Here is a 67,869-nt window from a genome sequence, read left to right on the forward strand (position 1 = left end):
CACGAGAGGAGGTGATCCCCCTCACCTTGATCAAATTGCACATCCGGGAGCAAACCTAGCCCTTCCAGCCTGGGGACTGGCCTCCCTATGCAGCAAACAGTGAGACAGAAAGATAGGCAGGGCCCTGAAAAATCACAACCAGGTACTTAAGGTTAATCCCTTCCCCTCAGTCCACAGGAGTAAGCCGCATTTCAGCCCTCTTACAGATCTGGGGCATCACTGAGTCCCATCTCCTCGCCTGTGCCTCCCACCTACCCCTCTGCGTATGTTCTCCACAGCTGGCTCTGTCTGTGCCTGGCGTTTATTGGGCCTTTGTGTGCACCCTTTATATGTCCATGATTCTTTACCTGTCCCTTCCTGTCCACCTGTGACCTTGTGTCCTTTTCTTCTCTATCCATCTTTGTCCCTTCCTGTCTGCCTGTGACAGTGCCTTCTACTTGTCAGAACTCTGTGTATCCTTTACATGCTAATCCACCTCTGTGTGGGTGCCACCTCCCTGCTCCCAGAGAGCTGGAGAGTCTACTGAGCTCAGCCCATGAAGATTGTTGAGGTTTGGGGAGGAGTCTAACGAGGAAGATGGAAAGGATAATAAGGGGACAATGATGAAAGGATAGGGAGAGGGCCAAGCTTGATCCTCCATGAAGCCTGATATGGACCCCTCCTCTGTACCCTCTCCGTGTGTCTAAATCTCACCCTGCCTATATAGACAAACTCATGCCACTTTCTCTGTAAAGTTTCCTTAAATATGCTTGCTCCCTGCTCTGGATGTCCAAAGCATTTTTTTCTGCATATCAATTCTTAAACTTTATTTACTTATTTTTAATTCTCACCCAAGAATGTTTATTGATTTTAGAGAGAGAGGTAGGGAGAGAGAAACGGCAGTTGGTTGCCTCCTGAACACACCCTGACCTAGGATCCAACCTGCACCCTTCTGGTGTACGGGACAATGCTCCAAACTGAACCACCCTGTCAAGGTGTGATTCTTCAACTTCAATGTACCTGAGATCACTGGGAAAGCCTCTTACATAAAGTGTAAATTTCTGAATCAACACTTAAGACATTCCTATTCAGTAGGTATGGGGTGAGGCCCAGAATCTGGATTTTTAAGGAACTCCTCAGTTAATTGCAAAGCAGAAACCAGACCTTCCAGTCCTGGTGTTCTGTGCACAATGCTGACTTCTAACACCTGCTTTTTGAATCTAGGTTCCCCAACCTATTTTCTGTGACTTCAGAGAGGCAGTCACCTCTCTTCTCTGAATCTTACTTTTCTCCTTTGAAAAATGGATAGAGTATTAAGGAGCCCTGTCCTACTTCTGTGAGAAATATCTGGTATTAACACACAGTGAAATGATTTAGAACCCTAAGAGAATAAGAAACTTTCCAAGTGGTATGACTATCCTTGTTCCTTGTTAACACACTGTGCTGCCCTGCAGGGAAGAGAAGCCACACAAGGTCAGGGACCTATCTTTGACAAATATTTTCAAAGCTAGGTCCTCTTACTCTAAAGATTAATGATTCACGCAAGAAATTGATAATAGAAACTTTAGGGCTGGGGTGGGAAGGGGAATTATTTCTTAGGTGTACTTTACATACCTTTAGAAATTTGTAAGCTGTATGTGTATTATCTAATCAAAAGTAGTAATAGTAATAAAGTCTTCCAGAAAAAGATAGTAAACTGAAAAGATAACTAATTGGGTTCTTTCCTGAAATCCTCCTAAAACTTCAATCACGGAACTTTCTGTTAAAAGGCATTAAAAACCATTTGGGGAAGATTTAAACCCAGAATGATGGGACAATGAGAAGAGGAAACCACAGTTCCAACATTTTGGAAGATGTAAAGCAAATGCCCTAGCGGTAACTGACTTGGCACATCTAAGACAGCTGAGACCCAAGCTGGCCTTGGGGAATGTAAGAATCAATGTGCTCTATTGTAGAGCCTCAAAAGGCTCAGGAGAACCTCTGGAAGTACATGAGACAGGGAGGGAACAAAAAATGATGGCTGGTTAAAAGCTGTTTAATAAACTGTTACAGCTCCTCCCCCTCTTCATGCTAGTGGGAGACTGGTTCTCCCCAACCCCATAAAAATAAAGGTAGGATTTTGCTTTTGCTTTTTCCTCAAGAGGGAATAAAACAGGATTTCCGATATATGGGGGAAACCAGGAGCAGTCAAGGATAGAAGCACTGCACAGAATTCAGGGGAATTAAAACAATATGCACATGGGATACAGAGACCGAGCCGTTTCTCCCAGAAGACTGGCCATGGGCCTTTACCCTCCATCCTAGATATTGGGAAAATCTCTGCTGAAAAATTTGCTCAGCTCAAGATGTAAGGCCTATGGAGTCTGATATCACAGATTCATCCTAAAAGTTTTCCAACCAGATAATCTTAACAGCAGGTTCTCAGCTAACAAGCCCCAACCACATGCCCAGAGGTACAAGATGGCTTTTTAGTCCCTCACTCTTAAACATTAGCAGGCACCCCAGATTATATATTGAGGAAAGCCTTCAACATGAGTGATAGAGACAAAACAAACACACACAAATACAGAAGGTGTAACCCTAAAAGGTATGACTCAGTTGGGCATCATCCAGCAAACCGAAAGGTCATAGGTCATGGATTTGATGCCTAGTCAGGGCACATGCCTGGGTTGTGGACCAGGTTCCCCACTGGGAGCCTGCAGGAGGAGGCAACCTATCCATCAGTGTTTCTCTTGCACATCCATGTTTCTTTCTCTCTCTCTCTCTCACTCCCTCCCCCTCTCTCTAAAAATAAATAAATAAAATCTTTTAAAAATATATAGAGCCCTGGCTGGTGTGGCTCAGGGGCTTGAGCACCAGCCTGTGGACCAGAAGATAACCGGTTCGGTTCCTGGTCAGAACGCATGCCTGTGTTGTGGGCCAGGGAGTGTGTGAGAGGCAACTGATCCATGTATCTCTCACACATGTATGTTTGTCTCTCTTTCTCCCTCCTTCCTGTCTAAAATAGATGAATAAAATCTTTTAAAAATAAAAATATATGGAAAGTGCAGATTAAAAAATTTTAAAAACCTTTCAATAATTTTCTCAGATAAACAAGAGAAATACTGTGTATGTGAAACAAAAACAGAATGCCATAAAAAGGGGGCATGCAGCCCTGGCCAGGCAGCTCAGTTGGTTGGAGCATCCTCTCCACAGGCCAAGGTTGCTGGTTTGATCCTAGGTCAGGGCACATACAAGAAGCAACCAATGAGTATAGGTAAGTAGAATACATTGATTGATGTTTCTCTCTGTTTCTCTTCCTTCCTCTCTCCCTCTAAAATCAATCAATCAATAAATTTTTAAACATATTAATATTTTAATATATTTAAAATATATTTTTTAAATATTAATATTTTTTAAAACGTTATTTATTTATTTTTAGAGAGAAGGGACAGGGGGGAGAAAGAGAGGGAGAGAAACATGGATGTGTGGGAGAAACACTGATCAGTTGCCTCTCACACGCCCCCAGCTGGGGACCTGGCCCCCACCCCAGGCATGGGCTCTGACTGGGAATCGAACCCGCAACCCTTCGGTTCGTAGGCTGCCACTCAATCCACTCAGCCACACCAGCAAAGGCTAAAAAAAATTTAAATTTTTTTTTTATTGCTGTTCAATTAAAGTTGTCCTCATTGTTCCCCCATTGCTCTTCCCCGCCCTGCCCACCCTCCCTCATCCGTCCTCCCCCACCACCTTTGTCCTTGCCCGCGGGTCCTTCATACTTGTTCCTTGACTTGACCCTTCCCCTTCTTTCCCCCATTATCCTCCTGCCCCCTCCCCTCTGGTCACTGTCTCTGGTTCTACTTTGCTCACTTTTTTGTTGTGTTGATTATGTTCCACTTATAGGTGAGATCACATGGTCTCTGTCTTTCACCTCCTGGCTTATTTTACTCAGCATAATGCTCTCCAGTTCCACCCATGCTGTCGTGAAGGGTAGGAGTTCCTTCTTTCTTTCTAAAAAATAATTTTAAAAATATAAGAGCACAGGGAGACCAAGGGGAGGTGCTGGGGGATGGAAAAAATATATATGAGTATAAATAAAATTCTCGCTGGAAGAGTTGGAATGAAAAGTTAAGAAAATGAGAAAACCGAGCAAATAAAAAGAAAAAAAAAGACAAGAAAATTAGAGAACCAGCCCACAAAAATCTGAATAATGAGTTCCAGAAAAAAAGAAAGAGAGAGCAGAAAAAAAAAGAGGGAGTAAATCAAATCATCAGTGGCATAATTACAGCCCTGACTGGTGTGGCCCAGTTGGTTGGAGAGTCTTGCCCCAAAGTGAAAGGTTGCCAGTTCGATTCTCGGTTCTGGGGAGCGGGTTTGGTCCCCAGTCAGGTGTGTCAGGACTCGTATGAGAAGCAACCGATCGATGTTTCTCTCCCTCTCTTTCTCCTTCCCTTCCCATCTCTCTAAAAATATATAAATAAAATCTATTTATTGAGGAAATGGAAGAATCGTGAGGCTGAGATGGACAGAGGAAAGATCTACTCCATAGGTTTCCATCAATAGATAATACTTAAAACTAAATAAATCAAGAAGTAGTTATAAAAGCATGTTGCTTAGAAACATGGAGATAAATCACAAAAAATTAGTTGAAACAGTTTGTTTGTATGTTGAACGTTGCTGTCTTGGGAGAAAGGGAATGGAAAGAAGTGGGAGCTGGGACCACTGTTTCTGCATTAAATTTTGTAGAACTCTGCGTCTTTAGATCATATGCATATGTAACTTAAATAGCAGCAACAACAAACTCAAATACACAGAAGTGGAATTACCATAATCCTTGGTTCTTAATTGCTTTCATCATTGGTCCACACATGGCCCTCACTGATTTATTTTAGATAACCAGATACAATCAATACCCATATACCTATCATCCCAACCTTTCCCACTAACTGATGCTTTCTTATGCTCCTTTTCCTCATCAGGGTCCCCACCTTCCCCTAACACTAGGTATCCACTGTCCTGAAACTATACATACGTAGTTTTTTACATCTATTATACTCCTGAAAATATTGTTCAATTTTAGCAGTTAACTTTGAGTTAAATCAAAAGGGTAACAACCTGTAAAGGCTTACATTTTTTACTCAGTATTATATTTCTTAGATTCATCCACATTGAACATAGCTGTTTTTAAATAATATTCCTTTGCATGAATCTGCAACAATTTACTATGCATTCTCCTGCTGATGAACATTCGAGTTGTTTCTAAGTTTTCACTGTTATGAACAAATCTGCGATGTTCCCCACATCTCCTAGTGTACACACACAGTGCTTCTCTTGTGTACTGTACACACCTCAGAGTGGAAATAATGGGCCATAGAGTGTGTGAAAGTTAGGCCTTACAACTTGCTGCCAAACTGAATTCCAAAGCAATGTATAAGTAAATCTGCTTGTCCACAACTTTCCAACATCTGGCACTGATGAATTTCCTACTTTGATCTTGATTTGAGTTTTGCTAATCCCTAATGAGCATGAGTGTCCCCTTACATGTATATTGGCCATTTGTATTTTTTTCTTATTTGAAACTCTTTTACATGTATTTTGCCCATTTTCTTTTTTTTTTTTAAGATTTTTATTTATTTTTAGAGAGGGGGAAGGGAGGAAAAGAGAGAGGGAGAGAAGCATCAATGTGTGGTTGCCTCTCACATGCCCCCCACTGGGGACCTGGTCCACATGTGCCCTGACTGGGAATCGAACTGGCGACCCTTTGGTTTGCAGGTCAGTGCTCAATCCACTGAGCCACACCAGCCAGGGTTATTTTGCCCATTTTTGTATTGAGTAGTTTGTCCTTTTCTTTATTGATCTGTAAGTGTTCTTTAAATAGGTAATCTTGGCATAATCTTATCTTGGTTTGCATATATACTTTGAAAAATATATAAACATACTGAAAAAATAAAGGAGAGAGGGCAGAGAAGGATGGGATTTGAAGTGAGAAAACTAGAGGCTTTCAAAGGGGAACAGTAAAGTCAGAGCAGGGCCGAGGTGTGCCAGGCACCCAGGGCTAGAGATGAGCTTACTAGCAGCCAGCACCTCCTTATCCCCGACACTGGCCTGGGGCCTGGCCCAGCACCTAACAATACCTGAGGAATGTACGTGGCGGTGAAGGAATGAATGACCAGGTGAACGAATGAAGCCCCATGTGGTGGCAGAAATGGCCTTTCAGTGCCCCCAGTGCCATGTATCCCCACAGAAGCCTCCACAACTGGCTTCCCCTAACAGGACCAAACCTGCTACCCTATGTGGGGGGAGGCTCTCTCTTCCCTGAAAGGGCCAGAGAGCCCACTAGGGCTCCATCATCAGTCCAGAAAAAGCTCTACAGCCCCTCCTTACCTACGTACCTTCCAGGCTCCTCTCCTGCCCAGGCCTCTGTCCCTGGTGTCTCAGAGGCATCATCCTCAGTGGGAAAGGCTGAAGTGGGAAACAGAGCCATGGCAGCTCTGTGGGCCTGATCCTGGCCCCAGACCTCATTCCTTTAAGCCCCAGGGACCAAGGGGAAAGCAGACAACCTGGGGTCGGGGACTGGACAGAATGATGGGCTTCTCATCCGACCTCAGGTCCCCTTACCTGTAAGTGGCAAAGTTACTTTCAGAACTACTTGTCAGCAAATTCCTGCAAATAATGTTGCTGTGAACAGCCTTTTTCATCTTACAAATTGGAGAGAAAGTGGCGAGAGATCCTCACCCATGAATGAAATAAAATACATACAGTATTCACTACAGCATTGCTGGTATTACCAAAAGAAAGGATACAACCTAAATGTCCCCCACAGGGGACTGGTAGAATAATTTATGACATAGAAATATTGTGAACTATTATACAACCACTGAAATGAATAGGGTGGATCTCCGTGGACAGATATGGAAGAAGTCCCAAGATACGTTAAATGAAAGAAAATAAAGTGCAGAACAATGTATATGGGACACTATGATTTGGGTAAAGGAAATAGCTCTGCATTAGCTTGAAAATTATACAGAGAGAATACCACTGGAAGAATACATACAAAATTAGTAACATTTTTGCTTCTAAGAAGATAATTGGGGTGGCTTAGGGATAGGGGTAACATGGAAAGACGCCTTTTCACCAAATAATCTTATTTACCTTCTAAATTTTGTATCATATACATGTATTAATTGCTTATACAAAAAAAAAACCCTGAATTTTTTAAACAGCAGTCTGGGACTCATGGGGATCTCAGGGTGCTCTGACCCCTCCCCCCGAAGGTCTCTGGCCTGAGGGCTGAGGCGCCATTGCCTCCACAGTTCTTGGAAGAGCAAAGAACCCAGGAATACTTCCCTCAGCGGGGACCCCCGCTGTTCCCTGGCCTGGAAATTCCAGACCCCTCCACATGTGTCTCTATGGCCACCAGAAGTCCACCTCTGCTCATGCTTCTCTCCTGCCTAAACCGTTTAATGGCTCCCACTGCCAACCAATTAAATCTAAACTCTGGGGAGTCCAGCCTGGGCACTGATTTTTTTTTTTTTTAATCCTTCATGTGATTCTAATGCACAGATCAAGTGGAAAGCCCTTGCCTTGCAGCACTGCTGTCCAACGTAATTTTCTGTGATGATGGGAATGTTATCTATCTGCGCTGTCTGATATGGTACCCACTAGCCACATGAGGCTCCCTAACACTTGAAGTGTGGCTAGCATGACTGAGGAACTGAATATTTAATTTTAACCAATTTAAATTTAATATGTATTTATTATTTTAGAGAGTAGGTAAGGGAGGGAGAAAGAGAGGGAAAGAAACATCTATTGCTTGCCATTCATAAACATCCTGGCTGGACCCAGCTGAATCCTAGGGCTATGCCAGACAGGGAATCCAATGGACACCCCTTCGATTTGCAATAGAACAGCCAATCAACTGAGCCATACCGATCAGGGCTCTATTTAAATTTAACTAGTCACATATGTTGAACAGTATGCAGCTTTAGAGAAGGAATCAAATGATTTTTTTCCTTTTTTTTTGAAAGATTTTATTTATTTATTTTTAGAGAGGGAAAGGGAAGAAGAAAGGGAAGGAGAGAAACGTCAATGTGGGCTTGCCTTTCGTGCGCCCCCGACTGGGGACCACTGGGGACTCAGTCACTGTGGACCGAGTTCCACCTGCATACCAAAAGTTCGCGGACTGGATTCCTAGTCAGGGCACAGGCCAGGCCTGGGTTGAGGGCCAGGTCCCCAGTCGGGGGCAAGTGAGAGGTAACCTATAAAGGTATCTATTGCACATGGGTGTTTCTCTCCCTCGTTCTCCCTCCCTTCTTCTCTCTAAAAATAAATACATAAAATCTTTAAAAAAAAAAAGCCAAAACAGAACCTTTGCCCTGGCCCAGCAGCTCATCCTCTCAATATGCCAAGTTCAATCTCTGGACCTGGCAACATACTTAGGTTGTGGGTTCATTCCCTGGTCCAGGTGCATACAATTGATCCCTGGTTCGGTCACCTACGGGAGGCAACCCATCGATGTTTCTCTCTCTCCCTTATTCTCTCTCTAGAAGCAATAAAAAAAGGTCCTCGGGTAAAGATTTAAAAAAAAAAAATCAACCAGTGAATGCATAAATAAGTGGCGGAAAAAATCAATATTTCTCTCTCTCCAAAATATTAAACAAAAATAAATAAAACCCTCACTAAAATTTTTTATGAAGGATAGTATATATAGTTATAATACAAACATTTTAAAGAAAAATAGCTAATATTATTATACTAATGGCTAATAGCAAACACATAATAGCCAATAGTACCTGCTATTGACATATATACATATATCATACACATTAACTGATTTATCAACATCCCCCTTTACAGATGAGAAAACTGAGGCACAGGAAGTTTGAGTAACTTGCAGCAGGTCACACAGTTGGTAAGGGTGGAGGTGAGACTCAAACCCAAGTAAGCGTGCAAGCCCATCCCAACCACACTCACCCACTGTAGTAGAGCCAGGGCATAATGCTGGTACCTTAGAGGCTTGCTACGAAGGAACCCATTTTCTCAAACTAAATCTCACTCAGTATGTAATATGATAAATACAGTGGTAACCAATTTTATCAAACACTTACTATGTTTCAGGATCTGTTCAAAGTATTTTAAATACATTAATTCATCCCTCATTACAACCCTTTTTTACAGACACAATAACTGAGACACCACATTCTACAGACATGCCCCCCAAGACTCAGGTTAATTAAGTAGCTTTCCTAAAGTGACATAGTGTGTTAGCAGTGGAGCAGGTACTCACACCCTGTTACCTCTGATTCATACCCCTCTGATTCCTCCTAAAGTGCATAAAAGCAGGTCTGCTCTTTTATTTTTGGTCACATGCATGAGAGGGGGCAATAGAGATACAGTTTTGAAAACCACTGGTATAAATTACCCCTCTTCTTTTTGTCCATTTTCCAGTGGCACTAACCGGGGCCAAGAAGTGGTGATGGCAGTAGGACACACAGCGCTGGGCTGGAGCCAAACCTCTCTTCTCTCCCTCCTCCTTCCTCTCTCCCTTCTCTCTCTACACAGCCTCCCCCCACCACACACACACACCTCTGTCTTTAAAAGGAAGGAATCTCCCTTTCCGTCCCTCCTTTCACACAGGTGATCTCTTTTACCACCCCATAAGGTAGCTATTTGTATTTGTATTTGCACTTTTACAGTAGAAGAAAATTTTGTTTAGAAATCTTATTTAAGTCTTTGCCAAAAGCGAGATTCAAACCCAGGCCCCCTGACATGCAAACTGGGTTGTTGCCGCCAGAGCACACTGCCCCTTCCTGTCCTGCAGTGCCCTCAGCTCCATCCCTCCTGCTGCTGAGTCAATCTTCCTGACAAGGACAGAACGAGTCCACCCTCATCTTCCCTGACCTTGCTCCTCCACAGACCCGCTTCAGAACCCTACATCCAGATCTGCACCCACAAATCCTCTCTGCTCTGGGGCCCCAAGTCCCCTGACTTCTGTCCTGACCTCCCCTCCTACACAAATGTAGAAGCAAGCACTAGCATCAATAACATCATTTCACTGAGACATTTGTGACTTGGTTCCGAGCTGGACTGGCAGTGTGGGGACCTGTGATCTATGTGTTCTAGACCTTACCACTCAAATGGCAGTTTAAAGCAGCGGCAGCGGCAGCAGCACTGTGGAGCTTGTCAGAAATGCAGGTACCCCAAACCTACTGAATTAGAATCCACTTTTCAAGAGGATTCCCAGGTGATTCGTTTGCACATTAGAGTCTGAACAGCACTAAGACCTGAATCCCAAGGGAAGCAGGCTTATGCCCACCTGCCCCTGAAACTGACCCTCTCTTGGCTGGATTGTTAGGGGCAGCTGTGAGTTGGTTGATGTTATTGTAAGGAGAACGTGGATATTAAATTGCACACAAGGCCTGGGAGATTACAGCAACAAAGGGAACTCAGGTTGGTTTATTGCAACCAGCATCTGTATGGTGAACTGAGACAGGCCCAAGAGATTTGCTGCAGAAAGAACTTAGAAACCTTATTGCCACCTTCAAACCGGATTTTATGATGCAAGAAGGGGAGAAAAGGATGAACTCTTAGTTTTAATGAAATTGGGGTGTGCTAAATTGGAAAAGTTTTAAAATGTCTGTTGCACTGAACTTGTTCATAGTTATAATACTGACCTGGACACTAAAAGGAATACCACTGTGACACTGGGTATACCAAAAAAAATCTTCAAACGCTTGTGACAAGAGTCTCTCCTAACAACAGTTAAGAACAACAAAAAAAAAATATTAGCCTGGCAGAAACTGGACTACTACATTGACTGCATTTCAAAGCAGAATGCATTGCAGAACAAACACCTACTGGAATCTAGCTGCTGTGTTGCAACAAGTTTGGATTTGCTATTGAACAAATCTACAAGCCTGTGGCTGAAGGCATGCTCTCTTCTTTCAGGAGGACCTTGCTGAGTGCCCCGCTGTGCCAGCAGCCTAAGGCCTGGAGTGCCTGTGGACAGGGCCAGAGGGACTCCTATCACAAAGGGGAATGATACTAAGAAGGCACACAGTCATAAACACAAAATTTGTCAAGCGCACTGCTATGCGCAGGACAACCCATGGACATGAAGGACTGTGGGTACTGCAGGTCTCAGCTAATGATAAACGACTGTTCCAAACCTCTGATGTTGGCAGGGCAGCAAGGTTATCCCATCTTACAGTTGAGGAAACTGAGACTAAGAGCTAAGTTCAGGGGGTCATCCAAGTTCTCAGGACTGGTGAACAGCAAGCAGGGTAGGTAGGATGTGGACCTGGGCCTTTTGGCTACCACCTGCACTTCTTCGCAGGGAGACTACATATGCCTTGAGGAGGATCAGGAAATGTGTGGGAAGAAAATCATGTACACTTTACCTATTCAAACCTACACTATTTTGTTGCAAAATTTTAAGGATATGGACGTGTTAAAATAGACAATTCATATATTTTATTTCTAAAAGACTGTGTCTGGAATTTGGGCAAATCCAAGACCAATACAGTGACAGCAAATCAAAGATATAATTAAAATAGTCTCTTTTGGCTCAGTAGGAAGAGACCCGAGTTCAAGTTTTGGTTTTATCTCCACGTAAGATAAAACCTAGGCTAAAATGTAGTCTCTGGGATGCAACAAAATCACACTAGTTCTTTAATACCCAGCTCTATGTAGCCACCTTTGTGAAGCCTTCCGAGATTGTCCCACTCCCACCCCCTAACAGAGGTAGTGCCTGGTTTGTGTCTTCAGTTTATTGATGATTTGGGATTTACTGGCTTCTACTATCTCTTCCCAGTAGAACAGAACTCATTTACCCCCGCCTTACCTAGAGCCAGAGCCCAGCTCTCATTTGCCTGGAAGTAGCATATAGAACTGAGATCTATCTAATGCACCCGGAACGTGGCCACTTTGTGCCACAACCTCTCAGCTACCTCCTGGCAACCAAACTCGAGCCATTCCTCCTCAACAAAGACAGTCGTAAGGCGCAAATTCCCGACGTTTCCAGGACCACCCCACAGACTATAAGCACGTGGAGGTCCGGGGCAGACCTCTGCGCACAGCGGCACTGTGCCCACCCCTTGCCCCGACGCCCAGCATGCTGTCAAGTACGGCGAGCGCCGAGCACACGCTCGTGGATTGGGATGGAGCAGAGGGCAGCGAGACACGGCGAGCAGAAGTCGCCCTGACTGAGTGGAGGCCACGGTTGTGAGCGCCCCACGGAACGGGGGAGGGGCGCCAGGCGTTCAGTCCAGCCGGGCGCCAGCTCCTCCCGCCGTGCGGGCACCCACAGACTGCGGGCACACAAAGCCTGCTCGGCGCGCTCGGCGGTCGGCTCCGCATGTCTGGGTTGTCGCGCGCCGCCTTACGGCTTCAGGTTGGGCGTCGGGCGGTGGCAGGCCTGGGCGTCCGGAAGCTGCGCGCATCGAACCGCGGCGGGAGGGGGCGCCGGAGGGGAAGGAGGAGGAGTGGGGGAGGAGGGAGCAGGAGTGGGGACCCGGAGGGGGGTGGAGGAAGAGGCCTCGCGCAGAGGAGGGAGCAATTGAATTTCAAACACAAACAACTGCACGAGCGCGCACCCACCGAGCCGGAGCGTCGCCCCGGATCGGCGCCCGCCCGGTCCGTGCGGCGCGCGCGGGGAGTCGCCGTGGCCGCGCCGGAGTTTGGGCCGGGGGCCGCCATCGAGGCGGGGGCCGCGCGAGGGCCGGAGCGGAGCGGCGCCGCCAGCGCCGCACGCGCCAACTTGGGCTCGCGCTTCCCGGCCCGGCGCGGAGCCCGGGGCACCCGGAGCCCAGCCATGTCGCGATCCAACCGGCAGAAGGAGTACAAATGCGGGGACCTGGTGTTCGCCAAGATGAAGGGCTACCCACACTGGCCGGCCCGGGTGAGCAGCGCGGCTAGTCGTTCGATTCCCCTCCTGGTTTGGGTTGCATAACACCGGGAGGGCGCGAGCGCTCTGCGAGGAGGGGTGGGGGCAGCGGGGGGTCTGAGCCCCGGACTCTTTCCCCAGCTCCTCCAAACCCACTCGCCAGTTATATAATGGGGGGAGGCGACGGGGTGGGGGCGGCGAACACCTGGCAAGACGGCGTCCGAGCATAGAGGCATGTGCGCGGCGTGAGGACCCGAGTGTACGGGTCACTTCCAGAATTGGCTTTGCGTGCTCAGTCTGCTCCCAGCAGTTTCGGACCCGCTGCCTGGGTTTGAGCCGGTCTTGTAGCTCCTCCCACCCCCCCACCAGGCGCCACCGACACCCCCTCTGGGACCCCCTTAAAGACCCCTAGCTTCTTCATTGATTGTTGCCTCCAGCTCAAACTCCTTCCTGGGTTAAGTGGTTAAAGAAGGATCTCAGCTTAGAAAGGAATAGATGGAGGCGGAGTTCCTCTCTACAAAACTTTAGTTCAGGGCGTCCGTAAGGTGTGGAGTTGGGAGGGTCGAGAATGGGGATGGAGTAAGGGAGGATCTGCCTTGTTCCGAAATTATCCGCCAGAACCTTCACTCCTCGGCTCCACAAAAATACGCCTCCATATGCTGCCAACTCATATCTGGGGCTGAGGGTGGCAGGGCCCCTGTGGGACAGTCAAGTCCACTCCATACTGCCTCTTCGCGGAGGCATGGTGGGGTGGAGAACCCGAGTTGCTTCTATTCTCCTTATCTCCCCGCGCGCGCCCCCCCACCCCCACCCCGCGCCTGCGAGCGCCTAGCGCCAGAAGGGCCATGTGGTGGATCAGCCCGCCAATATGACGGCTCCTCCCCACTTCCAGCACCTGGCCAGGTGGGAGGGTGGGGCCCAAAAGCCCTTCTTGGTGTGTTCAGGTTTCCCCTGTACTGAGACAGGTGAAGTAAGGAAGGAGGGAGGTGGCCAGAGAGTGCTGGAGGAGTTTGGGGGTGTCACAGGGGGCAGTGTGTCTGGCAACTTATTTCAAAGTTGGTGTAGGGAGGCCTTGGTATTGGGTTCTGGTGCCTAGAATGCAGAACTAGTGCAAAGTGAAATCCAGAGGCAGAGAGGGGGAGGGCGTCTTCTAGGCCAGGGGGCCAGATGCAGGATTATTTTAAGGCTGTGGGTTGCTCTTCTTGGCCTAAGTCTGTGTCACTTCATCTGGCCCAGATCCTGCTCTGATCTTAGGAAGTTACCTCAGGATCCTGTTCAGGGTGTCAGGCTAACTTTGGGGTCACTCTGAGAAAACCTAGAAGAACCTTCCTCATGCTGTACCCTCTCCTGAGGAGTGTGCCTAATCCCATATGCCTTGGGCTCCTTGTTTATTGAAACTTCTAGTTGCCTGGCCTCTGGAATGGGGGGGAATACAAAGAGAAGCAGGACTCTCCCAGCTTCCAGGGCCTCCTAGAGGACTGGGGAGGCAGTGTGAAGCAGCAGCCACAGAAGCCTTGTGTGTGCATGTATGTGTGTGAACACTCCTGTATTTTACCTCGAACCTTTGATCCAACCCGCTTCTTGGCCTAGATGCCAAGGCCCTGGTGGGCAGGGCAAGAACTGAATCCAGGTCTTTACTTCTCCTGCCTCCTGGGGTGGGACAAAGTCCAGAGACTGGGCTAAGGTCTGGGGAGGGGATGCAGCTGGAATGTGGGTTGCAGGGAACCCCTTCAGCACCAGGGGAGAAAGGATTGGGGGAGACCCAGATGGGCCTACATTGACCCTGTGAGGAACACCCTCAGGTTTCTGGTGGCCTGTGGAGTGGGGGTAATGCTTGGGACTGGGATGCCATCCATTTTGTCTCCTCCCACTGGCCTCTGCGGCAGAGGGTGGGTTGGGGAGGTGGAGGCTCTTCCTTTGTTGATGCTTGGACTTTTGAGATCAAGTTAGGGCAGGGGAAAGGAGATCAGATGGGATCCCTTTGCCTGTGCTCTGGCTCTTGACTGCCACACAATTGGGGGGAGCACTACACCCAAGGCTGTTTTCTCTGACATACATCTCCCTGAAATGCCAAAAGGACAGACAGATCGAGTCTCTTCACCATCCCTTGGATGTGGTCTTAATCCCTAGCGTGGCAAAACCTAAAGGGGCCTGGCCCCTTCTGAGCTAGAGGAGGAGCAGGGGACCACCCCCCTGCTGTGGTGAAGGCCACTTTGTGGACTTTTCCTTCCAAACCCCTGCTTCTGGGTAGGATGGCTGATTCTGGGTGAGACTAGAACAGCCCATTGCTGGGAGAGTCCAGCCGGAGGGGCCACGTGGTAGGCAGGACCTGCCTGGAAGGATGGTGTGACTCCATCTTGACCTTCTCCTTTCCCTCTTCCTCCTGCCTGACTTCCTGGGGGATCTCCAAGCACTTAACAATTAATCTCCAAGACTCAGGGATTCTCCCCACCTCCCCAGGTTCCTTCCTCCTTTCTCCCTTCCTGCTTACAGTCCCAGAAAACCTGAGCAGCCAGAGGGCCTCACCCATCTTTCTCCCTCTGCCCCTCCCCCACATCCAAGCACCACCTTCTCTTTTGCCTCTTGGGTTTGCCACACTTTTCCCCGGCCACAACTGTCTCCTGCCCCAGATTTTCCGGTTCCTGGGTCAGGTGGGGCCTTGGCCCTGGGTGTGGTGGTCAGGGCCCTGGCTGGCAGGCCTTGTGGGCTTGGCCTTCCCTGCCGCCTTCCTGCCAGACTGGGCAGGCCACCCTAGACCTGGATTTGGTTTGAGGCTGGGGGTGAGGTATTCCGCCCTCACCCCCATTCCTCACCTGGGAACTTGAGATCCCTCTTAAGACCTCGGGGTGTCCATGGGTTTGGGGAAGACTGGATTTGTGCTCAGGCCTGTCTGATGGAGCTAGGCAAATGCAGAGGGGTGGGAGTGGGTGGGCCTGGTCTAGGAGAAGTAACTTGCCTGGATTCCTGGAATGGCAGAGAAGTAGCAGGGCCCCCTCCCCTGTTGGGCCAGTGGAGGGGGTGCAGCAGGGTCTCCAGCACTCATGTGGTCCCACCCTGACCCACTTAGCCTTGACTCACTTGTCAAGTCACGGCCTGGATATAAAGACACCGCCTGGGAGACATATGTCTGTACTGGGGGGTACAGGCCTCCCCAGAGAACTCGTATCATCTTTCCAAATGTAAGAAAAGACATTTCCTTTGTAGCTTGAAGGATGGAGGGTCCACTACAGAAAGGATTTCTCCCGGGGCGGGGTGGGAGGGGGGTTGGAAATTCAATGAAGTGAAAAAGCACACTTCCTGGCCCCTTCCCCACATGTGCCTCCACTGGAGGTGAGGGGTTGGGGGGTGACCTTATGGGGTAGATCTGCCTACCTGTCCAGGCTCTGGACTCTCTTCTCTGGACCCACCCTTTCTTTGGCTAGAGGCCAGCAGCAGGGCTGGTATATCTGGTGTGTCTCATTCTATTTTTAATTCCCACCCATTCTTTTGTTTCTCTCCCGCCCCTGAGACTGGGCAGCTGGTTGCCTCCTGGGTCCTGTCACACCAGTCAGCTCTCTCCAAGTTTGCTTTCTACGGGAAAGAGACCAGTGGTCAGGGAAGCTGCTTCTCTGCGGCTGTGCTCCTTGAGAGAACTTCATTTCTCTCACCCCTTCTCCTGAGCCTGTTTCTCCCCTTTTCATCACATTTCTACGAGCGTGTTCCTGCCGTGGCTCAGGTGTGGCGCTAAAAACGCAGCGCTCGGAGTTCGCTGCTGCACTCTCGGAGGGGGCGGGGGGGGGGGGGGAAGAACCTTAGATCCCACCCCTGTCCTGTTCCTGGTGCGGAGATCCACCAGGGAAGAAGGCTAGGGAAGGGGTTTGTATTACTGTACTGTGTCAGTCTCCTGGGATCTCTAAGCCCTGGAGGCTCTCATTTTGTTTTTTGCTTCTCCCTCTGAGAAGAGGGTGGGGAGCTAGATGGTAACTGGACCCAGGTGTCCTGGCCAAGGACAGGCTCCTCCTCCTCCGCCCCCACTTCAGGTCCAGCTTCCCGAGAAAGTGACTAGGCCCTCCAGCCTTAGCTGTGGTTTCCAGCAGAGCCCGCGACCCAGGTGCCAGAGTCTAGTCTTGGGGGTGGGGTGTGTTTTAGTGTCCCCTCCTCCCCAATCCGGAGAGAAGGCCTGGGGGGAGGGGTGGTCACATTCCTGATTGCTGAGTGGCCCCGGGGGCGGGGTTGGGTTGTCATGGCGATAGAGCTCGTGTGTTTGTTGGGGGTGGAGTGGGGGACAGTGTGCCTTTCCACCCCCTGCATTCACACCCCAGCGTCTCCTGGTCATGGGGAGGGCCGAGTCGGTGCCCGGCCTTCCTGGGGGGAGGGGCTGGACCTCTGTCCCTAGAGGCCACAGGGCAAGTGGGGGAGGTGCTCAGGAGCCTGAAGATTGTAGCAAGATGCCCCTCAGTTTTCTTCCCAGGGCTTCAGCGCCTCTCCTGGGTGTATCTTAGCTCACTTCCATCCTCCCAGCTTACATGTCTCCCTTGGCCGCCAGTCACGTACTCTGTTACAGTCTTGCTGGGTTAATCACTGCCTTGGTCGGTCTGCCTCTTTGCGCCTGGGGCCCCAGTCAACATGGCCACCTGGCCTCTGTCCGGAGGGAAGCCCGGCTGCTGGAGCAGCTGCAAGTGCTTCTGGGAGTTGTAGTTTCCCCGCAGTTCAGTTTGGCCTGGGCTTCCAGGACCTAGTGTGAGAGGCTGGCTGGGCCATTGCCTCTCTCTGTTTCCCTGACCTCAGACCTCTTTCACCTTCACCACCACATTGCTCTAGTACCCAGGACATGTGGGGCAGGGGACCAAGTCAGGAGATTTTTCTCCAAGACCTGGCCTTTACTAATTTGCCCTGTTATTTTGGGCAAATCATTTTTCTGGCCTGTTTTTTTCCATCTGTAAAGTGAGAGAGTTTGACTACATCAAGTGGCTTTTCAAGTGTTCCCCATGAGCCTTTTGGGGCTGCTACTGAGGGGGAGGTGGAATAGGCAGCCCCTTTGCCTCACCCCTCCACTGCAATCAGAGCTGCCTGTTTCTATCTATTTCAGAGATTCCTTCGGTAATCTTTTTTGTGCATCTGCTGTGTGCTAGGCACGAAAAAAGACCTGCTCTCTGATTCCACATAGTCCACATAGACATTAATCAGATGAGAACATGAAAAGCTGTAAAATTGGAATTATGAAAAGCATTGTGAAGGAGAGGTGCTAGGAGAGATTTATCTGGGCAGCTGACCAGGTTAGGGGATATGGTGACTTTCTGGAGGAAGTGATGATAGGGCTGGGGTTGGAGGGCTGGTCAGGAGTTAGTGAGTAGAAGGGGCTGAAGGAGCAGCAGGCAGAAGAGCCGCTCACTGGGAGAGGATGAAGAGAGCGAGCGTGTATGGGGGGCGTACTCTGTGCCGGGTTGCGGTCATTTAGTCCTCACAACCCTGTGGCTTAAATACTATGACTGTCTCCATTTTACAGATGAGGAAACAGGCAGAAAGGTTCTGTAAGTTGCTCAATGTCATACAAATATTGGTGGCAGCTTTGGGATTCAGACCTTGACACAGCTGAGAAGAGGTGAATGAATGGGTGGGCCCTAGATTGATGAAAAGCCATTGAAAGACTTCCAGCAGGAGGAGGGAATGCTCACTGGGATCACCACTTTGAAAGGCCCACTCTAGCTGCATTGGGGAGAATGAATAGGTTGTAGCAAGGCAAGAGAGAGACTGAAAGAAGAGATAGATGCTGTAGTTTTAGTCCCAGCAAGCGGTGACAGTGGTTGGACCAAGGTGATAGCAAAGACACGGATATGGATAGGATCTGGACATGCTGAGGGCAGATTGGATGCTCTTTCTTTTGTGAAGGAGATGGAGGTGACTCCAAGGTTTCCACTGGGCTATCGTGTCTGACTTTGAACAAAGTTCCACTGCTGAGAGTGATTCTGAAACCATTGTGATGAACTCCTGGGTCCCTCTCAGTCCTTTACACAAATGTGCCGTAGAGGTCAGCCCTGCCCCTGTCCCAAATTCACAGCCTCAGACCACCTGCTCAAGCTCACTTTCCTCATCTTGCTCGCAGATTGACGAGATGCCTGAGGCTGCTGTGAAATCAACAGCCAACAAATACCAAGTGTTTTTTTTCGGGACCCATGAGACGTGAGTGACGGGGCAGCAGGTGGGGAGGGCCATGGGCGGTCCACTTTGGGGACACGGGTGGCTATGGTGCCCCTTCCCTGTTGGGCTGCGCAGCTCAGAGGCAGTGAGGGGCTCGAGAGCACAGTCTCCCATCTCTCACCAGGGCATTCCTGGGCCCCAAAGACCTCTTCCCTTACGAGGAGTCCAAGGAGAAGTTTGGCAAGCCCAACAAGAGGAAAGGGTTCAGCGAGGGGCTGTGGGAGATCGAGAACAACCCTACTGTCAAGGCTTCTGGCTACCAGGTGAGCTGCCAGCTGCCCAGGAGACCCCCTGGAGAGCAGGTGTGGACATAGGCTTTGGACACCCCGGGCCCACACTTAATGCTTAGTCTTCTGGAACAGGTCTCAGAAACACCAGGGCTTTCAGAGTAGGAGCTCATAGGGTGGAGGGGCGGGGGAGCCTTCTGCAAGAGGGGATGGGGTTGCAGGTGTGAGGTGTAGTTGTGGTGAGGCGTGGGGGGAGCAAGAACAGGATGGAGGCGGTAAGTGGGGAGGCCTTTGTTGGTCCCAGCAAGAGTGTAGGACTTGGCCTTAACTCTTCCACAAAGGCTTCCTGGAGGAGGTGCTCGTGAGCCGGGCAGGATGAGGCGGGAGGGTGGGGGGCGGGGGTTGGCGGGGAAAGGGTCCCAGCTCCCTTTGGGAGAAGTTGACCCGAGGTTTTGCCTCCTGCTCCAGCCCTCCCCCCTCCTGCACAGAGCCCTGCCTGCCCGGCCAGTGGGTTTACCCCGGGGCTAATCCGACAGAGGTGGGTCTCAAATCACTTGTGAGACTGGGCACCTGGGTGGGGGTGGGGGAGAGGTGGGAGAAGGAAGGAGTGAGTGGCCGAGGGAGGGGCCTGGGGAGGGGGCCTAGCATGGCAGCCACTGGTGCCACTCAGCCTCTGTTGTCACTGCCACAGTCCACTCAGAAAAAGAGCTGCGTGGAAGAGCCGGAGCCAGAGCCTGAAGCTGCAGAGGGCGATGGTGACAAGAAGGGGAATGCCGAGGGTAGCAGTGATGAGGAAGGGAAGCTGGTCATTGACGAGCCCACCAAGGAGAAGAATGAAAAGGGGGCACTGAAGAGGAGAGCGGGGGACCTGCTGGAGGTAACTGCCCCTCACTAGGGCCCAGGAACTAGGTTCCCCATCTGAGATGTAGGCCTGGTCACTGGTCTTGGGGAGCTGCTTGCTGAGAAGATGGGACACAGGAGACATTTCAGCCAGCAGAAGGCTGGGGAGGGTCCGGGGATACCCAGGAAGGAGCCTTTGGGGAGAGGAGGGGTGGGCACAGGCAGATGGCTACCATCGTTCCTGTCCAGCCTCAGCCCTCATCTCTGCCAATCCTGGCTAGGACTCCCCGAAACGTCCCAAGGAGGCAGAAGATCCTGAAGCGGAGGAGAAGGAGGTGGCCACCTTGGAGGGTGAGCGGCCCCTCCCTCTGGAGGTGGAGAAGAACAGCACCCCCTCTGAGCCTAGCTCTGGCCGGGGGCCTCCTCCAGAGGAAGAAGAGGAAGAGGCTGCCAAGGAAGATGCTGGGGTCCCAGGCATCAGAGATCATGAGAGGTGAGTAAGCCCCTGCCCTGCAGCTTGGCTAGGACGGCCCAGCCACCTGTGGAGAGGGGGAGGGGGAGGGGGAGGGCCTGCGGTTACCAGCCGCTCAAGAGGTGGGAGGCGGGAGGCCGGGTGGGCTTTTCCAGGAGATTGGCATTGGCTGGGGCAAGGGCAGGCCAAGGTCTCATCATTAACCCTTCTCCCCTCCAACCCTCCCCCGCAGCCTGTAGCCACCAATGTTTCAAGAGGAGCCCCTGCCCCGTTCCTGCTGCTGTCTGGGTGCTATTGGGGAAACTGGCCATGGCCTGCAAACTGGGAACCCCCTTCCCCATCCCAACCTGCTCTCTTCCACTCACTCTCCCTCCCCAAGCCCAGCCCCTGGAGACTGACTTGGATGTGGCAAGCTAGCTAGCCCTTACCTCCATGTCACTTTCATGTCTCCGTGCCCCTGTGATCTGAGTCAGGGCTACGTGTTCTGCTCCATGGGATGAGATGAGGCCTTTTGTCCTTCTCTGCCTGGAGCTGTCTCCTAGGATTTCTGTTGGGACCTGGACCAGCTGTTTCCACCTCCTGACACCCCTTTGCCCCTTCCCCAGGCAGTTTGGACCTCTGGGTTGGTTGCGATCAGAGTTCAGAGTAGAAAGGACAGAGGATAAATAGCAAGCATGGGCTTCTGGGACCTGAGAGGGGCAGTCCTCAAATTAGGGTGGGGAGGTGGGCAGGAGGATGGCATCTTCCTGAGCTCCTGTGCCTTCTTCCCACACCTATTATCTCAGCTGCCTAGAATCGGGGAAAATGGGACAGCTTGTGGTGGAGGGTTTCCCTTCCGTAAATTCTTGAAGATTGACAACACCGATTCTTTTTGCTAACCCCAGGAGCTCTAGGAGTTGTAGTTATTCATCAAAAGACTTTGAGGCTTCCCAGTTGTTTGGGCTAAGGACCTGAGATCTGAAGTGTTGACTTCACCCCGTTCAGATGGGAGCGTTGAGGAGTAGCTGTCGCCCCATTAGATCTTGGGCCAGAAGTGGGGTGCCCTGGGGAGACCCTTAGCCGCCCTTTCCCTCTCCCCACAGTGTTCAAGGCCAGCCTGCAGTTAACACGTCACCCAGACATATGGAGAAGACACATTTTTTAGGAAATGTTTTTAATAAAAGAAAATTTTAAAAAAATTTTGAAGACCCCTTATCCCTTTGTGTGCCTCCCCACCCACTGCTCCTTTCTTCCCCACTTTTGCCCTCATTTCTGAGGTACACTGGGAGGCTCCCTCTCTGTTTGGGCTTGATGATTTTCCTTTTGTAGCTGGGGCTTTGGTGTTCCTTCTGGTCTCATTTCCCATCCACATACTCCCACCTCATCTCCTCAGTGTTGTCACCAGATCTGATTTGTAACCCACTGAGCGGACAGGGAAATGAATACCTTTTCCCCACCTCTTTCTAGTGGTCTCTATGCCTCTTCCATCTTGTGTCTTGTTTCACCCTTGTCCCTCTCCCTAGGGCTCTGATGAAAAATTGCTGACTGTAGAAGTTTAGCTCTGAGAACCGTAGACAATTTCAGTTATAGAAAAATAAACCTGTTGATTACTACATTGAATTCTGACTGATTCTTTGAGGGATGGGGGTGGAAGTGTATTGGAGAGGGGGAGAAGGGAAGGGGAATACCAATGATTTCTATATTAACTTCAGATTGAGTTAGAGGGTGACAGCCTCTCCTCCATTCTCAGGCTGTTCAAAATATCCAAAATTCTACATGAGCGCAAAGTCACAGAATAAACTACACCATTTCTTTCTACTTCTCTTGCACACAGGCTCCCCCAGTAATCACCTGGGAATGTTAAAAAAAAAAAAAAAAGTTTGCACAAAGAGTAGGGTATAAGAAGGTGTCAATATCAACCAAAGCCCATGATGGCAATGGAAATGGCAGTATTTGGGTTGGTTGTAGAAGCAACTGACACCCAAATGTTAGAGCTAGGTATACCTGGCACCCTTAACCGGTGATTAGAGGCAAAGAGGTTGAAAGGGTGAAATCTTCCCAGTACTCCGAGTCAAGTTTAATGGCTGAATTAGATCATATGAGGTTCCTTCCAGATTTGACATTTTGTAACTAGATCACTGATGCACTGGAAGGGCCCATGTTTCATCCCTTCAGAAGGCCTATGGCAGTTTTTTAATCTCTTCTGGCCCCCTCCAACAGCGAAGGGCGTGTGCGGAAACTTGTCTGTACCCTTGTTGGAAAGGGTGTCCCTATCCAACCCTTGTTGGAAAGGGTTACTCACTGAGTAACTGAACTGGATGCCACACACTCCTAGAAAATGGAGTTACCATCTCAACTACAATTCCCAGCAACCCGCACACAGCATGCACAGGAATGTGCCAGGTGCAGCAGCGTATGCGTTTTGCCTCCAACGTCCGACGTGCTTCACGGTTATTTACGCTTCCTTGGTTTCCTACCCGACCCAATTTCCTGTTTCAGCTTGTTTCGTAGCGATGGACTACAACTTCCAGCGTACAGAAAGGCTAATTGGTTGAGCTTCCGCTCTATGATTAGACTACATTTCCCAGAAAGCCGAGGGGCGGGGCTCGGGGCCCACGTGCAACAGGTAATAATAGGCGGAACTTCCGGGACGCCGCGGGAAACGGTGAGGTTCTCACCGCCCGAAGCGTTGGGGACTTTGGGCTCGTCCGGGAGGCGGGTGAGGTAAGGGTCTTCCTTCTCCTGGGCCGTCGCTCAGTGGTATTGCTCAGATTTGCCCTGCACCGGAAACTTGGAGCGGGTAGGTGCAGCAGACTTGCTGGGGCTGGACGTCCCCCGCACCTTGTGATGGGGCTGGAGGGGAGGCCTTTGGAACTGACGCGTGAAGAGCAGACCCTCCACCGCAGTACCTTGCATGGCGTTTCCAGAGCATGTCGCGAAAGTCCCACTGTGAAAGGGACACCAGCCTCTCCAGGGTATGGCAGGAAAAAAGGAAAAGATCCAGGGGGATGGCTTTTGGGATCTGTTCCCAGAGCTTCAGATTTATAATGGCTGAGGTTAAGGGAACTCCTTGCAGTAGTCATGCAGGAGTCGTGGATCTCAAGATTGGGTCTGCTTCTGTTAAGGTGTATGATCTAGGACAGGCACTCTCGGGGCTTTGGTTTCCTTTATCTGTCTACCTCACTCACAAGGCAGAGGGAGGATGAAATACCAGTAATAGTGAAGTTCCCAGCATTAGATTTGTCTGTCACATAGTAGTAGTTAGTGCTCACTAACCATTTGTTGAATCCGAATGGGAACATTGAAACTCTATGACATTCAACTAGCATTAATTAAAAATAACATTAAGCCTTTTCCATGTTGAGGAGTAAAAAAAAAATGACACACTATCTCATTGTTTAGATAAACCTGTCGGTGTGGCTTAGTGCTTTGGGCGTCGGTCCGGGAACCGCAACGCCTCTGTTTTGATTTCCGGTCAGGGCACCTGCTTGAGTTGTGGGCCAGGTCCCTGGTTGGGGCCTTCGAGAGGCAACCGGTGGATGTTTATCTCGCACATCGATATTTCTCTCCCTCTCTTTCTCCCTCCCCTCCTCTCTCTCTAAAAATAAGTTTAAAAGTCTTATTTTAAAAAAAAACATGGTTAAAAATTCAAACGTTATGGCAAGGAACAAGATGGAAAATAACAGCCCTCCCAAAACAGTTCATCTCCCCCTAAACAAGTACTTGAGTTATTTCCTATTACCTGCCCATAAATATTTATGCCTGTACCAGAATATATATACTTTTTAATTTACCCAAACAGGATAATATTGTTCATTTTTAGGCATTAAAAAGAATTTGAATGTTAAAAAGAATTTGAATGACACCAACAACCCTGTAAAATTTTTATGGATGATGAAACTGATGCTCAGAAGTTAAGTTGCCTGGGGTTCCAGAATAAGGATGGTGAAGTAAGAACTATAACCCAGGTCATCTGACTTCCAGTCCAGAGCTCTGTATGCTGCTACCGTGCACTTTATTTGTACCTTGAAGCTAGCCTTCGTTCTTAGCTATAAAACAAGATTAATGGTACCTCCTTTCTCATTAAATGAAATGATACAGGAAAGCACATAGCATGGCACCTGGCAGATAGCAAGTGCTCAGTAAATGGAAGCACTTATTTTTGCCCTTAGTTCTCTCACCACCTTGTAGATTTCGTTTATCATCCAAAATTGGGAGGCTTAGAGCACATATGTGTTTGGGGAATTTAGGACACAATAACCCTAAAGTCTGATTCTGGGTCCTTTTCTTTTAGAAAAGAAGCTATCTTAAAGAGGAGCGGTCTTTTTCCTGATCGAAGATAGGAATTGGAAGTGGTGTAGGGATATTTTAATTTTAGTTTTTATTTCCATTCCCTGTTTGTTTGTTTGTTTTACTTTATAACTGCCTGCTTTTTCACCTTATGCCAGTGGTTTGTTCCATCGTTTGTTTGTTTTTGTCTATCCTGTTGTTTGTGCATATATTTAATAACTTTTTATTGAGTACCTACTATCTGCTGGATTCAGAGGTGAGCTAGATAATGTAGTTCCTGGCCTCAGTGAACTTTTTGGAATTTGAAGTCAGACGTGTGTGGGTTTGAATGCTGATTCTTTTGCATAGTAGTTTTAGGACCAAAGGCAAGTCAGTTAACCTCTCTATTTCATCTGTAAAGTGAAGGTAATATATTGTGGGGGTTCAGTGAGATGAGGCCCACTGAGCAGTGGAGTACTTTAAAAAAAAATCCTTCCTGCCCTGGCTGGTGTGGCTCAGTGGATTAAGTGCCAGACTGCGAACCAAAGGGTCATTGGTTCAATTCCTAGAAAAGGCATATGCCTGGGTTGTAGGCCAGGTCCCCAGTAGCGGGCACCTGAGGGACAACCAGACTTTGATGTTTCCCTCCCTCTCTTCATCCCTCCTCCCTCCCAAAAATAAATAAAGTCTTTTTAAAAAATTTTTTAAAATTTCCTTCATTTGCTGCTTTGCCCCCTTCTTTCTACCTGTGTACTCCAGAGCTGACTAGGAAGGTTTCTGGGTCTTTCACTGGCCAGGGGATTCCTCTGAACCTTCAGCCATGCGTCTCTCTGCAATGTTGGCCTTGGCATCCAAGGTCACGCTGCCCCCCAACTACCGCTATGGGATGAGCCGCCCAGGTTCTCTGGCAGACAAGAGGAAGAACCCTCCGGGGACCAGGCGGCGCCCAGTGGCTGTGGAGCCCATTTCTGATGAAGACTGGCATCTGTTCTGTGGGGATAGGGTAAGAACCTCAGATGAGGCAGAGTGCTGGTGGGGCTTCTGGGGAAGGATCTCCCTCCCTGACCCTCATCATGTATTGCCACAGGTGGAGGTCCTAGAAGGCAAGGATGCTGGGAAGCAAGGCAAAGTGGTTCAAGTTATCCGGCAGCGAAACTGGGTGGTCCTGGAGGGGCTGAATACAGTAAGTGAAGAGTGGGGATGGGGATTCTTAGGAAGCCTATCCCATCTATCCCTGTCTATTAAGAGCAGCACAGGGAGCCCTGCCTTGTGTGGCTCAGTGGATTGAGTGCCAGCCTGTGAACTAAAAGGTTGCTGGTTCAATTCCCAATCAGGGCACATGCCTGGTTTGTGGACCAGGTACCCGGAAGGGGGCACGTGAGAGGCAACCACACATCGATGTTTCTCTCCCTCCCTTCCTCCCTCCCTCTCTCTCTAAAAATAAATGTATGTTTTTTAAAAAAAAAGAAAAAAAAAAGAGCAGCACAGGGAGTTAGGAGATTGGCTGAGGGGATGGTGAGCCAACTGAACCTTCTGGTTTTCAACATGGGCTGGATGCTCAGAGCTGTGGTAAGCAAGTCACCTTCACACCCTTTGATTGCTGGTAACTCCCCCTCTTTTGGACAGCATTACCGCTATATTGGCAGGACCAAGGATTACCGGGGGACCATGATCCCTAGTGAAGCACCTCTGCTTCACAACCAAGTCAAACTTGTGGATCCTGTGGACAGGCAAGTATGTGGGCTCTGGTCAAAGGGTTTCCCATCCTGAGTTCACGTGGATGTAAACCACATTTACCGAACAGGGATGGTGGCTTGGATGCTCTGGAAATTGAGAGGGGCCACCTCATGGACATGACCCTCTGTAGGCAATTCTAATACAGAGGTAGCATTTTTCAGCCATTGAATTTTAGGCTGTGGAGTACCAGGGAGACCTGGCACCCAAGCCTTGTTCACCTTTTCTATCTACTAGGAAACCCACTGAAGTGGAGTGGAGATTCACTGAGGCGGGAGAGCGGGTCCGAGTTTCCGTAAGATCAGGAAGAATCATTCCCAAACCTGAATTTCCCAGAGCTGATGGCATTGTCCCTGAAACATGGATTGGTGAGGCTGGATGAGGGACAGGAAGATGGGGGTGGGGTAAGTGGGAGTAAGGGATGTTAACTCTCATCCCTCTTTATTCCTCTGGCTCAATAGATGGTCCCAAAGACACATCAGTGGAAGATGCTCTAGAAAGAACCTATGTTCCCCGTCTAAAGACTCTGGAAGAGGAGGTGATGGATGCAATGGGGATCCAGGAGACACGGAGACACAAGAAAGTCTATTGGTATTGAACCTGGGGAGAGCAGCTTTTCCCCGCTTAGCCTTGAAGGCTTGCGTCACATTTTCTTTAGTCATCAGTAAAGAGCCGTGAGTTCTCCACTGTGTGTAGCTACTGTCTTCTGGCACCCCCAACTCTACCTGTTTCAGGGACTGAAGGGAGGGAATATCTGCCCCAGTGTTATGACAGAATCTGGAATGGAAATTAGCTAGCCTTAAGATGGCCTTCCCCAAGAGCAGGGCTTAGATTCCACGATGGAGACCAATGGAGACCTGAGTAACAGAAGATGCCACCTGTTCTGAAGGGCAGTTGGGGATGTGAGACCTAATTGTTACACCTCTGCAGGATCTGGGAAGGGTGCACCTCTGTCCTTTTCTATATTGAATAGAAATGGAAGGGAAATAAAGACTCTTAATTTTTTAATAATTAAAAATAAATTTTACATAACATGAGGAGGGAGAAAGCTGAAGGTCTGTGGGGCATCAAGATTCCAGGAGGTATGCAGGATGTTCATTCTCTGGGTGAGGAGTGCAGACTTTGCCACCCACTGTGGCACCTGGATCCAAGATGTGCCCGTCCGCAGGCTGTATCAGCTGTCTTCAATCTCCAGAGCAGAGAAGGCCTGACCCAGGGGCCTCTTGGTGGCCACCAAAACCAGGTTTCTGGGGGAGAGTTCAGGGCTGAAGATGGGCAGGAGCTCAGAATGGAAGCCTGGGAGAAAGGCAGAGCTACTAAGAAGAGAAATGAAGCCCTCTCAGCCCCACTTTGCGCCCAGGCCACAGGCCTGCGTAGCCGCTTTCCCCACGGGGGAAGCTCCCCCAGGACACCGAGTTCTCCATCAGGAGCACCAGTGCCTGAGGCACTGACTTGGAAGGCACAATGCTGGTTCCCAAAGCCTAGGGTGCTTTGCTTAGAACTCATGCCAGAAGCTGATTCAATAGAAATCTATGTTTACAAGTCCCCCACCCCACTCCTGCCACTGGCGACTCTGAAGCAGATGGCCTAAGAATCACCACAGTGAGGAACTGGGACCTGAAGGAGGAACCCCAGGCCCTCTAACCCTGGGTCCCTGCTCTAAGCCATGCTCACCCTGCTCCTGAAGGTACAGCAGCCGGTCCAGTAGAATCAGTGTCTCCACCAGGGGGGCCAGCAACAGGGCCAGGCTGAAGAAGGCCACCACACGGTTCTCCTGGGCCTGGTGGGCCCGAAGGGCAGCCAGGTTCAGTGGCAGCTGGGGATCCAGTCCCACCCGCTGTAGCCCCCGCTGCACATATCTGTGGGGTCAGCATCACACAGCACTCAGTTTGGTTTTAGGGACCTCCGCCTCCCACTCACAAACTGTCAGCTCCTAATTGGACTCCAGCTTTGCTTTATTTGCTACCCTAATTTGCATTTCAAATGTTTCTCTGGCTATCAGCTGTCTGTCCAATAACAAATTGATCCAAAAGTGTATTTTCAGCCAGATCTGTCCCATTAGCCATGTTTTTAGCATTTAAAAACCCCAACCAGGTCTCCTGATAAGAGTGACAACTCCCTTTTAAAGAAACTGAGAAACTGCCCCAGTCAGAGAACTCGGAATCACTCCCCTGGGAGCATTAGGTTTTCTTTAGAACTAGCTAACAAGTGAGGGTGGGAGGGGAATCAGACCTCCAGCTGGCTCCTGACATGAACCCCCCAACCTCCCCAGCCTCACTCTTCAATCTTGAGTTCATGGGCCCTGGGGATCCCTTGTACGCCTGGCCGACGGAGCTCGGGCTGGGCGTGCCGGATGACCGTCTCTAGTGCTGCCCGGTAGCAGTGGGTCCGGAGGCCAGGGCCTGCTTTCTGCAGCCTCCCGGCATATTCCTCCAGGGCGTGGCAGGCCCCTTCCCGCAGCCTGTAGGACAGTTCGTAGCCGGGCAGTGCAGCCACCCACTGACTCAGCGGGTAGCCACCAGGGTCGCTCAGCTTCATGTAGCAGCAGCCCACTGAGGCCAGGGCCACCACTTCAGGGCAGCAGGAGAAATGCCTCAGCAAGGCGACACTCAGGTCCCCGCAAGCATGGAGACCTGTCAGCAGCAAGCGGGCCCCACCCTGAGGTGAGTTCGCCAGTGGAAGCAGAAGCTCCTCACACAGGGTCTTGGAGTCGACCCACTGAACCACGTGGTGCGGGGAGTGGCGAGAGCCAATTTGCGCCACCTGTGGAGGCAGGAAAGGACAAGGCAGGTGGGAAGTTTGCTGTCCCCATGCCACCTCTGGTTGCAGAAGGGATCTGTCCTCTGTTCTTTCCCAAGGAAGGAGGGGGATGAGAAGCTGGGGCATGGGAGAGAGCTAAACCTTGAATGAGGACATGGGATATATTACGGATGTATCATTAGTAACTGCAAATTTTTTCATCTCTGAGCCCATTTCCTCATCTGTAGTGAATGTAATACCTGACTGGCCACTTCACAGTTTGTTGTGAAATGGACATCAGTGTGGAAAGCACTAGTATGTAACTAGAGAGTGCCTTTAAGGTGTGAAGAGGCTTTGCTGAAGGGGAAACCTGGAGAAAGGATTAGCAGGAAAAAGGACCACATCATCTCAAGCTGAGAAACTTGAAAGAATCCAGCCAGTCAGGCCCTGCTCCTGCAGTTCTGGCTGCAGTAAGGGCTGGCCTACCCGCGGGTTCCTTTTCTCTTCTTTTTCCAGAGCCTGCAGGAGCTCCTGGTCCAGGCGCTGGGCTCTCTCCACCAGTCTCTGATCCCCTTCGATGCTCTTCACTTTCAGCCCCAGCCCCAGGGACATGAAGCGAGAGAGATGGCCCTGCAATCATGAGAGGGACAGTAGAGATGGCCCTGTTCAACGCTCCTATCCACTGTCACCTTCTCTATCAGTGGCCTGGACACCTAGGTCACAGGCTCCCAGGACTTAAATCCTGCCTTGTTTACTTCCGCCACTCCTTGGTACCCACCTCTCTGGGCTTGGGGCCTGACAAGTTGCCTTCCAGCTCTTCTAGCCCCATGACTCCCCCCCCAAAAAAAAACAACAACCCCATAATGTTAGAAGTGTGTCTGGCTCACCTGGCCTGAGCCTACATCCACAACCTGGGTGCAGCCTGTGAGGTTACTCAGCTTTTTCACCAACTGAAAAAGGAACAAAGGTCTCTTGGCCATTGGTTCTTGATTCCCGGGGCCATCATCCCTAATGAGGGTGGAGGGGCTTAAGATGGCAGAGGAAGAGGGGTTGAGGATACCATGGAAGAGATGAGATAGGGAAACTAGTACTAGGGGTGCTGACCCCAGGTTCCTTGCTCCTCTCAGGTAAGTATTCAGTCTCCCCCATAGAACAAGCAGAGCCCCCCCCCGTGAAGCCATGAGCAGATTATAGAGGTGTGAAAACAGGAATTTCAGTCATAGCTACCAACCAATCCAGCAAAAGGATTAAAAAAAAAAAAAAATCCCCCAATCCAGCATAGAGATGTGATTTTAGTATGCCTGCCAAGGAAGCAAACTTCTAGGCCCTTTGGTCCTGAAGGTGATATAAGGTGCCCATATCTTTGTAACTCACCAGCTTAAGAAGTCACCAGGCTCCCAGACACCACCTATACCCCAAGCATCCCCTTACCTGTCCCATTCTCCGGATCTCATGCTGCTTCTTGGGTCTGACGTGTTTTCGGAATGGAGCTGTAAGTCGGGAGCTCTGACTGGGGTTCTCCAGAAACTCTGAGGGGGTCTGAAACCCAGGTGTCCGGGTAAAGGCCAGGGCATAGGCTGTGGACTTCAGGGCCAGCAGGGTGAGTGGCCACACCGACCTGTATCTGAGATAGCCCCGCCCAGACCCGCAGTGAATAGTCCCATTATGTCTTGAGTGCACGAGTTTACAACCCAGGAAGCCCTTGTGAGACTCAGAGCAATGGCTGGCTGCAGGGTTCAGTGCCAAGTCCCCCAGCACAGGGCCCCCCTTGCCCATACCTGACTACTTCCCCTTCCCTGGGCATCCCTAGCAGCAGTGTGGCCAGCTGTGGCGGGTTCAGTCCATCCAATGCTTCCTGCCATGAGCAAGGGAGTGTGCCCCACAGGTTGTCTGTAAAAAATTCCTGCAGAAGGGGAGAAGTAATCAACAGGCTACTCCTGACTGGTGTGGCTGAGTAGGTTGAGCGTTGTTCTGCAAACTGAAAGGTCACAACCAATTGATGTTTCTCTCCCCCTCTCTTTCTCCCCTCCCCGCTCTCTAAAGAAGTCTTAAAAAAAAAAACCACACAAAAAACACAGGCTATTACTTTCCCCATTCTTCCCCACCCCACTCTCAACACAGGGCCACTGGATGCAACCAACAGGTACCCCCTACTCATCTGAGTCACCTCATCTCTAAAGCCTGTTCCAGAGTCCCGCTCCTTCCTCGGAGACCAGAATGCATTCTAAACACATCTCTTCTTTTATCAGTTTTGTACTTATTTATGTATGTTTTTTTTTCCACTCAACTACACCTAAGGGTAGGGATGGTGTCTTCTTTACATCAGCATCCCCAACACCACTGTGACTGACATGCAGTATTGGTATGTTACCATTTAGTAACCTACTGTTATATATGCCAGACACTTGATATGCCAGAATGTATTTTTATTCATTCATTCATTGAACACAAGTTGTGGAGCTTTGGTTATGCACCAAGCTCTATTCTAGGCTCAGGGGATACAGCAATGAACCAGGAAGACAAACTTCTTGCTCTTGCAGAGTTTATATAAGGAAAAAAAAAACCCAGGTAACATCAAATGCCACATAGACAATAAAACACTAACGAAATGTAAGGAAACTTTTAAAGAGTACTTTAGATGGAGTAATGAGGGAAGACTTGAGCTGACACTTGAGCTGAAACTTGAATGATTACCAGGGAACAGTCACGTTAAAAAAATTCAGGTAATAGCAAACACTTATAAAATAATTTAATATGTCAGGCACTGTTCTAAACATTTTATATTTGTAATAACACATTTATCCCCTATGAGGTAGGTACCATTTTTATCGCTCATTTTACAGATGAGAAAACTGGCACCCTGGCCAGGTGGCTCAGTTGGTTGGAGTGTCATCCTGTACACCAAAAGGCTGCAGGCTCAATTCCCGGTCAGGGCACATACCTAGGTTGCAGGTTAGATCCCAGGTATGGGCATGTAGGGGAAACAACTGATTAACATATCCTGGGGTGAGAATTAAAAAATAAAACAAAACTGGCAACACAATTAAGTAACTTGCCCAAGTTAAAAAGCTAGTAAGTAGCAGAGTTTGGATTTGAAATCAACCTGACTCGAATTCTTGCTTTTAACCTTACCTTTCTGTTGGGGAAAAACATAGTCATGATCAGATTTATATTTTAAAGAGATCAATCTGGCTGCTTGTGAGGAACTGATTATGGGGGGTAGAGGGTTTGAAGTAAACACAGATTTGTTAGTTAGTAGTCCAGGAGAGAGATGATGGTGTCTTGGCCCAGGGTGGTAGCAATGAAATGGAGACAAATGGTTTAATTTGGCATTTTTTTTCTGGAGATAGAGCCAGGAGGACTTGTTGAAGGATTGGACTGTAGATCAGAGAACTGAATCAAGGATGGCTTTTGGGTTTGTGGGCTGAACAATTCAGCAGATGCTGGTGCTATTAACACATCATCTAATTTATTTTTCACAATGATCCTTCAAACAGGAATCCATTTTGCAGCTGAGAAACTAGGGCTAGGAGAAATTTTATTTAATGCCTAAGGTTAACGCAGTCGGGGAGGCAGGATTCTAGTTGGAGCCTATCTGATTCCAAACGTGAAACTGTCCATTATATTACAAAATCAGAAATTTATTCAAAGCGTGGGTGAATGAACTTGTGTGTTCTTGGATCGCCTCACACGTTCCCAGGAAAGTTCAACGCATCTGCAGCATGGCTCAAATGTCCATGCGTTTTATTACCTCGGATTTGGAAAAGTTAGAAAAACCACCTAGATATTAGAAATATTAATATATGTGTCATCTATAAAAAAAGGGAGACTCATTCCAGTTTTAAGCCCTTCTTGTAAAGGCACACTGAAAGTCATGGAAGAGATCGGAAGCTAACTCCAGAGTATCTCTCTGTCGTGGGCACCTAGCCAAGCACACAACCAGGAGCACCCGCCACACCCCCATGGCCTCACGATGATGTAGGCGTCCAGGATGGAACGGTAGAGCGACAGGACACGGGTGAGGTTCACAGCTAGCTGCCTCCTCTCCTCCTGAGAGAGGCTCCGAGCGGAAACACCCGGCATCCGGGGTCCAGCGGGTGGCTCCGGGCGCGGGAACGCGGCGACGAGGGAAGCAGGGTCAGCACCACGCGCGTCCAGGACTTAGCGTGGGCTCGGCTCTGCAGAAGAAACCGGCCTGCATTGGCCCCCGACGCCGTCTTTCCCGGATTCCAGGTAGAGGCTGAAGACCTAAGGAGTCCTCCTGACGTTCACAGGCCGCGACGCGCACTGAGCACAGGTGTAAGCGTTGAGGGCGAGCAGGGGTGGGGCGCCGAGTAGTGACGCCACAGAGGCAGGCCTCGGCGTCCAAGTCCCGCCCCCTTCCCGTGTACTTCCCGCCCATCCCCGGAAGTGAGGCTCGGGGTTCCGGCGCACGGCAGTTGCCGTTTGTCGCGGCCTCCCCACACCACCGACTTGTACCTCCACGGGGCCAGAGGGACCGGGGGAGCGCCCACGCCCACGCCCACGCCTCCGCCTTTGCTCAGGCCACTGCCCTGGCCTCGGTCCCAGAGGCAGAGTCCGTGGGCACGCTCGGGCGAGCGTGTTCCCGTCCCCGCGCCTGCCGGCCCGGGCCCCATAGGTGCGCGCAGATTTCCGTGTCCGACTCCGGGCGTTTCCGGTCTTAGCGGGCCCATCTGGGAGGTAGGTGATCGTGGGGAGAACGGGCTCCGTGAACGGGACCGCCAAAGTGTGCTCTGCCCCCGACCTCGGCTTTCACCCCTGCTGTTACGTGTTGTCAAAGGTCCTCTCTTGGGAGGCCTTGGGTGAGAAGCCTGTGGAGATTCCCTACACCTAGGACCCGCGCTGGGGATGCTTGGGTAATCTAGATGCCATCTATATATGCCGCACTCGTCACTGGCTTCAAGCGTACATAGATGTTCCCTCCTTGGGCAGATGTGGAGCTCACCTATTCTGGCTTTCCAGACTCACAGAGACAGTCGAGCTGGTTGGCCCTTCAGCCCTCTCAGTTTACAAGTGAGACGGATCTAGAGAGGGGCAATGACCTTCCTAAGATCATAGAGCTGGTGAATTGTGGGCTTGTCCTCAGACAGTGCTCCTAACTCCATTTCACATTACAGCTTCATTCCCCCTCTATCAGGGAGGTTGCTCTGATGTATTTCCTCCCTTAAGACCTATGGAAATGAGTTATTTTTCTCCCAGGCCTTTGGGCTCTGTTATCAAGTTCACTTTCTTCCCCAGGGTATATTACAAACTTTTGGATGTTGGTCTGTGGGATTCAGCAGAGGATGAGTTCTCTATCCTTTCATTCGTAAGCCACTTTTCCCGACTGTTCTATCATCCACCATCGTCATGTCTACCTTACTCCTCAATCTGGATTTTGGTGAACCTCCTCCAAAAAAGGCATTGGAGGGGAATGCCAAGCACCGAAAATTTGTCAAGAAGCGGCGGCTCTTGGAAAGGAGAGGTTTTCTGAATAAGAAGAACCAGCCCCCTGGCAATGTGCCTAAGTTGCGCCCAGAACCTCCAAAGAAAGGGGAAACTCCTCAGATGGATGATACTTTGAAAATCCCACTCCCTCCAAAAAAGAAGACTGCTGCCTCCAGCAGTGGGTCAGAGCAGTCCCTGGACAAGAAAACTTCTGTGCCTTGGCTGACCCCTGCCCCTTCACAGAAGACTGGTTCTGTTGTGGCTAAAGTAGATTTGCTGGGGGAGTTCCAGAGTGCCCTTCCAAAGATTAAGAACCACCCAACTCGCCACCAGAAGAAGGATCCCCAAAAGAACCCTCCGCAGAAGAATACCCCACAGAACTCCACCTCAGCTCATTCAGAGAATAAATGCTCTGCAGCATCCCAGACAATGCCAAGGAAGATGGTGGCAATTGACTGTGAGATGGTGGGTACAGGACCCAAGGGGCATGTCAGTTCCTTGGCTCGATGTAGCATCATCAACTACAATGGAGATGTGCTCTATGATGAGTACATCCTTCCCCCCTGCCACATTGTGGACTACCGCACCAGATGGAGTGGTATCCGCAAGCACCACATGGTGAATGCTACGCCCTTCAAAATTGCCCGGGGACAGGTGAGAGGCATTGGGCACTATCGTAGCAGCGAGGTGGGTGGGGAGAAGTCCAGGCAGGTGTGCACAGTGTTGGTGGTGGAAGAAGGCAGAATGTTTACAGAAGGAGGTTGGGCATTATTTGTGTAACTGAGACAGGTAGCCTGCAGTGAAGGGGATAGGAAAGGTGGCCGATGTGTCTGTCTTCACCCGTTGAGCTAACCTACTCATTGTAGCCCTCTGTTGGGAACGGGGAGCTCTTGGCAAATGGCAAATGAACGACAGGAAAGGGGGGTGTGTCAGTAGAGGCGATGGAAGGGAAGGAGGGGAGCTTACTGGCCTTGGGAAGCCTCCAGAGGGCGCCTGTGGTCCACCTCTTTGTAATTGCAACTTCACATTCTTTGCCTTCTCTAGACACATTCCGTTACAATATTTCCTTATATGCCACAACAGTCAGTTGGAGGAGGCTCATCAGAGGTGAAAAGGTTGGATTTTACAAAGAACTTGAAAGGAAGAGCTGAAAAACCCATGCATTAGCATCACAGCTGAGCAAAGTCTTGGGAGAGGCAAAAGATGGGGTGGGCCTGAGATAGCAAACCTGCTCAGCTTTAACAAAGGCTATGTGTTGAAGTTAATGCAAGTAAAGGTGCTGGTGGACAGTAAACTGCAGATGAAGTCAGGAGCAACTAAATACCTAGTTGATTAGACTGCATCTGGTTTTCAACATAAATCATTTCCTCAGTGTCCAAGCTGGATATAAAACTAAGGTATATCCACATGAGGCTGGCCCCTAGCAAGGGGTCTCATTGGGAGGCCATGTACTGATTTTTCCAAGACTGTTGCTTTTGTTTAAAACCTATTTGGACAGAAACTAATAAAGTATTCTCTAAATAATGAAAACAAAACAAAACCTATTTGGAACTCCATTTTGGGAATGGCCTTCGGAGCCCATGGCATATTCTTTGGTTGTCCTCACGAGTAATATGTCAACATACTTTAAGATCCTGAAATGGTGAGAAGTTATTTGGTTCCAATTCTGGTGTGAATAAGGTTCCTAAACGGCTCATAGGTTCCTCTGGATATGAGCAGGAGATCTATAAAGCAGTGGGACTGACTTTCTGTTAAAATAGCACAAGCATGGGTCACCTGATCACTTCCCTCTGCAGCCTTATTCTTACGTGATTCTAAATGTTTCAGGGCTTGTAGACCTTTTGAGAATATGATGAAAGCCTAGACCTTCTCCTCACAAAAAAACAAACAAAAATATATGTAGGTATATCAATTTGCCTGTAATTTTGGGCTTCCATCGCCTCCCTGGAGCCCATCTTTGATTCCATTTGTCCCAGCCTTGTGCCTAAGGCTGGCATAAAGATAACAGTCAAAGAACTTCAAGTAGCAAGCCAGAGCTGAACTAGATGCTTTATAGTTACATAAGCATCTTGAACGTGAGTGTAATTTGGGACTGTAGGCAAATTAATCTATCATTGGGATGGAAATTAGTGTGAAGGTAAGGAGCCACTGACAATGTAAGTCCAAAAAGGATTACACTGTGGTCCTGGCTTGGTAGCTCATTTGCTTAGAGTGCCAAGGTGCCCTGATGTGCCAAGGTCATGGGTTTGATTTCCAGTCAGCGCTCATACAACAGTCAACCAATGAATATATTAATAAGTGGAACAATAAATTGGGGTTTATCTTTCTGTAGGGTTACACTGTGAAAAATACCTACTTTCAGGGAGGGGTAGGGAGGGACTGGGTGAAAGGTGAATGGATTAATAAGTACAAATTGGTGGTTACAAAATAGTCATGGGGATGTAAGTACAGAGTAGAAAATATAGTTAATGATATTGCAGTAACTATGTATGGTGCCAGGTGGGTACTGGAAATACAGGAACATATACAGAACATCTTGTATACGGTTGTCTAACTGCTGTATTGTATACCTGACACCAATACAAAATAATACTGAAAGTAAACTAAAATAAAAAAACAAAAATGTTTTGTGTTTGTTGAAAAATAAAAAACACAAAAACAAAACAAGAAAAAATCTACTTTCACCTTGGGAAGAGGAGATAGATTTCAGGTGAAAGAAAACTTGTAGGAGAGGGCATTTCAGGGATGAGGCTGGCGGACACTTGACGGGAAAAAATCTGAAAGGACCTAGGACCATGATGGACTTTTAGGACTCAGGGCTCCACCTGAGTTCTTCTAATCACCATCTCTTCCATGCTGCTTTCAGATCTTGAAGATACTTACAGGGAAGATAGTGGTGGGACATGCCATCCACAACGACTTCAAAGCCCTTCAGTACTTTCACCCCAAGTCTCTCACCCGTGATACCTCCCACATCCCCCCTCTCAACCGCAAGGCTGACTGCCCAGAGAATGCTACCATGTCTCTGAAGCATCTCACCAAGAAACTCCTCAACCGGGACATCCAGGTAGCATCTTCCCAAATGATGCCAGGCCCCCTGCTTGGACACTGTGGAGGCGCTCCTTGCTGTGTCTCTAGGCTCTGACCCCAGAATTTTTTTGGTTGTGGAGCGATTCAGGCAGCCCGCCCTTTTAGGAAGAGTGTTGGCATAAGAGGCCCATTTGTCTCTCTCTAGGTGTACATAAGGATAATAATTCCTGTTCTCTACCTCACAGTGTTTTAAAGGGTACTTGGAAAAGGAAAAAAAAAGCCTTAATTGGGTATAAAACCCTAGGAAAAGAGCGAAGTCAGGTAGTGGTGGTGGTGTGAAGAGTTCATTGTGCTTGCAAAGACCTCTCATGTATTTCGCATGGTTGGCATTCAAGGAAGGGGTGACCTGCCTGGTAAGAGGGTGTAGACACATGTTATATAGAGAGAGTTAAGGAACTGGGGAAGATGGAAGACTCTGAAGACCGAGCTATGATCTGGATGTCCTGTTTCTACAGAGTGTAGAAAAATATGGCATACATGTGGTGCCACAGAAGGGATTAAGCAGACATTAGCAAGGGCTTCCTAGGAGGTGAACCCTTGAAATTAGGTAAGGGAAAGGGCCCCACGAGAGTTCTACCTTTGCAGCCCACTAACTGCAGAAACAACAGCTTGTATTGAGGTTGAGGGGAGCCAGTAGGGAAGTGAGGCAGGGGAGCACACTGTCTTGTAGCCTCATGCTCTTCTCTTCCTCCCTTGTTCAGGCTGGAAAAAGTGGACATTCCTCTGTGGAAGATGCTCAGGCCACCATGGAGCTGTACAAACTGGTTGAAGTCGAGTGGGAACAGCACCTGGCTCAGAATCCCCCCAAAGATTAGCAGCCGTGGGGGCACCCGTGAGGAGAGGAGGCAGAGGCAGAGGCAGCACCACACGCAGGAGAAACAGGGCAGTGGACCAATGGACAGCCCTACCAGCTCATACCTTTGGAAACCAGAATTGTTGGGAAGAAAGAGGCTGCATCCCAGACTTAATATGTATTGAAATCTCACCTCAGGTGTTGTGTCCTGTGTCTGCTTAAGTGTCCCATGGAAGGAGGAATCTCCATGTCAGCGCCCAGCCCTATATGTTTACCTGTTAAATGGTGCTAACCCACAGGTCCCAGAATGCTGTGTTCTAGGCAAGCTTTTTGACTTTCAAGGGGCAGGGCATGCTGGGAAGTTTAGTTTCCCAGACTGCCTTATCACTTGGGTGGCCGTATGTCCCATTGTATGCCTTTTGTTCTTGAGTAATTAACAGCAACCTCTTTCACTTTCAGAAGTGTCCTGATTGGATGATAATTGTATGATCACATTGCATATCAAAGTGTACATTTAGTCTGTCAGGATATTGCCTACTTTTCCCATCCTGACTGAGAGGAGCCATCCCCGGTGAAGTTTAGTTCTTCGGGTTACAAGGCAGTAGATGTAAGAGAGTGTGGCTTGGAAGTCAGCTTTTATGATTTAGCAAAGCATTCTCTTTCTTAAAGCAATAGAGGATTGTTCGACTTAGATCCCACTTGATAGGTTAAAAAAAAAATGTAAAGTCTTTTACTTTGCTGAAACAAGCCTCTAAAAACCCAGTCTATTCCTTTGATAAATTCTTCCTCATTGATAAATTTTAATAATGGAAAAATAAGTATGTGGTGTTTTTCTTTTTTTTATTTAGTTTTTTATATATTTTTCAATCCTCACCCAAGGATATGTTCATTGATTCTAGGGAGAGAGAGAGAAACATCGATTGGTTGCCTCCCGTATGTACCACCCTGACCCGCAGGCTTTTGGTATACAGAACAGTGTTCCAGCTGGGCCATCCAGCCGGGGATTAACTCGCTTTGTCACAAGGTCTTGTAGAGCTGTAATTCCGTAAGGGGTTCCAGCATCTGGGTGGCGCTGCCTGGGTCCTGCTTTGCTGGAAGTCACCGGGAAGCACTGACAAGTCTTTGTGTAGCCCATGTGCTACGGTGCCTTGACCTCACCCTTCCCACAAATCAAGAAGTGCACCTCACATCACACCTGAAGCCATTAGAACACCTTTACACAGAGTGCATGTGACCAGGAGAGTGACTTAATGGGCACATGGGAGTGTTGGAGCAAGAGGAAGAGCGCTTAGTGACGCTAGCCTTGTTCCTCCTGCTTTCTCTTCCTTGGTGCACACCCTCATTTGGGGAAGGTGAGTCACAGGCCTGACCTTGTGTTTGAGATAATTGTCAAGAGAACGCAGACTCCATATGTATACCCGCACTTGTGCCCTCTTGAGTGGCTGGTTTGGCTCCAGGGCCCAGAGTCACAGACATGGCTGCCTGTAGCAGCAATGGTTAGGACAGGACCTGACATGGTCTTGTCACATCCTGTGGTGCAGAGTCTGCTTGCGCAGTCAGATGTTAAGCTCTGAGAAAATTGGTCACTGCTTAGCCCAACTTGAAATGTCCACGACACTTCACAAAAAGGTGCCAGGGACCCCCCCACACTAGGAAGGCCACGCCCCACCTAGACCTTCACATGTAAGTTACATTGTGATCAGTTAACTAGAAAATCCTCATCTGAGTTCAGTTTTTGGGTCACCTGTTGGTTGAAACAAACCTGGCTTTGTATGTATATTGAAAGTAGCAACTGGTTTTTACGCTTCATCCCCTCACCCCAAAACCCCCATCCCCATGTTCTGAAGGGGGTCTGGTCTCAGTCCAACATTGGAAAGAACTCAGTCTTATTTTGCTCACCAGGAAGAACCTGAGGGATGAAAGGACCTTGCATTGTTTTCTCTTACCACACTTTCTGATCAGAACCCAACTCAACCTGCAAGGGTACCTGGGGATACAATGTCATTCAGCCCCCTTTCTTTCCCCACAACCCTCTGTCCCCAAGATCCTGGTTTCATCACCTGATAATAGAAGAGCCTCACTGCATACGGCTGCCTGAATCCCTGTCAGCAAGTCCGTTAGGGCTTTAAATCTAAGATCCTTCAGAGTGGACCATATTCCTGACAAAACACAAGTTCTTCTAATAATCTCTTCATGATAATGATGTTTTCTAATGCTAAGAGACCACCTACTGCAGATGAACATGAGAAAAGGTGAAGATTGAGAAGTATATCTACCAATCATAAACCTGATTGTCTAAAACTTCACTTAACAAAGTGGTTCTCAAAAGAAGAAGGGGGAGTGTATTTTGAAATTTCAGATGATAGCACTGCCCCTCCCTCCACCTTCAAGAAACACAGATCAGACTCAGAGAGCAGGATGACAGCTATAGGGGTGGGGGGTAGGTTAGGAGTTTAAATGGTAATGGAAAAAAAATTCAATTTTTTTAAAAGAACCACTGATCTATTGAAGGCTCCAAAGAGGAATCATTTCATTCTTAGTTTAGCAGATGATTACATCTGACAATAAGATCAACAGTACTGTAATTATGAACTTGCCCCAAGGTACGTTAGCCCAAGTCCAAGTTTAGAGACAAACATTCATGTATGCAACATGCCAGGTAAATACCCTACATTTATAGTCTGTGTATTGTACACAAAGCAATTGGATAGGGGAACTCAAGAGTTAAACATTTTAGCCTTAGTTATCATTGAGATGCTTAAGTGATTAATGCATGTGGAAAGCTGTTACTCCAGGAACCGGAATGCATGACCTACCTGACTCCAGGAAGTCAGCAAGCAATTCAGCCTGTGTGCCCCAGGGCATCTGCAAATGGTAGAGATGGTACCTAGCCATTGCGTTCCAGGGAAGAATGTCTGTGATGTACATCAAGATTCGTTGATCAACAGATAAAGAAATACTAGGAAAATCATCACCAGACTGCAACTGTTACAAACCCCTTACCTACCCTTTCTTCTTCTCATAAAAAAAAGTCACCTTGAGATGAGGTATTAAGACGGTTTTTGAGGGTACTTAACCCGCCGTCTTCTCAGATCACAAGCATCTGAATAAAGTGCTAATAAAGATTTAATCCTTGTCTCTGCTTACTGATTCTGGTAGTGAGAGATAGCATGCATGCTGACTTTTCCGGTTTCATTTTCTGGTGACTCTGGTGGGACACCTTCGAAACTCTCCAGGGAGTCTGGGTTTTTGGTGGGGAGTCCTGCCCGGACTCGGGGGCTGTAGGGTGCAGATTTGGAGACTCCCTTGTAGCTGCCCAGTGATTTCACTTGGGGACTCTCCCCTGATTCTCAGCGCTCTCCATCGCCTTCACATTTAATTGAATCACTGTGCTTTCTGGCTTGGGATTGCAGTCCCGGGTTATGACTTAGAACAGTCATCAGGAATTAAGGTGCCTTCTGGTTTATGTGACATTACAGAGCTCTCTGGTACAATGTGGGAGAGGGGAGCTTCCATTCTGGACACACTCCTTTGGGGTAAATTCCGGCCGATTGGTCACCTATGCTTATGAACCTATGACTAAAAAGGAAATGGTCTTTTATTGCAGTACTGCTTGGTCTATATACAATATGCATTTGAGGAGAGCATTGGTCACTGACTGGGTCTTTACTATACTGTACTAAAATTAGAGTTGTTTTTATCAAAGATCAGGGAAATGGGATTAAATACCTTATGTACAGGTTTTTATGACTCTATATAATAAAGATGCAGATACAGAATTAAAAGGAAATAGATTGATGGCCCAGAGAAAAGAGAATTTACCTGTGGTAGATGGCAGAAGCTCAGAAGAGAAGTGCTGGGAAGATCAGATGTCATGGCTGCTGTGAGCATGGTCAGGGTTCCCACCGTCCCTCCAACCTTGAGGGATCCTTCTCCTTACCTGGCTGAAGGAGCCAAGGAAGGTGAGCCTGAACTGATCTCTCCATCCTGAACATGCCTGGGAGCCAAATTCAGTGGAGGACAAGCGTCTACTGGGTCAGGGCAATACCCTTTATGAAGACTTCCAGTGGGAGTAGGGCCAGCCCACTGGATATTATTGGGCATATACTCCATTTTCTACATTGGATCTGTAAAGCTGGAAAACCTCAAATCCTTCTCTTTTTTTAAATATTCTATTTATTTTTAGGCAGAAGAGAAGGGAGGGAGAGAGAGAGGGAGAGAACATCAATGTGTGGTTGCTTCTCATGCGCCCCCATACTGGGGACCTGGCCTGCAACCCAGGCATATGCCCTGACTGGGAATTAAACTGGTGACCCTCAAATCCTTCTTTTTTTAAAAAAAAAATATATTTAGAGAGAGGGGAAGCGTAGGAGAAAGAGAAAGAGAGATACATGATCAGTTGCCTCTCACATGCCCCCAACTGGGGACCTGACCGCAACCCAGACATGTGGCCTGACTGGGAATTGAACCAGCAATCCTTTGGTTCACAGGCTGACACTCAGTCCACTGAGCCAACCAGCCAGGGTTCAAATCCTTCTTACAGGGACTATCCTTCTAAAGTTACATCAGTTTTTGCCACCCTCCATCCCAGTTGGGCAGACATACAAGACTTACTGAATATTTTATTTATGGCGGGGGAGCAGAGGTTGGTATTGGATAAGGAAAATGAAGAGGCTCAGAGGCTGCAACAAGAAAATCCTGGTGGGACTCCCAATGCTACTAAGGCAATACTTTAAACCGAGCCCAGCTGGGACCCTATGGGAATGGCCTTCCCCTCTTAGAGCATTGTAAGAGGTGCGTCCTTGAGGGACTGAAGAAAGGGGTCCTGCAGGAAAGTGTGAATATGGTGCAGGTAGTACAACAAAAGCCCTCAAGGACCCCTCTGAGTTTCTTGAAAGACTCTACCAGGCCTATAGAAAATATACTGGTTTGGATCCACAAGCCCCTGAAAATATTAGAATGGTGAATATGACCTTTATTTCTCAAAGTGCACCTGACATCAGAAAGAAATTTCAAAAGTTAAAGGGAGGAATAGGCATGAATCCTTCTCAGTTAGTAGATATTGCCTTCAAAGCTTATAATAGCAGAGAACAGAAAAAGGACCAAACAGCCACTATTTTCTTGGAAAAAACCTCAGGGAAATTCAATTTATGGGCAAGGAACACCTCCCTACCCCCATCCAAAACACTTGCCACTGATCAGTGAGTGTATTGCAAGGGAAAGGGACTGGAAGAATGAGTGCTCCAAGTGAGGGAAAAGGAGGTCAGAGCCTCAGAGTTATGCTGGGAAAAGGAAGTCGCTCCAACAATGAGTGATGGAGCCCAGAGGTTCCATTATTACAACAACCTATTAAAATCACCTGCCCCCCAGCCACCTCAGGTAAAACTAACAGTGGTGGGACAAATTATAGAAGTTTTGATTGATACTGGAGTGACATATTCTGTGGTCAGCAGACCTCTAACTGAGTCTTTGCAACAGGCTATAACTGTAACTGGAATTTCTGGAAGCCCTGAAAGCCAATTTTTCTTGAAATCATTGGAATATGCTATAGGAAATATAATTTTAACTCATAAATATTTATAAATTCCGGAGTGTCCAATTCCTCTTCTGGGAAGGGACTTGCTGTCAAAACTGTGCCCAGATCCCTTTCTCTTCAGAAGAACAACAGCTCCACTTACAGGTCCCTCCAGAGTACGCCTGGCAGTTCCTTATGAAACTGCAGGAGGAAGAGGAAAAGTGACCCTGTCCAGAGGATATTGAGAATCAGGTAAACCCCACTGTGTGGGCTGCTGGAAGGCCAGTGAGCTCCCCTTTTAAAAGTTACCTCAAACCAGAGGTGGGGCCTCCTCATAAGAGGCAGCATCCCTTGCAGAAAGAGGCCCTGGAAGGAATACACCCAATAATTCAGAAATTTCAGGAATGTGAACTTATTTGGCCCTGCCGCTCCCCACACAATACACCCCTGTTGCCTGTATAGAAACCCTGCTCTGGCCCTACCTGGTTTGGCTCAGCGGGTTGGGCATCGTCCCACAAATCAAAAGGTCACTTGCTCAATTCCTAGTCAGGTCACATGCTTGGGTTGCAGGCCAGGTCCCCGGCTGGGGGTGTACGAGGGGCAACTAATTGATGTTTCTCTTACACATCCATGTTTATCTCCCTCTCTTTCTCCCTCCCTTCTCCTCTCTCTAAAAATAAATAAATAAAATCTAGACAGGAAGGAAGGAAGAAGGAAAGGGGGGGAAGGAGGGAGGGAGGGAGGGAAGGAGGGAGGAAGAAACCCCACTCTGCCCTGGCTGCTGTGGCTCAGTGGACTAAGTGCCAGCCTGTGAACCCAAAGTTTGCTGGTTTGATTCCCAGTCAGGACACATGCCTGGGCTGTGGGCCAGGTCCACCTCTGGGTGACTGACTGATGTTTCTCACATGCACTGATGTTTCTCTCCCTTACTTCCTCCCTTCCTCTCTCTCTAAAAATAAATAAATAAAATCTTTTTAAAAAACTCACTCAAATGAGTATTGATTTGTTCAAGATGTAAAAGGCATAAGTAGCATTGTACAGGACATAGACCCCACTGTCCTGACTCCTTCTCTCTTGGTGAACAGTACACCTATACCAAGGGATAACCTCTGATGTTCAATACTGGACTTAAAAGATGCTTCCTTTTGCATTCTGGTTGACCAAGACTCTCAACCATTGTCTGCTTTTGAATGGCAAGACTGGAATCTTGGGTTAAGATTCAGTTCTGCTGGACAGTCTTGCCACAAGGATTCAAGGACTCCCCCATGATTTTTGGGGAGACCCTGAGCCAGGACTTAAAAGATCTAAAATTAGAAGGGGGAATTCTGTTACAATATGTAGATAACCTCTTAATTACCAGGACATCATTTCAGCAATGTTTAACTAATACTATAGCTACCTTGAACCATTTGGCGTCTTGTGGCTATAAAGTATCAGCACAGAAGGCCCAGATGTGCCAAGAAGCAGTAAGGTTTCTTAGGTTCCTGCTTGAACCTGGCAAAAGGAGTCTTACTGGAGACAGGAAAGAAACCATGATTCAAATGAAGTCTCTCAATACCAGGAAACAGCTAAGAGGATTCTGGCACTGGTGGACTACTGCCACATTTGGATCCCAAACTTTGGGCTTATTGCTAAACCATTGTATGAAGCTCTGGAAGGTCCAGAATATAGCTCAGCACTCATGCTTTTGAGTCCCTGGAGGCTCACCTGGCTTCTGCACCAGCCCTGGGGCTTCCAAACCTACTAAAGCCCCTTCAAGTATATGTATGTTCATGAAAGGCAGGGCATTGTCCTAGGAGTCCTCACCCAAATGCTTAGTGACATTCCGTAACTCATCACACACATGTAAAAGAAACTAGGTCACACTGTTCACGGGGTGGCGCAGCCTGCTTGAGAGCTGTGGCAGCAGCCTGAGAGCTCTTACAGGAAACTGAGAAGTTTTCCTTGGGACAGCCTGTCACCATTTATGCACCCCACCAAGTGTTGAGCCTGCTGGAGCAAAAAGCAAATTGTTGGCTCACTGCTGGAAGAAGGGGCAAGCACCAAAAAAATTCTCCTCCACAATCCCACCTCCCTGAAAACTCTAAGTTAAATCCTGCTTCCCTTCTCCTGGAGCCTGACTCAGCTGCACTAAAACATGACTGCCAAAATAACTGATGAAGTTTATTCTAGCAGAATTGATTTACAGGACCATCCTCTGTAAGAAGCAGACTGGACTCTGTATGCAGATGGAAGCAGTTACATGGACAAAGGAAACAGAAAGTCTAGATATGTAGTTGTGACTCTTGAAGGAATAGCAGAGGCCAAGGCCTTACCACCAGGAACATCTGCTCAGAAAGCTGAACTGATTGCATCGATGAGGGCATTGGAATTGTCACATGAAAAGAGAGTAAATGTGAATACTGACTTGAGGTACGCTTTCTTAATTTTGCATGCTCATGGTTCAGCTTGAAAGGAAAGAGAGTTATTAACCTCCAATAATAAGGACATTAAGCATGCAACATAAATCTATTGTTTTAGATATTTTATTTTTAGAGAGGGGGGAAAGGAGGGAGAAACAGAGGGAGGGAAACATTGATGTGTGAGAGAAACATCGATTGGTTGCCTCTCGCACACCCGTAACTGGGGACCTGGCCCGCAACCCAGACATGTGCTCTGACTAACAACCTTTTGGTCTGCAGGCCGGCACTCAATCCACTGAGCCACACCAGCCAGAGCAGCAACAGAAATTTTTAAATTATTAGAGACTGCTCAGGTACCTTTATAGGTGGCAGTTAAACACCGCCTCAGGCATCAGAAAGAGGACTCTGAAGTGCCTAGAGGACCAACCTGGCCACTCAAGCAATGAAAGGGTCTGCTAAATGAACATTTATAATGCCTTTGGTACCTGTTCTAGACTTGCGACAATTCAACCTGAATATTTGACTACAGGCTTGGAAAAAGCTAAGAGCTGGGGCTTTGAAGAAGTCCCCTATAGTGAATGGAGGAGGAATAAGAAAGGAATTGTACTGCTTCTTGAACATTTAGTAGAGCCAGTCATGAAGCATTTTCATGAGGCTGCTCACTATAGAAGGGATTCATTAACCACCTATATTAAATCATGGCTTACAGGTTCTGGAATTTTTAAAGCCATATGGAAAACAATAGCTAGTTGTGTTGTGTGTGAGAAGAACAACCCCAAGACAGATCCTCACCAGAAGAAAGAAGGGAAATAATACCAAGCACAGTGCCCCTTTGAGGACTGGCAAATAGACTTCACCCAGATGCTGAGGGTCCAAGGATGGAATATCTGTTAGTCTTTGTTGACGCCTCTTCAGGATGGGTAGAAGCCTATCCTACCAGAATGGAGAAAGCCCCACTGAAGGAAATAACTCCTCACTTTGGCCTCCCCAGCAGCATCCAGAGAAATAATGGACCTGCTTTTGTTTCAGAAATCACGCAGAAAGTTAATCAATTTTTAGGAATCAAGTGGAGACTCCACACGACATAGACACCTCAGGCTTCTGGGAAAATAGAGATGATGAATCACACCTTGAAGAAAAATACAGCCAAACTGTGTCAAGAAACTCATTTCCATTGGGATCAAGTTTTACCTATTGCTCTGCTCAGGATAAGAGTGGCTTCTCAAAGTGGGATTCAATTGAGTCCTTATGCTATTGTGCATGGGCGACCATTCCAGGCTATGACTGGAATGGAGGTATGTATTTAGATCATGACATGAAGGTAAAGAACTATGTACAACATCTAAGTCAGACCATAGCTATGATTAATGACCTTGCTTGGATATATTAGGGTTCTCTCCCCAACAGTTTCACTACAGTCCTTTGAGCCAGGAGACAAGGTGCTACTCAAGACTCGGAAAACAGGATCCCTAGAAAGCCAACTGAAAGGAAAGTAGACTGTGCCTTAGGATATACTCCTCACCACCCCAACCACAATGAAATTAGTAGGAATAAAACCTTGGATTCATCACACCAGAATAAAGAAACCACTGGAAGAACAAAGGACCACCAAACCACAAGAAGAGCTGAAAGTCATTTTTCCAAAACAACGGCTTACACTCTTTTCCCATGTTATGGAGAACTTATTCCTTTGGAACGAGATGAAAATATTTGGGTATATTTAGTAAAAATGTCATAATAACTCTGACTTTTGTATTTCAGGAGGAACCTATGTTGAGCAAACTTTCACTTCATGTCTTATAGGTGTTTGTACTCCCCTGGAAAGCCTCTAAAATTATAAATATAATTTGGGACCTATGGTAAAGGACAGGGAATTGTCTTTCTTTTAAAATTGTTAATGTAGTCCCAACTGGAGAGTATGCAACTTTTGTCAATTCTACTAAAAACTGTTTTTGATGAATTGGAAAACACCACTAATGTATCTCATGCCTTTAGTCACGTCAAATTGCCAGCAGGATGGTTTCTAATTAATATATGGAAGGGCTGTTTACTCAACAGCAAAATGATTACTTCTATATGAAATAAATCTTATAGAAATAAGATAATTAAAACTAGCAGTGAGGGAATGAGAGGAGAACTCAAGAGTTAAAGATTAATGCATGTGGAAAGCAGTTATTCCAGGAACTGGAATGCATGAGCCACATGACTCCAGGAGATCACAAGCAATTCAACCTTTGTGCCCCAGGGCGTCTGCAAGTGACGGAGATGGTACCTGAGCCACTGTGTTCCAGGGAGGTAACCTCTGTGACGCTCATAAAGAATTGTTGACCAACAGATAAAAAAAAAAGTACTAGGAAAATCATCACCAGACTGCAACTCTTACCTGATTAACCCTTTTTCCCAAACCCCTTACCTACCCGTTCTTCTTCTTATAAAAAGTCACCTTGAGATGAGATGTTAAGATGGTTTTTAACTCATCGTCTTCTCAGATCTTCAGCATCTGAATAAAGCATCCATAAAAATTTAATCCTTGTCTCTACTTATTAGTTCTGGTAGGGACAGACAGTATGAACACTGACTTTCCTGGTTTCACTTTCACTTACCTATACTGTGGAGCAAGTCCGCCAAACAGCTGTGATGTCCTAAGAAACATACAAACCTGTAGAAGAATTGTATGAGTTTATTTTGAGCCAAACGGATGACAAATTCCAGGAAGAAAACTCTCAATAAGTTGAGAAAACACTCCTAAGAATGGCAGTTTACAGCTTATTTTATACATTAGAGTCAAAGGTGAGGGTTACATGAAATTCACTGGTGGTAGATTAGGGAGGTGGGAGAAAGGAAAGGGAAGGGAATCCCTGAGATTATATAAAGAGTAAAACTGAGAAACAAACTTCTTTTATATTGGTGGGTATTTACAGCACATGGAGATGGTATTCAGGGAACAAGATAACAATGGGGGATTCTGTGGCCTCATGCTCTGAGGGGTCTAAAAAGGAGATTACTCTGACATTCCAAGGATATGTTATCTTAATGCAAAAGGACAACAGACAGGCTAATTTAAGATTGACCTTTCTTAAGGAAGCTACACACCTAGGATATGACTACCTGCCATGACCTGCTTTTAGCTAGAAAGTTTTAATTTTAGAACGTCCTATGTGGTTACTTTTGGTTTCTGCATTTATAAGGCCTGCCAAGCAGGCCTCACCTGAGCTTGTCAGGTTTAGTATGTTGGCCCTTTTGTCCACAGCTTGCAGAGTAACAGCAAGTTACCTTGTTTGACTTTACCACTTACTAAATCTGCGACACTGTCACTTTGCTTCTTGAAGCCTCAATGGTTCTAGCATCAAAAGTCCTGGGTTCTTTTCTAACCCTTGACATTTAACTGATGATTGCTGTCATTAGTAATAATGACAACTATTTATTGAGTGCTTCTCTGTGGCAGGCACTGTGCTAAGCCCTTTAGGTGCATTGCCCCATTTCTCTAAGGTAGAGGGTGGTATTCTAATTTAACAGCTGAGGAAACCAAAGATGACAAAAGGTAAGAAATCTTCCTCAGGCCAAACAGCTGGTGTTTGGTGGTGCTGGCACTCAGACCTCCCAAGCTGGCCAGTCTGAAGCCTCTGCTCTTAACCACTGTGCTAATCTGCTGTTAACACATCCAAGTGGCATCAGGTGAGACTTAGAATGCTTCCACTCCAAAAATTTTTTAATTTTTAATTTATTAATCTGAGGTGGGGATAGAGAAACATTGGTTTGTTGTTCCGCTTAATTATGCATTCATTGATTGCTTCTTGTATGTGTATGGAACCCACAACATATCAGGATAATGTTCTAATCAACTGAGCTACTCGGCCAGGCTCCACTCGAATTTTTATTAAACACCTGCTATGTGCCAGGCATTGTGCTAGGCATTAGGAAAATGGTATTGTCTTGGCCCCCAAGTTGCCCACAGCAACGTGAAGAGAAACCAGTATACTAATTTCATTGCACAGTGGCATGTGCTATCCAGAGTCGCTGAGAGATTTAAAGCAAGGGAATGATATGATCAGATTGCTGTATTAGGAAGATGATGGCTGGCAGCCAAATGGAAACTGGATTGAATAAGGGCCAGGAGATGACTTCTTCTGTTTGAATAATTTGGATGAACAACGATGGATGCTTGAGTCAATGAAGTGAGAAGATACGAATGAGCATCACTGAGGAGGTGAAATCAACAAGACTTAGATATCAGGGCAAGAGGAAAAAAGGTAGATTTGGTATTTCTGAATTATAATGACCAGATAGCCATGGTGCCATTCACCAAAATAGAGAATATGGTAGGCAGAAGAGCAGGGGTTTTTAATTTTATGTATGTATGTATATATTTTTAGAGAGGGAGGGAGGGAGGGAGAAAGCGAGAGAAACATCGATGTGTGAGAAACTTGATCAACGGGTTACCTCTCACACATGCCCCAAGAGAGGACCAAACCCACAACCCAGGCATGTGCCTTGACCTGGAATCAAATGGGTGACCATTTGCTTTGTGGGATGACACCCAACCAACTGAGCCACACCAGTCAGGGCAAAGAGCAGGTTTTCGAGGAAGATGAATTGGGTATTGACTGGGGAACTTTAAGCTGCCTGAAGATAGGCAAATGGAGATGTCAACCAGCAGCTGGGGATACCAGATGAGAAATTAGCAGAGCGGCAGAGATCTGGAGCTGCAAATTAAGCCTTAGATCCGACAGTGTAGCAGTGGGACGAGGCCTTTATATGGGAAGGCATATAAAGAAAAGCAAAAGGTCAAGATCAGAATCTTAGGAGACACCCGCACTCAGTGAAGTATGAAGAGCTCTGAGCTCTCTCAGAGAATGGCTGTGGCCTCAGCCAGGGCTGTTTCACTCTCATGTCTCACTTCTCGTCTGGAGATTTGAGTTTTATCAGAGTGCCTCTTTCATGTACCTAGCAAAGACAGCTAAGTAAACAATTAAATCAAGAACAAAGGAACTAATGAAAGAAACAATCAAATATTTCTTTCATAGTCATTGATTTTGACTGACATTGTTCACTCATACTTTATTGATTTCCTTAAGAAATACTTATGGAGCCCCAGCCACATGCCAGACACTGTTTTAGGCCAGTGATGTCTACAGGGACTCTCTTCCTTTGTGGGGTAGTAAGTGGTATGAAGAAAAGTAAGGGGATTAGGCAGAGATATGTATACAAAAGATTTTAACCCTGGCCAGAGAGCTACGTTTGTTATAGCGTTGTCTCGATAAGCCAAGGTTGTGGGTTCTGTCCCTGGTCAGGGCACATACAAGAATCAGCGAGTGAAGGCATAAATAAATGGAACAACAAATTAATGTTTCTCTCTCTTTCCCCCTCCCCCCTTCTCTCTCAAATCAATAAATTTAAAAAGAAAGATTTTATTTCTTTTTATTTTTTTTTATGATTTAGAGAGAGAGAAAAAGAGAGGAAGAGGTGGGGAGAGAGAGAAACAACAGTTTGTTTCACTTATTTATGAATTCATTGGTTCATTCTTGTATGTTCCCTGAGCAGGGATCGAACCCACAACCTTGGTGTATCAGGACAACTCTCTAACCAACTGAGCTACCAGGCCCCGGCCAGGGCTTTTAAAAATATATATTTTAGATGAGCTGTTTAAGGAAAACTTCCCTGAGGAGGTGGCATTTGAGCAGAGACCTGAAAGAAGTGAGGAAGCGAGTCATGTAAAAATCTGAGGAAAGAAATCTCAGAGAAAGTGAGGGGTACAAAGGCCCTGAGGTAAGAGTATGCTTGGTGTATTCAAGGAGCAACAAGCAAGGAGGCCAGAAGCAGAGTAAGCAAGGGGAAAGCTTTATTAGGGGGAATCAGTGAGCAGGGGGAGATACAGGCAGATAACATAGAGCCTTATAGGCCATTGTAAGGACTTGGGCTTATATCTGCAAGAAACAGGGAGCAGGGTTTTGAGCAGAGGAGTGGTGTGAACTGATACATTTAAAGAACTCCCCCTGGCTGCTGTGGGGGGCGGGAGGGGGGAGAATGGGAACAGAGAACCAATGAGGAGGCCTTTGCTCTAACCTAGGCAAGAGATGACAGGCTGAGACAGTGGAGGTGGTAAGTGGCCTAATTGGTGGCAGAATAATTTTACACACACAGATGATCTTTGATGTGGTTGATCCCAAACAAATGTTTAAATCAAGGCCAATATATTTGGTCTTTCAACTCCCGACCGAGTCCCTGAACTGAACACACTGGCTCCCCAAAGAGTGCTCAAGGAGTGAATGTGCCCTCAGAAGCGGAGGACCCACCTGTGCTCAGGGGCGGAGGTTTGCTACAGACTCTAGGCAGACAGTTGATGCATGATCTTTTTCAGGTGTGACTAAATGGATAAGTGACAAATGGTACCACTAAGGGATCGGGTATGGTGAGCCAAGTCTCTCACCCTGCAGTCCTCCCTGTCCCCCAGCTCCTGGCCTTTGTGGATTCCTAGCCTTTGTTCTGGTGTCCTCGCTGCCCTCCCATCACTCAATTGTACTGGCCTTCTTTCTTCCTCCCTCCCTCCCTCCCTCCCTCCCTCCCTCTTTCTTTCTCTCTCACTCTTTCTTTTTTGCTTTTTTCTATCTTTCTTTCTTTTAATGTGTATGGCTTCTAGCCTTATTTAGGGACACCATCAGCTTTATGCTTTCAAAATCCTAATGCATAGGATTTTGAGAGAGGCAGGGGTAGGAGGAGAGGTGGAGGGAGAAGGTATTTTTAAGAATTTGGCATGGAAAAACAAGCACACCTTAATTTTCTTCTAGGCTCAACCAAATTCCGTTCTAAAGTGTTTAAAAGCAAAGCTTTAGAATCAGACAGACCTAAGGCAGCACAAGGAAAGCTCTTGCACAGTGTGGGCTCAGTCCCGCCCCTCCTGCCCCAGGCCTGGGCACGGAGGGTTGGGCCCTGCACCTGGGCCCAGACCCCTCTGTCCCAGTGCACAGCAGCACCACGAACCTAACCTGTCTGGCATCCCTCAGCCAGCGGCAATTTCCAAAAGGCCAGCCATTCATTCCCTTCTACCCCGTGGAATCCTGTTTGGTCACTTCTTTGGAAAGAATCCATGAGAGAAATCCAAACCATAACCTAAGGAGGAAGAAGGCAGGAGCCCTTGCTCTGGGAGCTGGGGCCCACACCCAGGACCCACATGAAGGCAGAGGCAGATAATCCCGACTGGCAGCTTGAGACTTGAGGATGGGCTGGCAGAGTGGGAAGATCTGGGAAGCTTTCCTGAACGGGGGGAGGTGGAGCTGGGGTAGGAGCAAAGGGGCCCCAGCTAGGGAAAGGAAAGAGTGTTCTGAAAGCTCCCTCAGAGGCTATGCCCCCATACCCTACTCCTGCACACTTTCCACTTCAAGGCAAGAACTGACTCCTCCCAGTTTTGGAGTCAACTCCCTGGGTCTCCTGGAAGCCTGGCACTAAGGGGTCAGGGAGCTTATATGAGCAGACTAGGCCCACAGAGACCACAGTGTCCATAGACAGTGAGAAGGGCCCACCCCATGTGTCCTGGTCTCAGAATGGTTCCCTCTCTAGATGCTTACTGTGAGTTCAATGGGAAAACTAACCAAAAGTCCAGATCACCTGGAAACCTGTGGCTGACAGTCCCAGAGCTTGGGGATTTAGGAGGCATGCAACCATGGCCAGGAGGTTGGCAGCTGTGAAATCCAGGAGCTGCTGTCTCCTTTGATCCCCCAGGGACATGTCCCTGCAGATTCCCAGGTGCCAAAACCCCTGCCTGGATGTGACCCCCAGACTGATGGAGGAGACATTGGTCAGGGAGGCGGGGGCTGCTCAGGGCGGTGTGCCTGCTCAGTCTGGCTGACTGAGATTCACAGGGGCCAGCCCGGTGTTCTCTGGCATCCAGGCAGGCCGAGGGACCCTGATAGGTGGAGTGGGGTAGGCGGTATCAGGCAGTGGGAGATGGGGAGACTGTTCAGTCTGTCTTTGACAGCTAACATTTTCCAGAGCTGGTGCCTGCAGGGGAAAGGAAATCGGAGCTTCCCCCTCACACATCTTTTTCCCATTTTGTTCAGTCTGCCTGGGGAATGCTAATAGGGCCAGGTCAGGCTGGGGCCTCCCCTGCCACCCATCTCTCCAGTCTACTATAAGGAGGGGTAATGGTGGTAGGGTCACTGGAAGGACAAGGCCCTAGCCTGGCTGAGGGGCCAGACTCTGAGCTCGTGCCCCTTCTTAATTCTCTGTCCACTCATGATGGGAAGGTGGGGGCAGGGACCAAGAATCCGGGTTCCTGGGACCTCCCTTACTTTGCTCGAATCTCCCTGCACCTCTGATTCTGTCTCTAGGGAGTCGTTGGCCCGTTGGCCACAAGGACCTGGGCCTGGGCTTGGTCTGCATCAGGAAGGGCCCTGAGGTTGGGGAAGCTGGTCCTCGTTACCTGACTCCTAGGGCTCCAACCTCCTCCTGGAGCTGCTAGCACAGCTGGTTTCTATAGGCCCCTGAGAGCCAGGTTGGAGGCCAACTACTGTGTCTGGAGGCAGTAGCTGCATTTGGGAGCTGGAGGGAAGAGGGAAAGAAAAGCACTCAAGAGCCTCGCAGAGGAGTTCTCCCCAGGCTGCCTGACTCCTCACTCAGGTTGACCCATCAGCCCTACTTACCCAGGTCACCCCCCACCAACAGTGAGTCCATTCCCCTCTTTCTGTCCCTATCCAGATCTCAAAGCTCAGACCTGGGACTCTCTCAGTGCATGGGAATTTGCCTTTCTCCCCTTTCCCCTGCCCCTTTCCTCTTCAGTCCAAGAGTCTGGTTATCTGGCCCAGTTCAGGCTAGAAGAGGTACATAGCCCCCACCCATTCTGCAGCCCTGCTGATTTATCCAGAAACTCCAGTTTATCTCAATTGAGGAGAGGGGTTTCCTGGGCCCCAGGCTCTTCTTCCACTCCCCAGCCTCAGAGAGCAGGGGAGGAGGCATCTGGGAGAAGGCATGGGCTTCCCAGACCTAGTGCCCTGGGCAACAGCAGCAAAGGTTGAGGCTGGCCTGCAGGCAGTTCGCCACTGTCCCCAGGTGTCCAGCCCGCCAAACTTGTTACAGCTACAGTCTTCTCCCTTCTGCCCTGGGCTGCCAGGGGTTAAAGGGCCAGTGCAGGGCAGGGAGTGGGAGTGGCAGAGGGATCTGGCCCTAGTTACTGGATCATAAAAGCCTAGAGGAGTTTAACTACAGTTCGTGTTGCTGACTAACTTCTTTATCCAGCAGTGTTGCCCTGGATGGGAGAAGGAGCCACAGCTGGCCAGGCTCAGGCCCAGGTCTGTCCAGCTTTAGATGTTGGCAACTCCCCCCTGCAGTCCCAGAGACTCCGGATCCCCACCTCTCCCTGGAGTTTTTCTGAGAAGCAGGGAGGTTTGGTGGGATTTGAGTTGGTGTCTTTCACTGTTGTAGGAGAGGAAATTGATCAGAGGCCTGAGTGGGCAAAGAGATAACTGCACCCACCCCCTCATGCCCAACTGACAAGAAGCATCAGTCTGGGTGGTAGAGCCAGGACAGGATCAGAGAAGCAAAAAACCCAGGGTCAGAGAATAAGATCGGTGTGGCAACTGCCGGCACCTGTTCAGAGTCTCCAGGCTCTCCAATGACGACCCGTACACTATTCCCCCACCCCAAAGAGGCAGCAGAGCCAGGGCCTTCTTTCAGGGGACAGAGAATTAGTCCAGACATGTCCTCAGCCAGTGCATCCCCACCTCCTCCGTCTCCCTGGTCCCTCCATTGGCTCAGCCTGCCTGCTCAGCGCCTGGGCCCAGCCCAGAGGAGAGCATTGGCAGCAGGAGTTGGGAACCAGGCAGCAGAGCCAAAAACAACAGAGGAGCCGCCTGGCTGCCTGGGTGCTTTGCAGTCCATTCCTGGTCTAACCGTACTGCAGCATCCCCCACCCCGCCATGGTCCTGATCCTATCGGGGCACACCTGCCTCCCTTGGCCAGGGCCTGGAGCTCGCCCCAGACGTCACTGTCAGGTGACGTTTGAGTCCGGCTGACCATACCTTCCTTAGTTCTCAGGGTCTCTCCCAGCTCCAAAAGCTTTCTGGGAAAGGTGTAGCCTTTTACTGGCTCTCTGGCCCCGCCTCTCAGCTTGCACTTCAGCTTGCCGGAAGCTACTTTTGGTCTAACTCCCATCCACCCTGCTGCAATTTTATTTGGGAGAATCAGAGTCAGGCCTTACCAGATTTAAAAAGGGCTGGGCCCCTGAATCCAGGGAGGCGGGAATGGAACGTGGAGGATCAGACCAGACAAAGAGGCAGGATGCGCCCTAGTCCACACTCTGCACTAAGTGGAAAACTGAGGGCTCAGGGAGGCCAGGAGACATAGCTGTGCTGGTCCAGCCACTCCCAAATCCTTTCTTCCACTCTCAGACTTCCCACCCTCTGTCCATGTCTTGCCTTTTTTGTTGCTCCTCTAGGGAGTGTCAGAGACCCAGGGTCCACCCCGACCTGGGTTTCATTTCTCCATGATTCCCAGCCAACAGACTCTCTGACCCAGCAGATGCAATAACACTGCTCAGGGCGAGGCCCTTCCACAAGTGCTGAATTTGGCCAGAGCTTCTCCTTGGCCCCCAGTTGGGGGTGAGTGTGAGGGGTACAGGACTCTCCCACTCTTCCCATTCTTCCCCCGACTCAGCCTCAAGGGACTGGTGGAAGGGGGCGGGCGCATCTCCTTTTCCCGAGGCCCAGACTTGTCAGTGGCGCAAACAGCGCTCTCACTCACACTCCCCCGGCCACCCAGACGCCTGCTCATCTCCATTCCTTCTGCTGTAAACCGGCCACTCTCCTCTTCGCCACACTGCAGTGGGAACAACCTCTCCTTTCCTAACTCTCCAGCCTGCTTCCTCCTTACCCCACCCCCATCCTGCCTCTGCTCCCCCAGCTTTTCTTGCCAACTTTGCACCCTCCCCCACTTGAGTCTCCAAATTCCTGGGGGCGCCCCAAGAGAGGGGTATGACCAAGGCCCCTAGAAAGGGGGAATGGGTTGCCCCAGGAGATCTGCCGTAGACTTGGTCACAATTAAAAGACGGCGACACTGGGAAATTCCCTCTCCTTATTGATCCCAGCAGAAAATTAAAGCCAGTTGTTTGTGACTGAGCAACTGATGCTGTCTAAGCTCCTCCCCATTGCCGGGTTCCAGGGCCCTAACCCCTGCCTCTCGCTCTTAGGTTAGCCCATTGTCTCATTCTCCTCTGTTAGTCCTCTTTCCCCTCCACACCCCTCCCACCCCCAGCCTTCTCATCAGGCTCCCTACTCCAGCTTCATCCCTAAGCTCCGCCCACCCCACCCCCACCCCTGCACTTTCCAACGGGTTAACAGGGCTGCAGGAGGCTGAGGCTTCCAGCCTAGCTGCTCAGCATCCTCCTCCAGACCCTGGGACCACCTCCCTCAGCCACGGTCGGGGTGCTGGGGCTGAAGCTCAGGCCCAGAGCTGCCAAACCACAAACACATCTGGAAAAAATTCCCCTCCCCAGCCTGACTTCCCTTTGTCTTACTTCTGTCTTTTTGGAAAATCTGGCCAGCTAGTCAGTGAGGGGAGTGAGGAAGTAAAGGGAGGGGTAAAGGGAGGGGAGGTGGCCCAGGCCCCCCTGTCCCACCCCAGGGAGCTCCTGTCCAGCCTCCCCAGTATCCTCAGCCAGACCATGTCTCCTCCTTTGTGTTCCTGTGGGTCTAGCCTCCCTCATCCTGGTGACCATGTTCTGGTTGAGGTTTTAACACCCTCAGTCACCAGGCTTGTGGGGGCAAGGACCTGCCCTGTCCCTTCTCTCTGCAGTAGGTGGCCTATTGAGCAGGAGACTGGACTCTTCTGGCTGGGGACTCAAGAGGGCTGGAGTGGAGGGGAGACTTGGGTGGAGGAAGTAGGGGGCCGTGAGGGAGGAGGAGGGGCAGTGGGAGTCTGGTTTCCCCACGTTCCCTCCCTTTGGCTGGGAGCCGGGATTTCACTGTCGGAGCCTAATCCTTCTCCCTGTACCTACAGCACTGCCGGAGACAGTGGGTGGGGGAGGAGCACAGGCAGAGTCTGCAGCCTCAGGCCCTAAAGGTCCCCCGGGAACACCCCCTTCCTGCTACCACCCCTGCTTTTATCTGTCCTTCCTCAGAGAGCTCCTAGACATGCCTCCCTCTTGCTTCCAGAAACCCAACCCTCCCCACCCCCAAATAAGCTTCTCCACATAAAACCTGGACCCCTAAAACCAGGCTTTGGCATACAGCTCGCTTCTTCAAATCTGACAGTTTAGTGGTTACTCTTCGGTGGGGCCCCTTCCAAAAGCCCTTTCTGGGCCCTGGCAGGGTATCTCCGCTGGTTAGAGCATTGTCCTGATAGGGCAAGGTCTCCAGTTCCATCACCGGTTGGGGCACATACTAGAAGCAACCAGTGAACGCCTAACTAAGTGGAACAACAAATTGATGTTTCTCTCTCTCCCTTCCTCTATCTTTAAAAAAAAAAAAAAAAAATCAATACGAATTACTTTAAAAAGGTCTTTTTACAGTCTGACCTCCAGAGTTACCCTAGATGCTTTGTTTTTCGACACATTCATCATTCAGAGATTCCCCTCCTTACATCAGAGTCTCGACCTCTCCAGCGCAGCTTTGGTAAATCCTGTCCTTTGGCTCTGGGCCCAGCTAAGGCTCCCAACTCTTTAGACCGGTACAGGGCTCTAAGGGCCAGAGCTCGGAACCTCGGAGCCTGTCCTCTGCTCCACCCGTGGCCACGCTGGCAGGGAAGGACCAGGGCTGGGACCAGATGTGGGGTTTTTCGTCCCGCCTCGGAAGGAACTGGGAGGGCAGTCCTGGAAGGGTGGCGGGGGTGGGGGACGTATGAGCAGCTGGGCCCTGCGCGCGGATTCACCGAGGGCGCCTGAACTGCAGCGTCCCTCCGCGCAGGACACGGCCGGACTGCTCAGCCCACTCATCCAACCGATCCCACCCCGCTCCACTTCTCTGCTGTGGGGGGACTCGGGTCCTCAGCCCGTTTCCGAGGCTCCCAGCCAGGGCTCCATTTCTGCTTTCCTATCCTCCCCCACCCCCCAACCTCACCGCAGGGGTCTCTGCGGGAAGCCGTTCCCTGCCCCCTGCTTTGATCTCCCACTTCAAAGCCACTAGCTGAGGGGCGGCCGATCCTTCCTCACATTTTACGGCTGAGAAAGGTGACACCTGAGACCCTGCTCCGCCCCCTTCCCCGGGCACACAGTCTCCCTCCTATCTGGGAGCAGCGCGAGGCGAGGGCTCCGCACGGTCCCCGCCTCCCCTCCTGCCGCCTACAGCGGTCCTCTCGGGGATCGGCGGAGCCGAGTGAGCAGCCGGGAAAGCGCCTTAATAAAGAGCTCGTGTCAAGTGATTGGCTGTGACCTCTGCCCTCCCCAGTCTCGCTCCGGGGTCTCCTGCTTAACCCTTCGATGCCCGCCCTGTACTTTAACAGGAAGGAGTCTCCCTGGGCCAACGTCTGAAGTCCCCAGGTTCTATCCGAGCCCGACACCCCAGGGGGTATCGGAGTGGGGTGCTGCCCCCTCCCAGTCCCTTTGAGTTGCTCCAGCAGGGGGCGCCCTTGCCCCACTTAAGTGCCTGGCCCGGAACACGGGGCTCCTAGCCAATTAAAGTTCGAAGTGGTCAAGGTGGATCCAGTTCAGGTTTCAGTGGAGCCGGAGCTCGGTCTCCATTCTCTTCCCCAGCTCCGGTGCGGTGCGTGAGCAGGGACTCACTCGCTGATGATGTCGCTATTGACTGTCACCAAGGAGTTGGGGAGAGGTGGGGAACCGTTAAGACATGACCCTGGGGCTCGGCCTGCAGGACCTAAGACCCGAGCATCTGCGCCCCGGGTCTGGCGCCCGCTTCTCAACTGAGAGCTCAACCCTAGTGCTCGCTCTCCGTCCGCCTCCCCATCCAACCTTTGGCGCGGGGCAAGCTATCTAGGTCCCAAGAAAACTCCGGTCCCGCCCACGACGCTAGAGCCAGAGGCGGGGGACGGGCTGGGGGGGGGGGGTGCCTGGGGATGGTGTTGGTAATGCAGGACTAGGGCTCAGGGCCCCCCAGGTGGGGTGGGAGGCGGGGCGAGAGAAGGGGCCGCCTAGTTCTCGGGCAGGGGCGGGCCCGTACCGGGTATAAAATCTGTCCGCGCGGGCGCCCAGGCCAGCTTCGGAGTTGTCCTGGGACGTGTCCTGCTTTCTGCGTCTGACGATCAGGCGAAGGCGGCGCCCACATATCTTTCGACAAAAGGACTCAGCGTTCAGTGCTCCAGCAGGAAGATCTAAGGGGACTGCCACCAGCGCCGCCACCATGCCCAACTTCTCTGGCAACTGGAAGATCATCCGATCGGAAAACTTCGAGGATTTGCTCAAAGTGCTGGGTGAGGAGACTTTCAAGCGCCCTCCAGAGGAGAGGGCGCCGGACTGCTTGGTGGAGGGTAGGAAAAGAAAGGGGAGGGGGTCCGGAATCAGTGAGTGGGAGGCTGGGCGTCTGCATCCCCAAGAAAAGGGGCCGTACACCTGGGTCTCGGGTCGCTAGGCCGGGACACCTAAATCCTGCTTTCTCTGGCGGGGAGCCCACTGATGCCAGCTCCTGCTGTGACTCAGCCTGTGAATCAAGTAGAAACCAGAAGCACGAGGTTGGTATCTCTTGGGGTGGGAAGGGGGGGGGGTCTCTGCAGTTCAGAAGCTGCAAACCCCCCACTCAGGCAGGGAGCCTGGGTCCCTACCCCACCGAGATCCTTTGAGACATTCCAGCCTCCTCCCTTGTCCCCACTGGTAACTCCCGTCCCCAGTGCACGTTCATAACCTTTCTGCGCTGCTCTCCACCCACCAGGTGATCCCCACCTCAGCGTCCCCTTGATCCTCCTTCCTTTTCCCTTTAGCACTTCCCACTCTGCTCCCCACCCCGACCCCCAACTGTGAGACAAATATTTTTCTACAGTGAGAAACTCTGGAATCCTAAAATTGCTGTGTATAATTATCACTTTCTTCAATTTCAACAAAAGGCTTCGTGTATGATCCGCGCACCCCCTTTCTGAAAATCTGAGTTTTCTCCTCCTCCCTGGAGACACCCTGCAGCCCAGCTGGGTGTGTGGTTAAAGGGGAAGGAGGCTGTGCCCACCCAGATGGCCTTCCCCAGCTCCTGTGTGCCCTCTTTCTGAGGAAGGGGCGAAAGCCCAGAAATGGCTGGAGAGAGGGCTCTGGGAAGAGATGGAGGTTAGCTTAGCAGTTGGGAAGTGACCTGGGAGCCCTGGAGCCATCCATTTCTGGACTGAACCAAGAGAACCCAGTAGGGCTGGGTGGGGAGGGTCACCTTGTGTGGGGCATGGAGCTGTAGGAGTGAATCTGGACTTAGGAAGAGTCTGGAATACTATGGGGGAAAGCAGGGATTTCTATCACTCCTTGCTGTTAGTTTTTCTTGCATTCTAACCACAGTGCTTATACTCTGGTTTCTCTTCAGATCGTATAAATCTTTCGCCTTTTACTAACCACAGTGCTTAGAGTCACTTCAGTCTTCCTTGTTCTCCTCTCCTTGCTGAAATTAAAGACTGAAAAGATAGAAAAGTTCCTTCAGTAAACCTAGATGTGGTCCCCTCCCCCATCTTCTCTGGATTTGGCCCCTCTCCCCAGTGGATGAGGCAGTGGCCTAATGCACACATCACACCCAAGCCCCAGCTGGAGAATAAGATCCAAAGGCCAGCCTTGTTGTCTGCCTGTCTTCATCTGTTTGTCCTCCCTGCAGGGTCTCTCTGAGCCACGTGCCCTCCTCCAGTCCTGCTGGGGGACAGATTGAAAACAGACCCATTAACACAGCCCTGAGTGAGCCAAGGTTGGCTGAGCCTGGACCCAGCTCCTCGGGCAGCAGAGGCCGGCTGGAAGGGTGTCTCATCTGAACCCAGCAGCCTTGTGCCTGTGGGAACCGCAGTCCCTTCTTCTCACCCTCCTTTGCCCCAGTCAAGGCTCCCTCTCCTGGTGAGGGATGCTCAGGCATTTGGAGGGTAACTGACCCATGCAGTACGATGCCATGGCATGTAGCAGGTTCTGCTCCTATAACAGGAAAGATTGATGTTAGATAGCATGGTGGACTTCCCAAGTAGCAACGGAGTGAAGTAGTCTCTCTCCAAGAAGTAGTCTCTTTGCACAGTGAAGTAGCCTCCTCCTCCACCAAGTCAATTGGACCTGGAACCTCACTCATTCCTCCCTGGACCTGAGATCAGCAGACAAGAACCAGGTTCCTGAGGCTCCTGAAGAACAGGGCTCGCTCCTTCCCTCTCCCTCTTTCTGGACCAGAGTGGGTCTGCTGTGGTGCCAAGGGGAAAAAGGGTTTATTTCTCTCAGAGCCCTGGAGGAGGGCCAGGGAGTTTGGGCTAGATCAAGGGTAGGGAAATCCTGCTCACTTGGCCCCGCCCAACTTGGCCCCTCATCCCCACTAATTGCTCCTCTGAGGGATTCTGCTCCAGTTCAGGGCAGATGGCCAGGCCAGGCAAAGTGGTGTGAAGCTTAGACCGGGGCCCTGGCCAGAGGTGCCTCCCTGCCTGCTTGTCTCCCTGTCAGAGGGTTGCTCTCTCCGGGCTTCCCCCCACACCCTTCTTAATAATTGGGGAGCAGAGGGAAGGGTTCCAGTCTGGGAAAGGATACGGGGGCCAGGCACAGGGACTCTACATGAGAAGATCTTAGCTCCAGAAGGGCAGGGGGTGATCCTGGGCTCAGGAACATATCAAGGTAGGGGAGGGCAGTGTCCCTTTTGGTCTCTTGAAGGGCGAATGGCATGGGAGCCTTCCAGGAGGGCAAGTGAGCAGGAGTCTGATGCAGAGAGTGTCTGAGCCCCAGCTCTGACTTTTTCTTTGCCTTCCTTTTGTCAATGAAAATAACAGCAACAGTAAGACCAGCTACTGTTGCCTGAAAACTCAAAGGTGTGCCATGGCACTGTGTGTTAGGTCCTAAACACTCCTCACCCCATTTACTAGGCTTTGGAAGGAGCTATTGGTCTCCATTTTACAACCGAGGAACCTGAGGCTCAGAGAAGTTACGCCATTTGCCTAAGGTCACCCTGCCTGCAAGGGAGGCCGAACCAGGTAGAAATCAGGGCCTAACGGATCTTATTCCAGAGCCCCTGGCTTCCCCAGGCTGCCGGCAGCCACTTTCCCTGCTGAGAATCCTGCTCTTATTTGCGGGAGGGACAGAGATCGGGCAAATGAAGGCCTCCCTAGCGCCAGACAGAGGTCGATAGCAGAGGGAGGGAAGGGGTCCCTATTTCCAGAACACAGATGGCGAGGCCTGAGCTGGGAGGGTCGGCCCTGCACTTGGGTAGAGAAGACACAGTGGCTCTAATGAGCCCGCTCTGGCCAAGGGTCTCAGGTAGGGCAGATACAAGGCCAAAAGTGGGGTGGATGGCGCCATGGTGAACTCATAGCAGGATGCCTGTTGGGTGAGGAGAATGGGGAAAACTGTCCCTGAGAATTCCTAGAGCAAAGAGCTGAGATTCTGGGGAGTGATCCAGGACTGCTGACTCATCCAGGTGGGGTGGCAGTGAGGAGAAGGATCCTTAACGGCAGGGCACTGCCTCTCTGCCCCTCCTCCCTAAACCCCACCATCCATTACCTGCCCTCTCCTTCAGCGTACTTTCTTGGAAACTAGGCAGACTGCTCCAGCTGTCTCATGGGGAGGGTGTAACACAGGTGCCCCGAGCACCCTGAAACGTGAGCCTCTCTCCTCTCTCTGCAGGGGTGAATGTGATGCTGAGGAAGATTGCTGTGGCTGCTGCATCCAAGCCAGCAGTGGAGATCAAACAGGAGGGAGACACTTTCTACATCAAAACCTCTACCACCGTGCGCACCACAGAGATTAACTTCAAGATCGGAGAAGAGTTTGAGGAGCAGACTGTGGATGGGAGACCCTGTAAGGTGAGTGCCAGGAAGGAGTCCCTCAGAGCCATGCCTTCTATTCCCCTGCCTCTCAACACACCATTTTCTAGTCTTTCCCTGGGTTCCTTTCTCTTTTTCTAATAGCAACAGTCCCCAGGGAGTGCTGGTGGGTAGAAGGGGTACATCCCCTTTTCCTCTCCCTGCGTTGTGCCTGCTGTGGACCCAGCTTACTTGGCCACCTCTGTCTTGCAGAGTCTGGTGAAATGGGAAAGTGAGAATAAAATGGTCTGTGAGCAGAGGCTTTTGAAGGGAGAGGGTCCTAAGACCTCCTGGACCAGAGAACTGACCAATGATGGGGAGCTGATTCTGGTAAGTCCTGTCTCCTTCCAGCTAAGAGCAAGCCCACTGCTACCTCAGGGGATTTTCTGGGATACTCCAAAGTGCAGGGAGTTTAAGGACAACCGTGATTGGTCTCCCTGCTCTTGAAGGGGCTGCTGGGGTGTGACTGAGCTGTTCCTGTCTGACACAATGTCCTTGTGCAAAAGAGAAATGGTGTCCCTTCTGGGTGGAGCAACAGACATGAAACTCAGAGGTCCCACAGTTCTCCAGGGGATCTCCCTGGCTCGGAGACGAGGATGTAGGGTGGACCCCTTGAGCTCTGTTGCCATCCTTCCTCCCAGGATACCCAGGCATTTTGGGACCAGCCCCTGACTGTTGGTCTTGAACCAAGAAGTAGGTTTGGGCCTAGAGACAAAGCAGAGTTCCTTTTTTTCAACCCTCCTCCTCCCAGGAGCCTCCCAGGCTAACAATGACTTATACCCTCCTTCCAGACCATGACGGCAGACGACGTTGTGTGCACCAGAGTCTACGTCCGAGAGTGAGAGGCTCAAGCCCATCCGCAGCCCGGCCCGTGCTCCTGCTTCACTGCCCCGTGGGCCGTCCCTCATCCACTCCTTCCTGGCTAGCTCTCCCTTCCACCCATGGCATTTCCCCAGGGCGCTGGGAGGTCTCCTGCAAGGGTTCTCTTTTTTTGGCCCCTCCTCCCCCATACCAACAAGGAGGACGGATTGCAAAAGCCCAGATCGCCCGGTCCAGAATCGCTCCTCCCACCCCCCAAATTGGCAGTCCCAGCCCCAAACCAGCCTAGAACAGTCTCTCTTTCTGTGAGGGGACCAGGGCCTGAGAGGGAAAGACTGGCCCTGTCTTCTTCTTTGTCCCTATAGCCTATACAATGTGGAGTATTTATTGGTTAATGTTATTAAAATGTTTTAAAAAATATAATCTGTCCCTGGCTCATTGGAAAGGAGATAGATTAGTGTAAGTGTGGGAGCTGAGGTTTCAGCAGCAGGCGTGTAAGTTACGGACCTTCCCTTCACTCTTCTCCCCACCACCCCTTCATCTGTTACTGAGTCCGTCAACATCACCTCCACCTCCCCTCCCCCGGCCTCCTGGTTCTCCCCTCTGGCTTCCAAGGTCACCGGCGCCTCGTCCTCCTGACCTCTCAGAGGAGCGCCTGACACTGATGGGCTGACTCCTATCCTCTCCCACGGTCCCCACAAGGGTGACACAACTTCTTCCTCCTCCTCCTCCAATTGTTCCTTCTCAATCTGTGGGCAACCCCAGGCCTGGCATTGGCCTCCCACATGTTCCAGATGAGCTCATCAATCTCTGCCCAGGTCCCTGTGCCGAGACAAGCCTGTTTCTGCCTGGCGATCTCTCACATGTCCCTTCTCACCCGGCTCCTAGATCTCCCAGGCCCCTTGGATCGTTCTCCCATCCATCTCCCTGCACCTCTGCACTCAGGGCTGCACTGCACCTTCCCAAATTCCACACTGACCTCTCTCTCAGATGCTTGCCCTCCTGCCCCAGGCCGCTGCCCTATGCAGCACCTTGTCGTCACTGACCAGGGTTTTTCTTCCTCTCTTTTTTCATGCATTCATTGGTTGATTCTTGTATGTGCCTTGACTGGGGATCAAGCTCCCAACCTTGAAGCATCAGGGCGACATTCTAACCAACAAGCCATCCAGCCAGAGCCTCTCACCAAGTTTTATACAGCAGCAGCTTCTAACCGGTTTTCCTCTCCCTCTCTTTCCTTTATCGCGTGACAGAGTGAAATGAGCACAAGTGCTGGAATAAGAGTTTGGAATCCTGGTTCCGCCACTTACTAGTGGTGTGACCTCAGACAAGTCACTTAGTTTCTCTGAGCCGTAGCTTCTAACACAGCCTGAAGGGGCCTGTCGTGCATCAGTGCTGAGTCAGGGGCATGCTTCATAGCCTCTGTGTTGGCAGGTGAGCTTCCTCTTCCTGCAAGACCAGGCTGCCCTGGGGCCAAGGCCTCCTGTTTCTACCCCATCAGAGGCCACATGCTGCAGCGGATGGCAGAGGTTTAGGACCAGGGAGTTGGGGAGTCAGGGTCCAGAGTCTCCTCTCAGTGTGGGAGGGGGGAGGTGAGGGGTCCTTTTATTTATTCATCTGACTATCATTTCCTGAGCACCTGCTAGGAGCTGGGTACCCTGCTAGGAGTTGGGAATGCAGAAATGAAAAAAAAAAAAATGGACAAGATCTCTGCCCTCCTGGGGCCTGCAGGGGGAAACAGAATCAAAAAAAAAAAAAAAAAAGCACCAATAAATAATTGCATGCTGTGCAGGTGCCATGGAGGAGAAGAGGAGCAGAGGGAGAGGACTTGAGAGAGGAGGCCTCACTTAGAAGGGGGCAGGCAGAGGCGGCCAGAGAGCAGGGGTTTTGGAGGACAAAGCCCTCGGGGGTCCTGAAGCACCTAGTGGGGCTGAGCAGAGGGAAATATGTTCTGAGCAGAGGGAACCACGGGGTAAAGGCCCTGAGGACAGTTTGGGGCTGTCCAAGGAGGGCAGGGACGTGGGGAGCGCAAGGCAGCTCGGGGCTGGGGCGGTCGGAGGCCAGATTGACCGGAGGGCCAGAGTATTTCATGGTTTATTCTAAGTGCAATGAGAAGGCTCCGAAAGGCTTTTTAGAGGGGAATGGCATCCCATTGTGTTTTTAGGAGGTCCCTCTGGCTGCCAGTGCAGATGGGTTGGAGAAGAGGCGGAGTGAAGGGAGACCAGCGGGAGGCTAGTGAGATGCTCAGCAGAGGGTAGGATGCACAGGTGGAGGGTGCAGCCTCAGTGACACGTTAGGTGGGAGGTGGGGAGAGTGAGGGAAGGGGAGGTGGCAAGTGGCTCTCAGGCTTCTGGCTTAGGTCACTGGGGGGCTGGTATTGTTCTCAGAAATGGAAGAAATGAACTGGGCTGGGCTTTCTGGATGCCAGCTTTCTGTTTGTTTTAATCCAGAGGAACCCTAACTGCTTGGCCTGAGCCCCTGCTTTGCCTCCTTTCTGCATCGGCTCCTCTCCTCTCACCCGGCTCTGACTCCAGCTCTGTCTGACCTCTATCCAGGCTGCTGGCTCCCAGGCCTGCCCTTTCTGACCTTAACTTGACTCCCCTCTCCCATCCTAAAGAGCCCTTCCTTTCTGGTCCGCCGGCCCCCTTCCGGT

At 49.7% G+C, this 67,869-nt stretch overlaps 5 protein-coding genes across 14 annotated transcripts; 4 read left to right on the forward strand and 1 right to left on the reverse strand.

Moving 5' to 3' along the window:
* Positions 1–12,469: 12,469 nt before the first annotated feature.
* On the forward strand, positions 12,470–22,149 carry HDGF (heparin binding growth factor). 2 transcript variants are annotated; one of them, XM_054562882.1, is made up of 6 exons: positions 12,470–12,856; positions 18,924–19,000; positions 19,143–19,281; positions 19,937–20,122; positions 20,367–20,578; positions 20,790–22,149. In XM_054562882.1, the coding sequence occupies exons 1-6, from the start codon at positions 12,770–12,772 to the stop codon at positions 20,794–20,796; spliced, it is 708 nt and encodes a 235-aa protein (XP_054418857.1). In that variant the 5' UTR covers positions 12,470–12,769; the 3' UTR covers positions 20,797–22,149. The 2 variants fall into 2 exon arrangements, with proteins under 2 accessions (XP_054418857.1, XP_054418858.1); XM_054562883.1 differs by lacking the exon at positions 12,470–12,856 and adding an exon at positions 16,842–16,931.
* A 1,032-nt stretch (positions 22,150–23,181) lies between these two features.
* On the forward strand, positions 23,182–27,495 carry MRPL24 (mitochondrial ribosomal protein L24). 5 transcript variants are annotated; one of them, XM_054562895.1, is made up of 6 exons: positions 23,182–23,260; positions 25,565–25,808; positions 25,893–25,988; positions 26,432–26,535; positions 26,777–26,907; positions 27,001–27,495. In XM_054562895.1, the coding sequence occupies exons 2-6, from the start codon at positions 25,626–25,628 to the stop codon at positions 27,135–27,137; spliced, it is 651 nt and encodes a 216-aa protein (XP_054418870.1). In that variant the 5' UTR covers positions 23,182–23,260; positions 25,565–25,625; the 3' UTR covers positions 27,138–27,495. The 5 variants fall into 5 exon arrangements, with proteins under 5 accessions (XP_054418870.1, XP_054418869.1, XP_054418872.1 ...); XM_054562894.1 differs by having other exon boundaries at positions 23,189–23,336; XM_054562897.1 differs by having other exon boundaries at positions 23,189–23,336; positions 25,603–25,808.
* A 66-nt stretch (positions 27,496–27,561) lies between these two features.
* On the reverse strand, positions 27,562–33,571 carry METTL25B (methyltransferase like 25B). Of its 4 annotated transcripts, none has more exons than XM_054562889.1 (8): positions 33,251–33,571; positions 31,057–31,181; positions 30,710–30,902; positions 30,166–30,228; positions 29,765–29,908; positions 28,818–29,302; positions 28,214–28,398; positions 27,562–27,804 (listed from the first exon to the last, which is right to left on the reverse strand). In XM_054562889.1, exons 1-8 carry the CDS (start codon positions 33,359–33,361, stop codon positions 27,635–27,637), a joined length of 1,476 nt encoding a protein of 491 aa, XP_054418864.1. In that variant the 5' UTR covers positions 33,362–33,571; the 3' UTR covers positions 27,562–27,634. The 4 variants fall into 4 exon arrangements, with proteins under 4 accessions (XP_054418864.1, XP_054418865.1, XP_054418866.1 ...); XM_054562890.1 differs by having other exon boundaries at positions 27,572–27,835; XM_054562891.1 differs by lacking the exon at positions 28,818–29,302 and having other exon boundaries at positions 27,576–27,804.
* Positions 33,572–33,703: 132 nt separating this feature from the next.
* Positions 33,704–39,381, forward strand: ISG20L2 (interferon stimulated exonuclease gene 20 like 2). Of its 2 annotated transcripts, XM_054563015.1 has the most exons (4): positions 33,704–33,979; positions 34,538–35,380; positions 37,593–37,793; positions 38,518–39,381. In XM_054563015.1, exons 2-4 carry the CDS (start codon positions 34,649–34,651, stop codon positions 38,629–38,631), a joined length of 1,047 nt encoding a protein of 348 aa, XP_054418990.1. In that variant the 5' UTR covers positions 33,704–33,979; positions 34,538–34,648; the 3' UTR covers positions 38,632–39,381. The 2 variants fall into 2 exon arrangements, with proteins under 2 accessions (XP_054418990.1, XP_054418991.1); XM_054563016.1 differs by lacking the exon at positions 33,704–33,979 and having other exon boundaries at positions 34,001–35,380.
* Positions 39,382–60,666: 21,285 nt separating this feature from the next.
* On the forward strand, positions 60,667–65,486 carry CRABP2 (cellular retinoic acid binding protein 2). The gene is made up of 4 exons (XM_054562916.1): positions 60,667–60,875; positions 64,222–64,400; positions 64,614–64,730; positions 65,192–65,486. Exons 1-4 carry the CDS (start codon positions 60,806–60,808, stop codon positions 65,240–65,242), a joined length of 417 nt encoding a protein of 138 aa, XP_054418891.1. The 5' UTR covers positions 60,667–60,805; the 3' UTR covers positions 65,243–65,486.
* Positions 65,487–67,869: the final 2,383 nt, after the last annotated feature.

This window comes from Pteronotus mesoamericanus, unplaced genomic scaffold (genome assembly GCF_021234165.1).
Source record: "Pteronotus mesoamericanus isolate MK-2021 breed Mesoamerican mustached bat unplaced genomic scaffold, CSHL_Meso_final scaffold_705, whole genome shotgun sequence".
NCBI lineage: Eukaryota > Metazoa > Chordata > Mammalia > Chiroptera > Mormoopidae > Pteronotus > Pteronotus mesoamericanus.

Coding starts and splice junctions, on each gene's coding strand:
- HDGF (XM_054562882.1), top strand. CDS start 12,770: ATGTCGCGATCCAACCGGCAGAAGGAGTACAAATGCGGGGACCTGGTG. Junction 19,001..19,142: donor TTTTTCGGGACCCATGAGAC/GTGAGTGACGGG, acceptor ATCTCTCACCAG/GGCATTCCTGGGCCCCAAAG. Junction 19,282..19,936: donor TCAAGGCTTCTGGCTACCAG/GTGAGCTGCCAG, acceptor TCACTGCCACAG/TCCACTCAGAAAAAGAGCTG.
- MRPL24 (XM_054562895.1), top strand. CDS start 25,626: ATGCGTCTCTCTGCAATGTTGGCCTTGGCATCCAAGGTCACGCTGCCC. Junction 25,809..25,892: donor ATCTGTTCTGTGGGGATAGG/GTAAGAACCTCA, acceptor GTATTGCCACAG/GTGGAGGTCCTAGAAGGCAA. Junction 26,908..27,000: donor TGTCCCTGAAACATGGATTG/GTGAGGCTGGAT, acceptor CTGGCTCAATAG/ATGGTCCCAAAGACACATCA.
- METTL25B (XM_054562889.1), bottom strand. CDS start 33,361: ATGCCGGGTGTTTCCGCTCGGAGCCTCTCTCAGGAGGAGAGGAGGCAG. Junction 30,229..30,709: donor AGATCCGGAGAATGGGACAG/GTAAGGGGATGC, acceptor TTCCTTTTTCAG/TTGGTGAAAAAGCTGAGTAA. Junction 28,399..28,817: donor CATGAACTCAAGATTGAAGA/GTGAGGCTGGGG, acceptor CTGACCCCACAG/ATATGTGCAGCGGGGGCTAC.
- ISG20L2 (XM_054563015.1), top strand. CDS start 34,649: ATGTCTACCTTACTCCTCAATCTGGATTTTGGTGAACCTCCTCCAAAA. Junction 35,381..37,592: donor TCAAAATTGCCCGGGGACAG/GTGAGAGGCATT, acceptor TGCTGCTTTCAG/ATCTTGAAGATACTTACAGG. Junction 37,794..38,517: donor TCCTCAACCGGGACATCCAG/GTAGCATCTTCC, acceptor TCCCTTGTTCAG/GCTGGAAAAAGTGGACATTC.
- CRABP2 (XM_054562916.1), top strand. CDS start 60,806: ATGCCCAACTTCTCTGGCAACTGGAAGATCATCCGATCGGAAAACTTC. Junction 60,876..64,221: donor GGATTTGCTCAAAGTGCTGG/GTGAGGAGACTT, acceptor CTCTCTCTGCAG/GGGTGAATGTGATGCTGAGG. Junction 64,731..65,191: donor ATGATGGGGAGCTGATTCTG/GTAAGTCCTGTC, acceptor CCCTCCTTCCAG/ACCATGACGGCAGACGACGT.